At 40.6% G+C, this 52,079-nt stretch overlaps 5 protein-coding genes, 1 long non-coding RNA gene and 7 other non-coding genes across 14 annotated transcripts; 1 reads left to right on the top strand and 12 right to left on the bottom strand.

Annotated features, from left to right (window-relative positions):
- Window positions 1–1,492: 1,492 nt before the first annotated feature.
- batf2 (basic leucine zipper ATF-like transcription factor 2) lies at window positions 1,493–9,798 on the bottom strand. Its single transcript, XM_018684928.2, has 3 exons — window positions 8,991–9,798; window positions 7,580–7,699; window positions 1,493–4,746 (listed from the first exon to the last, which is right to left on the bottom strand). The coding sequence occupies exons 1-3, from the start codon at window positions 9,168–9,170 to the stop codon at window positions 3,607–3,609; spliced, it is 1,440 nt and encodes a 479-aa protein (XP_018540444.1). The 5' UTR covers window positions 9,171–9,798; the 3' UTR covers window positions 1,493–3,606.
- A 1,408-nt stretch (window positions 9,799–11,206) lies between these two features.
- On the top strand, window positions 11,207–13,879 carry arl2 (ADP-ribosylation factor-like 2). The gene is made up of 5 exons (XM_018684929.2): window positions 11,207–11,412; window positions 11,721–11,831; window positions 12,271–12,433; window positions 13,091–13,171; window positions 13,327–13,879. Exons 1-5 carry the CDS (start codon window positions 11,348–11,350, stop codon window positions 13,459–13,461), a joined length of 555 nt encoding a protein of 184 aa, XP_018540445.1. The 5' UTR covers window positions 11,207–11,347; the 3' UTR covers window positions 13,462–13,879.
- Window positions 13,880–14,577: 698 nt separating this feature from the next.
- On the bottom strand, window positions 14,578–19,835 carry LOC108888771 (uncharacterized). Of its 2 annotated transcripts, none has more exons than XR_001961882.2 (13): window positions 19,758–19,835; window positions 19,123–19,156; window positions 18,782–18,816; window positions 18,263–18,319; window positions 18,025–18,073; window positions 17,535–17,591; window positions 17,149–17,196; window positions 16,887–16,937; window positions 16,339–16,406; window positions 16,092–16,160; window positions 15,216–15,253; window positions 14,931–14,973; window positions 14,578–14,735 (listed from the first exon to the last, which is right to left on the bottom strand). It is a non-coding gene; the product is annotated as an uncharacterized LOC108888771 (long non-coding RNA). The 2 variants fall into 2 exon arrangements; XR_007814560.1 differs by having other exon boundaries at window positions 19,109–19,156; window positions 19,758–19,772.
- On the bottom strand, window positions 14,820–14,893 carry LOC127143288 (small nucleolar RNA SNORD31). The gene has a single exon (XR_007814579.1). It is a non-coding gene; the product is annotated as a small nucleolar RNA SNORD31 (small nucleolar RNA).
- LOC127143279 (small nucleolar RNA SNORD31) lies at window positions 15,036–15,110 on the bottom strand. Its single transcript, XR_007814570.1, has one exon. It is a non-coding gene; the product is annotated as a small nucleolar RNA SNORD31 (small nucleolar RNA).
- Window positions 16,229–16,301, bottom strand: LOC127143287 (small nucleolar RNA SNORD31). Its single transcript, XR_007814578.1, has one exon. It is a non-coding gene; the product is annotated as a small nucleolar RNA SNORD31 (small nucleolar RNA).
- On the bottom strand, window positions 16,581–16,706 carry LOC127143280 (small nucleolar RNA SNORD22). Its single transcript, XR_007814571.1, has one exon. It is a non-coding gene; the product is annotated as a small nucleolar RNA SNORD22 (small nucleolar RNA).
- Window positions 17,019–17,088, bottom strand: LOC127143286 (small nucleolar RNA SNORD30). Its single transcript, XR_007814577.1, has one exon. It is a non-coding gene; the product is annotated as a small nucleolar RNA SNORD30 (small nucleolar RNA).
- Window positions 17,375–17,439, bottom strand: LOC127143285 (small nucleolar RNA SNORD29). The gene has a single exon (XR_007814576.1). It is a non-coding gene; the product is annotated as a small nucleolar RNA SNORD29 (small nucleolar RNA).
- Window positions 19,836–20,879: 1,044 nt separating the features above from the next.
- Window positions 20,880–26,768, bottom strand: sb:cb1058 (uncharacterized protein LOC394209 homolog). The gene is made up of 3 exons (XM_018684955.2): window positions 26,622–26,768; window positions 24,105–24,893; window positions 20,880–22,444 (listed from the first exon to the last, which is right to left on the bottom strand). Exons 2-3 carry the CDS (start codon window positions 24,795–24,797, stop codon window positions 22,295–22,297), a joined length of 843 nt encoding a protein of 280 aa, XP_018540471.1. The 5' UTR covers window positions 24,798–24,893; window positions 26,622–26,768; the 3' UTR covers window positions 20,880–22,294.
- Window positions 26,769–28,571: 1,803 nt separating this feature from the next.
- Window positions 28,572–32,910, bottom strand: b3gat3 (beta-1,3-glucuronyltransferase 3 (glucuronosyltransferase I)). The gene is made up of 8 exons (XM_018684958.2): window positions 32,745–32,910; window positions 32,218–32,317; window positions 31,859–32,039; window positions 31,580–31,763; window positions 31,303–31,464; window positions 31,083–31,169; window positions 30,418–30,621; window positions 28,572–30,262 (listed from the first exon to the last, which is right to left on the bottom strand). The coding sequence occupies exons 2-8, from the start codon at window positions 32,309–32,311 to the stop codon at window positions 30,164–30,166; spliced, it is 1,011 nt and encodes a 336-aa protein (XP_018540474.1). The 5' UTR covers window positions 32,312–32,317; window positions 32,745–32,910; the 3' UTR covers window positions 28,572–30,163.
- A 310-nt stretch (window positions 32,911–33,220) lies between these two features.
- On the bottom strand, window positions 33,221–44,723 carry naa40 (N-alpha-acetyltransferase 40, NatD catalytic subunit). Its single transcript, XM_018684927.2, has 8 exons — window positions 44,371–44,723; window positions 41,265–41,360; window positions 39,015–39,067; window positions 38,734–38,829; window positions 38,054–38,212; window positions 37,858–37,941; window positions 37,281–37,358; window positions 33,221–37,110 (listed from the first exon to the last, which is right to left on the bottom strand). The coding sequence occupies exons 1-8, from the start codon at window positions 44,374–44,376 to the stop codon at window positions 36,963–36,965; spliced, it is 720 nt and encodes a 239-aa protein (XP_018540443.1). The 5' UTR covers window positions 44,377–44,723; the 3' UTR covers window positions 33,221–36,962.
- A 588-nt stretch (window positions 44,724–45,311) lies between these two features.
- On the bottom strand, window positions 45,312–45,393 carry trnal-aag (transfer RNA leucine (anticodon AAG)). Its single transcript has one exon. It is a non-coding gene; the product is annotated as a tRNA-Leu (tRNA).
- Window positions 45,394–52,079: the final 6,686 nt, after the last annotated feature.

Below are 52,079 nucleotides of genomic sequence, written 5' to 3'. Positions count from 1 at the left end.
CGTATATGCAGTACAAGGGCGTGCGTAATACCACGCGCCTGCGCCCCTATCCCTCCTCCTATATACCTCCTCCTCCTCCTTCCCCTCCTCCTCCTCCTCTGTGTTGTGTCGCAGGTGAGCTCAGCCGGTTGCTTTCTGGGAAAAACACAGAGGAGGACCAGCACTGTGTGCGGAGCAGTAAATGGTTGGCGGTGCAGACGCCAGAGGGGCGCTGCTGGTCTGCTTCACTGTCAACAGAGGTTATTTATGCAGGTCTGTTCAGGGCAGACTGGAATCCAGAAACACTGGTTAACTGCACTCTATTATATAATAGTTCTCCACAACAGCTGTGAGTTCATCAATCAGAAATCTTCTCAGGTCCATATTCAATCTGGTAACATTTGTCTATATTCTCATTGTTATCAGTAAGACTCAGAATCTAGAGCCATGCTCTGCGATATTACACTGAGACACAGCAGTGTTTCCAGATAAATGCTGACATGCTGATTTGTCAATTAGAACGAAACACCACAGCTGAGGCTGATGGGAATGGCAGTAGCTTTGCAAGTATTTGGTCATAAACGTCAAAAAGTATTGGACAAATAAAAATAAAAAATAAAAATAAAAATTTGACCTGATGGTGGGGCTCGAGCAAAAGTCAGGTGATCACTAAAGTTATTACAATTTCTCCTGAAGGGGAAATGAACATGAGAAATAGATTTAACGACCATCCATTCATAGTGAAACTAGAGGAAAAGTCAGGGATTCACAAAAATCCCAAAACCAATAGAGATATTTCTGCCTGGAGCAAAGAGGTGGACTGATCAACTGATGCCCTTGCACGAGCCAAGCTGCTAGTGTGGCTAAAGTTGTCTATATTTATGCAAAAATCTGTTATATTGTTCTATGAATGCCAGTTTATAACACCACCTGTAACCACAAAACATTTACAGGACAATGTTAAAATGCTAAAATGTAGACAATTCCTTCAAGTCTGCAAAGTCTGTAATATCAACTGTAGCAGCAGTGTTCATCTAAAGTTTGTTAACATTAGCAACCATAAGCTACTGATCATACCAGAATGAATGAGGCTGTAGCTGTCAGAGACAGTTTACATATTTAAACACTCTGCGCATATTAAACATACAAAACACTGACAAGTTGAGGAGGGCATTGGATTCAGTACAGATGACAGGTAACTTACAGCCTTGATGCCAAGTGGAGAATCTCCAAGAAGAAAGGGCAGAACATGATTTATATTTTTCTTGGAAACAAACATGATCGGCCCCAAAAATAACTTCATTATTAACCAACTGACAAAATCTGTTGGATGTCCACTATAGTAACACACGCTGCAGAAAAACAAACTTCAACACAGATCATCTGGAATTCATTTAGCATGACCTCGTCACTTTTTTTCAGCCTCATAAATCCCAACTGACACAGGCACAGAGCGTTCAGAAACACACAACAATAACAAGGTGAAGAAATGAGGAAACAAATGACACACTCATTTTGTTAATGAATTCACTTCATTTGCAATAAGTGAAATATCCTATTTCATCATTCAACAATTACACACCATTACTTCAACTACAGACCACTGTATAGAACAGAACACTAAACTGAACAAAGTGAAAGAAAATCGTTTTAATAAAATGTTTTATTTGTAATTAGCTTCTTATTGGAATCAGTATTGCAGCATAAATATATTAATCTAATGCTTGATAAATATAAACTGTTCATAATTCATACACACAAACACAGAGCCAAAGTCTCAGTCTAAGTCAGAAGCTTCTATACAAATTCAATTCTATTTCCTATATAACTACAGATATACTGTATATAAAGCATAATAATTATATAAATCATCTGAAAAAACAAAATCGTCGTGGTATTACAATCAAGGTGCATAAGCCTAGCCAAAAAAATAATTAGAAATTACGATCCATTTCCTTATAGCAGTAGTTCCTATGACAGATTTTAGCAGCCTCCTCCTCAGTTACAGAGAGAGGGAGTCAAAAGGAAAAATCTATTTCTCTCATCTCAGTCACTTGAATTGAGCACGATGAGGGAATGTAAAAATTAGCATAGGCGTGGACTCTCACCACGTCTGTGTCTCACTCGAAAACCCTCATCAGCATCAATTTGCTTAACAAAGCCGTCCTTGACAAACCTCCTCACCTAATGCTGTTGTTTATTGTTTGTCCCACACAGATCTGTAAGTGTGCTGCATGTGAAAACTTAAATTTTACAACATTATCACAAGCTAAGCCAAAAATATATCATCTTGACAGACATTTGCTTGGATATGGGCATGTAGTTACTGTACAATAAGGGTCTTGACACCAAAACTGAAATCATGGCTGAACTGAACCACTAGAAGGGCTCTAGTTGTCCAAGATAAGCTGCAGGACCCTCGTTATTGACCCTCTTTGGCTATTGAGCCAAGCACAAATATTTCAGAATATGCACCTTGACACCAGTAGATAAGACAGATAAATAATACCAAATAACAAAACTGTTTTTCTTGGATTCAAACACTGCAAGCCATAAATAAATTATCAGTAGCAGCAAAATATTTTAGACTGTGTGACGAGAGTGTGTGTGTTTGATTATGAGTTTTTACGAGGTAAAATAACAGAGGACAATTTCCTGAAGTGAAATGGTGACCGTAACATGCAGCCAGGATGTGGGCCATATTGACCAACTTCATACACACTCACTGCAGCTCCAGGGAAAGATGGCAATTTCTCCTGAAGACGTTTCCATTAAGTTGTGAGGAAGTGATCACTCCACCCCTTCTAAAATTACAATTCCAAGTTTCAATGATTGAGTCAGTTTTTCGGGAAGGGATGAGCAACCCTCCCTTTGCTTTTCACATATTTAAAAGTGTGAAAAAGTCTCTGCTCCTGGATTTTGGTTGGGTCGCACCGCAACTACGACAGCTTGTAAACTATGGACTCAAAGGTTGCTCAGTTATTGCAGAAAGTTTTGGATTGTTGTGTGGAAAATTTAGAGATTTTACCAGCTGCAGGAAAGGGTAAAAAATAATAATATGTGACTTCAGTCTCTGAAACCTCAGCCAGAGTTGTCTGTGTTCTTTGCTTTTACGAAAGGGAAATTCCATCGTTTGCAAACAGTATTGCTCCGCTTGTGGAAACAGTTGTATAATATCGTCTGTGGAGGAGCTTTGTCAGGTCTCTGACAATGAACCTAATACGAAGAACTTAACATCAGCATATGCTTCAGTTTTAGTCATTCTTCTGTCTCTTACAAGTCTCCGAAACTTTTTGGAGATGCAACAGTAAGTCACTGGAGTGTCCCTTTAAGAGAAGAAGCAAAAACTTGAATAGGGGCAACAGCCCAGACGTTTCGCTGTTTGTTGGTGCCAGTTTTCCATAAATAACTGGATGTCAGATGTGAAAATCTGTCTCTATCTGTTTTGCATTTTACAAATGTAGCTGGTCTGCATTGTATTTAGACTCATAACTCAATGAGCTAAAAAGCAGTTTCTCTGAAAGAAGACTCAGACCTAAATCATCAGAGTTCACTTAAACAGCTCAAAACATATGAATGAAATGACCGTTTTGATGCTGATCCTCCTTTGCCCTGTGGCATGTAGTGCTACTGATTATTATTCCCACTTAGGATCCAATCATTGATTTCCAGGAAATCAGAAAGGGAAAGGTCACTTGTGGGATCGCCCGACAGTGGCAGTGAGGGTGGTGGAGGTTGAAAGACAGCTCCATCAGAGCTGTTGGTAGAGGTAGTCTGAGAGATGTTAAGGGGACAGGGGGTGGTGAGGAGGGAAAGCAGAGAGGCATGGGTAGGACTGGGTGTCATTTGTTGTCTGTAACATGGCTTAAAGGCAGAGGCGGGAGGCCGCTCCAAGTTTGCCTGAGATGTAACTGTGAGGGACCGAAGAGCAGGAGCTTGAGGGGTGGATGGTAAAAGAGCACACTGCTGACTTGAATTGTTTGGATTTCCACTGAACTGACCTGGATGAAGCTGGGCTGAATTCATGGAGCAACTGTGAGCCATCAGACCTTCATGTTCTCCCATTAAATGGGAATAAGGTGCCACCATATCAGATGGAGCAGTTAGAAAAGAGGTTTGTTTCATTAAAAATGCATCCAATGTTTCTGAGTTAAGAGCAGAGAAACAAGCATTCGCTGGCATGGAGGAGGTTTCATGGATGGTGTTATGCCCAGAATGAGGCTGAGCAGCAGTGCTGAGGCTGCTGCAGACAGGCGTAACACTTGCTGGCTTCGACGTGATTGGAAGCTCCTCGCTAAACAAAGAGTGAGGAGCCTCGAGCGTGGAAAATGAGGCTGAATAAGGAACAGTCACGGGGCTGGAGGACGAGGAGGCGGAGGCGATGACGAGCTCAGCGGACGAGCCAGAAATCGAAGCTAACGTTGTAGCTGCTGCAGCAGAAGCTGGAGGCGAGAGGTGAGGGTTTTCAACACAGTCAAAGGTTTGAAGACCCAGGCCGGAGGTTAAAGAGGTAGAGATTGAAGGGGCAGCAGCCAAAGTGGAGCTTGAGGCCTGGGGAGTTACTCTAGGAGGGCTGGAGCTGGTGTGACACTTGGTTGAGGGGGAAACAGGGATTTGGGTTGCTGCGCTGGAGCTGGACCCAGACGCTTTGAGGCGGCAGTACGGTTCATGATGGGCCAGAGCCGTCGTATAGTGATTGAGGTCTTTTTTCAACGCAGCGATCTCCTTTTGAAGGGCTGAGTTAGATCGCTCGAGACGCTGGAGCTCCTGAGGAGAAGAGAGAAGAGCGAGGAAGGAAAAAGAGAAGCAAAAGTGAGATAAGGGGGTAGAAGAAAAGAAAGATAAAGAGACAACTAATAGTTAATGTCAAGTTGAGTCAGGTATATCTTTATGATCCCTCAGAGTGACACTCATCAGCTATAAAAACAGATTAGCAGCATACATCAAAAGACAAATAATAAATGCTATCACATCTCACCCACATAATATCACACCAGGCCTGACCTGTGCTGTAATAAAGCACAACAGCCGAGCAATACTAATGACACACTTCTTAAAGAGTCTTCCCCAGTGCTGTAATAGAAAGCACAACAACAATAAAGCGGATGATATGTGGCCAAAGTCAGAACCCCCCGAAGGAGAAGTGAAATATTGCTCTCAAGTGACAGTACTGCAAGTTCAGCATGAAAGAAGAGGGTAGGTGGCAGAGAGAGCGGAAGAGGTGACTCCCTGCTGATCTTTGCAGAGCTTCATTAGAAAAATAAAGAATTCAAATGTGGGAGAAAATGTTTCAAAATACACTTGCATCTATTTATAGTATCTAGAGGTGTTTTCTTCTGGTTTATCTATCAACTAAACTCTTGCTTTTATGGCCCCATTAAGTTTCAGTGCAGTTTGAGAACACCACAGCGGCCTGTGTGCATCTCCACTGAGCCTCAATGACCACAAACACACACTTGAATAACATGTTTCTCTTCAGTAAGACTGAAATTCTACTTTCCTCTTCTTAAGGTCAAAACAGTCAAGGAGTCACAGTCAAAGCAGCAGCAGTATGCAGATGTGAAACACGTGTGCTGACCCTTTAAACCATAGAATGCTGACACATTTTTTTTATTTTTATAAGTCATAATTGTAGCAGCAATTGTTCTTCAAAATTAACCTGGAGGTCACACAGAGAGCAGAACTGAGAAGAGAGGGAGAAAGAGAAAGTGAAATTCAGGATTCCTTTCATTCAACAGACACACGCCCATTCATATGTTCAGTAAATACCTATCCAAGCAGTTAGAACCGGTAGGATGTGACGTGGGACAAAAACTGTAATTCATGTCAGAGAGAAACTTCTTCATCCACAAGGTAAGGTGGAGCTCCATAAACTACGTGTTGACTGTTTATGGGTGTGTGTATCAAGATGCATTCATGGCCTGAAAGTAATAAATCATGTGACAGTTTCATGAAAATCAGATTTTCACTTTTGTTACGTTTATTGGGAAAAACACTATTAGATTATATATAATCTAATAGTAATACAGTCTAATACAGTGATATCTATAGATATCTATAGATATCACTGTATTAAATGATGTTTGTTTAATACAGTCATCAGTAAAGATCACATTTCTTTTTTACACCTCTTCATCTTCAGAAGTGTTGTTCAGTCTTATGTTAAGTGCTCAACTGATTGATACCACTGTCATATCTGTTCATTATAGATGAAGCTAGAGCCAGCAGCCACTTAGCTTAGCTTAGCTTAAAGACTGGAAACAGGGGGAATCAGCCAGCGTGGTTTAAAGGTAACAAAATCCTCCCACCAGCACCTCTAAAGCTCACTAATTAATGTGTCATGACTCATTTCCGTAATGTGATCAAAAACTGAAGTGAAAAAAAGACAAGTTGTGGTTTTAGTGGGGGCTGCATGCTGGACTACTTCTTGGTTGGGAGCAGTGACTTAAGGAACCACAACTTTGTATGCATTGAATGTCTTATTGGATTTGCATAGTGTCCTTGGGTATCTTGAAAGGTGCTTCTAAATGAAATGTATTATTATTATCATTATTAATAATAATAATTTGAGGTTTGACATAGAAAAGCAGATGAAGTGTATTAACTAGTGAGCTTTAAAGGTGCTGGTAGGTAGATTTTGTTACCTTTGGACAGAATCTGGCTAGCTGTTTCCCTCTGTTTCCAGTCTTCATGCTAAGCTAAGCTAACTGCTGCTGCCCTTGATCTAACGTGTAGATATGATAATGGTATCAATTTTCTCATCTGACTCTCAGCATTTTGTGTATTTCCAAAAATGTCAAATGATTCCTTTAGTGTCATTGTTAAGTCCACTCAAAAAAAAAAAAAAAAAATCACCAAAAATTCAGAATCTGTTTTGAAGGCTGAACTATAACCATCCCTTAACATTACATTTGTACATTAAGTCTTATTAAAGTTTCCCCCCTTTAAGCATGCAGCATTTCTGACAATGAGGAAGTCCTTAAAAGAAGTACATCATCCCTTTCTTTCTCAGAGTGATGGCAGTATCCTGTGATTATAATTAAGTCTGTTTTAAAAAAGATATACATACATTGATTGCTGCACTTTAATTTTTTTACCCTTCTGTGCCTTTTTTTATTTTTCCATTTTTGTCACTCTTATCTGTTTCTGCTGTAACATGTACATTTCCCACAAGTGGGATAAATAAAGTCTATCTTATCTTAAAAATCACAACAACACATCTAATCAGAAAATCAAGTCAGTGTCTACAAAAAACCATAATGTGTGTGTGTGGGTGTGTTTCTTCTGTGGAATTTGCCCCACAGGTAAAAAAAAAGCGAGGCACAGAGGTGGGGAGGAAGGGGTGTGTGTGTGTGTGTGTGTATACAGAGGAAAGGGAGGTCCAATGGGAGGGCAAGCTAGAGGGAGTGAAAGTCCTTCTTCTAAAGCAGACTATTTACAAGAAATGGCAAGAGCATGCTGCCAGATTACACAAGACACACACACGCACACATACCACTGGCTACACAGCCTGTGTGATTGTGATTGAAAGAGAGACAGAAAGTGGCAGTCACACGACGATGGTGTGAAGGGGGTGGGGTGCGGGGTGATAATTTCTAACCTCATGGAGCTCGTCTGCTCTTTCTGTCTGTTTTCGGCGGGTCCTCCTGGCCGCGTCTCTGTTCTTATCCCGCCTTTTTTTCCCTGTGTTTTCCACCTGTTGTCCCTCTCCCTCTCTCTCCTGTAGAAAGGAACGCACACACAGACGACCACACAGTCATTACTGCACACGCCGATTCTGCGCGTGTTTTTCAAGAGCATACTTCTCTTCTGTGACTGGCTTTTACGGAACACGTCTTGAATTAATAATTTTTTGATGTTGCATAATGTTTTCAGTAATGCCACAGTTTGAAAGGTCATGAGACAAACGTATCACATGCGATGCCATGTGTTCGCCCCCATCAAGCAGGTCAGTAAAGATATAACAGACCTGGACTTGGATGGAGAGGAGCTTGCAGCTTGTGATGTTGCAATCAGAAGCAACATCTCCAGGGGTAGAGTCAATTGGACAAAGTAATTAGATGAAATACAAATGAAGGCTAGATGTGAAAATAATGAATAAAAAAAATTCCTGACACTTTTTCCCATTAAATATTTGAAACTTTAAACACAGCTGCAGATTTCTCCCATCACTGTTTGACTTTTAACTGGACCCAAAATGGGATCAGAAGCACAAATTATTTTCTCTGCTCAGTTGTTAACCCAAGTTGACAGGTCATTTGCAACAAAATGTCAAAAGCAAAACAACTGGATTTTACATTGTTTTTTGTTTGTTTGTTTGTTTGTTTGTTTTTGTTGTTGTTTTTTTACTTTTCAAAGAATGAAATGTGGGTAATTGCCTGTTAAAAAACAACATGTATTGGTCAGTGCTTGCTGAAATTTGGGACCCAGTGGAGGCCATGAAATCCATCACAGACCAGATAACTGCTGCTAACTATCCTAACTGTGCCATATATAATGAGGTGGAAAGGCACACTGGTGCTAATTCTGACACAAGTCTAAATGAGTCCTAAAATACTACAGCAGGATCTATTCCACTTTCATGTGATGGTTTGTAAATTGACTGATTCCTAATGGAAAATCACTACTAATAGTCCAGTTATAAGGATTTTAAGTATATCTACAGTGCTCAGCAGTGGGTTCATATTGACTATACAGCATGTTTATAATCATACCTTTATTTATATGGTACTTTTAAAAAATAAGTTACACAGTGCTTTACAAAAGACATAAAACAGTGGGTGTCCAGTGAACTAGGGGCTGGGAAACCTTTGCTGCAGTTTATCTCCTCTCTCTACCCATCCCTCCTGTCCTCCACTGTCAGCTGTCCAATAATGGAAAAATGCCCCAAAAAAGACATAAAAGCAAGGAATGTATGGATCCGAGAGAAAATAAAGAAGATTAAATGGTTAGTTACATGGTCAACAGTTTTTACATTTATATCCATCAGGGGTCATGTAAAGCTGACTTACCGATCCAGCTGTGTTGCTGTTGCAGTCCTCAGCTGACAGGGAGCCGGGGCTGTTGGGTTCGTACCCGGTGTCCATGAATAACGGGGACATCTCTCGCCCCTCCCTCCCGTCTAGCAGCAGGCCAGATAACCGGCTGGTTGGCAGGCTGACTGCTTTTCCAAAAACAGGATGAATCTTCATCCAACCCGGATCATCCGTGCAGCAAGCGAAACCACTGACATTCAAATTGTGAAAGTGGCGCAGGAGCAGCGCACCTCCCTGCAGCCCTGACTAAGGGAGTGCGGGCTGCTGGACAGGTAATCCCCGCAGGGCAAACTAATGCTTGATGGTTGCTTGGTGACCTGCTGATTCTGTAAATGTGTTGCTCGAAGTGAAGCGCTAAACCGGCGTGTCTTAGGCTTTTGAGAGCAGGAGGTTTGGCATCAGACAGCCGGTGATGCAACATGATGCCCTGACTGCTTTCAGTTTCTCTTTATTTTAAACTGACCCACTGAGAGTCAAGAGTGGTGTGGCTGTGCTGCCTTCACGCGCAGTATGTTAGTTTCATTTTCCAAGCGAGTGTCTGTTCATTGAAGCGCTTAAAAAGCAGAAATGTTTAAAGGCTGACCCGGTGATAAAAATAGAGTTTTCAAGTGGCTACTTTTTAAAAAACATGGTTTTCGACAAGTGGTATTGGTATCGAGCATCTGCGTTGTCGGATCGGGAACGTGTACTCAACTACAGTATAAATCCTACGCAAATATTTTCGATAGCACTTGAAAGCCTCATGATAAATGATGGGTTTGGGGCAGGAACAGCTCTGAGCTCATGACCATATTAGGAAAACGCCCCCCCCCCTCCACGTGCAGGGAATTTCTCAAACGCTTTTGCCAGGAAACTAATGACCAAGCCCCCTGACAGCAGCCAACAGCTTATTCCAGTTCCCAGCAGGAAATGATGTAACTGAAGGTACAAATATACTTTCTTTGAGTGCCCGGATTCATTTCTTCTCAACACACTCAAAGGTTTTTCAAAGATATCCCGCTGTGTTTGCTGACATAAACAGGTCCTGCCTCATACTGGACGGAATCCTCAATACATTTATTTCATAACTGTCATCACTGGCTATCATTAGATAAATACCACAAATGCATCATGTTCTGCTGACATAAAAAATAATGAAATGTCTTATTATACGGACTTTAAAGAACACTGTTTTTGTTGAAAGCTCCTCAATACACTAATTAGGGCTCATTTGAAAAACCATATATCATATATGTAAGGCTAATATTGCTTGTTTCTTGTCAATGGATATTCATTGATATTTCCTGCTGGGGTGATGTATTGTTAGAAAAGGTCTGTGGGGGTAGCACCTCTCCAGAGGTGGTGTGAGAGCGAGAGTGCAACTTCTTGTAAACTTTTTGTACAGAAACATGTTCACTTGCTACGTCAAACAATGCCAGATGAGCCAGTTCTCCCACAGCTGTACCATATGTACTAACTCAGATAGAAAGATATGTGAAGATAATAATAATAATGAAAGATTAGCATGAATAAAGAAGAGATGGAAAAAAGTTGGACTGCAGGATGTTTGTCCAGCTGTTTTATATTTCTGAGCCACAGGATGGGGCTAAGAGAAATCCCTATAAAATCAGTGACCCATTGTCTAAATGCTGTTCCAGAAAAAGCCCTCTGTCTTTTGAATTCTCGCCCAATCTTGCTGCACTCTGTAATATGTACTGAAATAAATTACTTGAGTGAATTTGATTCTGAATAAAAAAACAGAATCAGCTTTTTCTGGAGCTTTAAACTGCATCTCATGGATTTTGCTCAGTCAGATACAGTTCAAAGTTCTGGGGAAAGGGTTAGGGTTAATATTGTTTTGTCAAACTACTGTTTCCAAGGTTATGAGGTTTTTGCACCGTCTTTGTGCCTTTTTTAATGAAAATTGTAACTGTTAAAAAAAAAAAAAAACATGCACATAATCGGTTTTTATATTTGGTGATATATCCGTCTATAGCATGTGTATTTTGGAAACGAGTTTTGACAGCAGAACCTCCTAAATGTTAAATGTGTAATTCCGAAAACAGACACGCGGGGACGCCAAACATACAGACATAGGCGTACAGCTCCTCTACAGCACGACCACACCTTAAAATAGTCACTGACCAATCAACCAACTTCGAACGTCTACCTCAACCAATCAGCGCTCGCTCTTCGCCAAACAGACCACTCAGTGGCTACGTGAGGCGGGATCTTACAACAACCGCTTCCTGCGTCGCAATGCTGCTTAGGGATGCTAAACATCTTTTGTATTAAACTCTAAATCAGTAAAATTATTTATCAAAATAACAGCAGCTGAGCGGGACAGCGTCGCGATGGGGTTGCTGACGATTCTGAAGAAGATGAAGCAGAAGGAGCGGGAGATGAGGCTTTTGATGTTGTATCCTGTCTGTAACAGTGTACTAGCTTAGCTGTGAACAAAGTAGCATTCACGCACTAACGTTACTATATCTTCATCTGCGTCAATAACACGAACCACGAACAGCAGTTTATATCCGGTTATGTTTAGTTTATATACCGTTTAATGCCTCTAAAGTTTGTTTTTGTGCATTTTGTGCTGTATCATGCTAACATGCTAGCTATGAAGCACTGGTAACTGCACTAATTGTAGATAACAGTTACACTCTCATTAATTCATATTTAATAGTCAGGTCAGGTGAGTTTTTTTCTTTAACCTGGCTCGTGCAGAGGTCTGGACAACGCGGGAAAGACGACCATCCTGAAGAAGTTTAACGGAGAAGATGTCAGCACCATCTCCCCTACACTGGGCTTCAACATCAAAACACTGGAGCACAGAGGGTAACACAGACCGCAGAACTACAGCCATTTTATCTTCCATACACCACGTACTGCACAGTATTCCTCAACATGCCATTTTTAGTGAAGACACTGTGGTAGAGTCAGGGAAAACTACAGTTGTTAAGTCAGAAAATAATTAATAGCAGAGTCCCTTATAGCTGCTACAGTTTCAGGGGCCTGGTATTGAGCATGCTGTCACACCTCATGACTTACTGAGATACTTGATGACAAGCTAAAAAAAAGTCTGCAGTGGAAATGTACTAATTTGCTGAAGTATCAGTTGCTTTCTACATAATTGTCATTTTCTTTAAAAGACTCCTCGTTTTTTCCACATTCAGGCATTCCTCTGTTTTCCTATCCGAAACCCATTATCAGGCTATATTTAACAGTCTTTTTCCACAGTCTTCATGTTCATCCTCTCTGTATGTGTGTTTTCTAGGTTTAAATTGAACATTTGGGATGTAGGAGGCCAGAAGTCACTGCGTTCCTACTGGAGGAACTACTTTGAGAGCACAGACGGGCTGGTGTGGGTGGTGGACAGCGCAGACAGACTCAGGCTGGAGGACTGCAGGCAGGAGCTCAGTGCACTGCTACTGGAGGAGGTAGACTAAATTATACACACTAGTGTTAGAACATTTATCTGCACGTCTTGAAAAAGCTTACAAAGCACTAAATTCAATTCCTTCAATAGAGGGTATTAACAAGCCTTAATGCCATCTTCATTTACAAAGGTTTTGAATATTTTTTCTTACCTGCAGTAGATCTTAACATTAACTGTGGGGACAGCTGCTAAGAAGCATTGATACTGGCTTGTTGGTCCTATTAAAAGTAAAGTGCTCCTACTTCTTTGAAGTAGTGACATTAAGTCACATTGCCTGATATCTGCAGGTAACATTGAGGACCAGTGGGACAAACCAGAGGAGGAAATGTAGACACTAAAATCACCCACGTTCTACATTCTCCACGCTTTGCTATTCAGAAATTAATTACTTCATTAGTTCACTCATTCACTTTCACATTAGCTTATTAGTCAGTGGCATGTTGCTTGCATACTACCAAGGTGAAACATCTCCATAAATATGACACTGAATGGTCTGACATGCTGTAATAGCAGATAGTTAGAGATGACCTCTTAACATTAAACCCTGAGTTTAATTTGATCAACAATGTCTCATTGCAGAAAACTGACCTTAGCACCCGTCAGTGATACAGAACATGCCTTTACAATGCTCTCTCCTTCGTCCTTTTCCTCGCTGCAGAGGTTAGCTGGTGCAACGCTGCTGGTTTTTGCCAACAAACAGGATTTACCAGGAGCCCTGTCAAAAGAGGCGATACGAGAGGTAAGAGGCACACTCACATTACAGTCACTCCTTATTGTATTTCACTGATGTAATGGATTATAGCCTGAATTGTGCTGATTCAAATTCTTTACCTCATTACACTTGAATTCTACAGAAGTTGTACATCACTTCTTACTATGCGTTTGTTCCTGCAGGCGCTGGCACTGGATGAGATTAAAAGTCATCACTGGTGTATCATTGGTTGCAGTGCAGTAACAGGAGAGAACTTGTTAGCTGGAGTGGACTGGCTATTAGATGATATCGCTGCAAGGATCTTCACCGCCGACTGAGTGTGTATTCCTGATTTTTACAGCAGCTGACACGACTCTGGGTTCATTATTGGACAGTGGAGATCAGAAGTATCAAAAAAAAGAGCCCAATAACTGTAGTTCTAGTTCCACCAGCTGCTGTTTGCAGTCAGCAGACCTGCAGTTATCAATGCTGCCTGTATCCACAATCCCTGGAATCACACGTGGCTTTTATATTTTCTCATTTAATGTTGACACAGGCAGTTGATCCAGATGTTGACAGGAGAGAAACTGAGGATTTTTCAAGATGAACAAGTGATTTCAAACACACTGAACCCTAAATGAAGTTTGTTTACATACAGCTGTATGTATGAAATGTAATGACTTGTACTCTGTGGTGGTGCTTCACTCACTCAAATGCAGTTTTTTTTCTAATAAACTTAAAAGCCTACTCAGTAAAGCTGTGTCACTGTTACCCAGGGCATGCACAGGTTTTTGAGTACGTCCTTAACCATGTCATATACTCATACACAATGCTACAAAGTACACATGTAGCTCATCTGTATTTTAGCAGTGGGGCAAAGTGCTGAAACACAGAGTCTGATAAGTCTCAGTTATGTCCTTTCTATGGCCAGACTCCTGTAATTTCAGTGTCCCCTCTTTACTTTATATCATCTCTTTAATGTGTTTCTCTCACTGCCTGAAACACTTTCAATACCAGCTGCAACAGTATCAGAATCCACATCTGGTGTAGGCTCCCACCTCTGCTTAAAGCTCTGGACCTTATTTTTAGACCACTGATAATGAAGCTGCAATATTAGTCAACTCTTTACCAGTTAATCATTTAAATGTTTTAAGAAAAAATGCCTAACACTTTAAGTCCAAACACTCAAATGTGTAATTGACATTTCCTTGCCAGACAGTGATATTGTAAATTATACCCCCCCCCCCCAAAAAAAAAAAAAATAAATAAAATAAAAATAAGTTGACATTTAAAATAACCTTTAAATGGCAGCTCTAGATGACTAAGGGCATAACTAGCAACTTGCCATTTTATAATTCTCCTTGGTTTCTTCCTAGGTGCAAAAGAAAGTTTTTGACCATCAGGAAGCATGAGAAGCTCAAGATGCTATAGAAATTTACACCATGAGCTTTAAATGAAGTTTGTATGTTTTATTTGATATTTCAACAGCTCTCAAACAAAATTCAAGAGCATTTTCAGTCATCCTTTGAGCTCAAGTGAAACTGCAGCAATCCTCTTGGCAAATTCCATGTCTGATGGATCTTCATGGAGGAGTCCAAGTTCTGTCCAGACTCTGCAAAATAAGACGACATCTCAGAAACAGATGGCAAAAAATCCCTACCTGTTCAACTGAAAATGTTAAGTTTGTGTTGGTGGTTTTGATCAGAGGGGATACCAATCAGTCATGAATTCTCAGACTGGGGCGGTAATAAGAAACTCATCACTTCCTGATAAAAAGTAAACTTAAAAAAAAAGGTCTAATACTTACCATACACTCCAAAACAGCAGGGAACACTCGACAGTTCAGTGGCCTGAAATATAAAACACGTTATAAATGTGACCTTCACAACAAATGACACTAATGCTTTTAGTCATGTGATCAGAGGGGATACCAATCAGTCATGAATTCTCTGACTGGGGCGGTATAAAGAAACTCATCACATCAGTGGTCAGGTCTTTTTTTTTTTCTTTTTTTTTAAAGATTTAACAGGTTCATGTTCTGAAACCTCAACATGTCCAAATTCAACCCACATTAGTATATTACATTACTCACCAACATAGGCTGATCTTGAGTGCTGCACGGTGCCTAAGCTGGGGGTGGAAGATAAGGAACCGGTTAAATCAGCAGCTACTAAACTCATTTCCAATTGAACCAAACTAATACATTTTGCATTTTTAACTTTGATCAGATCTAAATTTGTCTCTGAATTTGCATCCTTGCTGCAGAAATAACAGGCCCTTAAAGTATTAGTCTCAAGTCAATTTAAACAGTTATTGGGCTTTTTGGGTGTCTTTAGATATTCTATAACCATTTGTATTTACCGTAATTTCCGGACTATTGAGCGCACCCGAATATAAGCTGCACCCACTAAATTTAAAAAAAAAAAAAAAGAAGCAGCTTATAGTCCAGAAATTACAGTAATTGTTACACTGCCACATCCTTTGCCTTTAACTCAAGGCCTTTCCTGGCTGGGACACATTTAAATAAGTTTACAAATCATTACTGGTGTTCATTCCAAAATCTGAACTTCTACCAAATTTAATTCAGCAGCAAGAGGTGTCAGTTAATGTACAGGCCACTACAAAGTGGAAAACATTAACTCGGTAACTGTGTGCATTTGCAGACAAGACAAATTGCCCTGCTCATGTCTGAGCCTTCGTTAAGTTGTTGCAGTTACAGCAATAGGATTTTGCCTCTGGGTTGGGATCAGATTTTTTTCTCAGTCATGCCCTCAAGCCAGCTCTGCAACTCCATCAGAACTCCAGCAGGTCACCTTACACCTGGGTTGGGTCAGGGTCCTCAGTGCCATACTGGGTCAACAGGAGAAGAGGCCAGACTTAAGGGAGGGGACATACATCCCTTGACGGTCGGTGATACTACATCATATCCACAATCCCAGAAGCTTCAACTACAGACTTACTCATTTACCTCAAACACAGTCCCAGGCGTCTCAGTGCTGACGTTCAGACACAACCGCGTTGGACAGCATCTCCAAACCTGCAACAGTTAAGACTCATTCAATTTTTCTTGGTATGACTGAAAGTTTTTCTTTTAAATAATCTTGCATGATCAGAGGGGATACCAATCAGTCATGAATTCTCAGACTGGGGCGGTATAAAGAAACTCATCACCTCTCCTTATGAATTAGCAGTAACTGCACCAGACAGATACGTACCTGAACTCTGGGACAAACGCCACCAACCCTAATGACCTCCTTGTTCTCAGATCTGCCTTTATGTCAACCTAAAATGGTCAAGAGTAAAAATTAATTATTAATTAAGTCAAACGATGCAAGTTTACTCTTCTACTACATCCAGTTAGCTCATGTTAGTCTTATAAAAGATGAGCCCCAAGATTACCTTTAACACCAAATCAGAGAAGTAAGCATCCTAATTCATGTCAGTGTTAAAGCTTGTTTCCATTCAGACTGTTGGTAACCCCAACGGGTCTTCCCCTTATTGCCAAGGTAACGCCAGTGGGTTCACCTTTTCAGGTCTGGCATTGACACAAGGCGTAAGACGTGTGCAGGTGTCATCATGAAGGAAACTGGGTGAGACACATAACTTCCATGCTTACTGAACCCACAGTCCTCATTTTGTGTTTATGCCTAGTTTTGAGGCTGTTTAATTACGAGTAACACCATTTCAATATTCATATTTAAAAAAAGGAGACATGAAACTTAAACACATTACTGACAGCAGTAAATGCAGAGGACTCTCTCACCTGGCCAGACACCTTGGGTAGAAGAGGACAGCATCGTTCAAAGCCAGCCACCTGTAACAGACAAGATACTGTAAGGTCTGAGCATAACATGGTGGCAGAGGTTTTATACAGTCAACTGTTATTGACCTTCACAGATGTCAGAGATTCCATTTCTCAACAGTAGTTCAGACGAACGAGATTCCAAATATATCTCATCATTTTCAGCAGGTCAGCAGGGATTAAGGGCTATTTGTCAAGTTTCCATAGTTGTAACTTATCTTACCTTCAACTAGAGCACTCAGTCATGTTGCTGAAGTCATTGTTGAATCATCTGTTGAGTGAAGACAATGTTTAATTACAGCACATTCAAAAGAAACCATACCATGTTCCTTATACTGATAAAGATGCCATGTTTAGGGCAGGACACACAAATTTAGCCTTTAGTGCTAGAACGTGACATCGAATTCTTTTCAGATTGAAATGCAATCCATATATGCACATCTAATGCAGTTGCTCAGATGTTCGTGTCGTTTCACATTGGTTCAAAGTGAGCTAAGTATCATCATCATTGGAACTGCATTATGAAAAGGACATGTAGTCTAACATGAGTAAGAGACAGGAGGCAAGGACAAGAGACAAGGATAGTGAGGAAAATAAAAAGATAGGTACCATGAGACTTCAGTGGGTGCCTTGAGCTTCAAATCCATCTTCCAATCAAAAAGGGCCCTGCAAGATAAAGTGGCTCTTCAGTAGAGTCCAGCTGTAGCCTTTTACGGTAGATCAAGATTCAAATGTTTGATCAGGGCTTTGGTGACAAACTGCCATGTGACATTAGTCGTCCAGGTGTTTGATGGGTGTTACCCCATTTCATCCTTTCAAACTGTCAGAAACACCTTCCACTGACTAAATCTAGAACGTGGCATTTAAACTGACAATTGTTATTGTCACACTTTAGTGCCAGAATTGACTGAACTGATGGGCTGGGTGAGGTTCAAGTGCTTGGGGATGATCTGCATTTGTCCAACTATAATTGATGTGTGTACCCAACTCCAGCAGCCACATTTAAAAATAAAAAATAAAAAATTTAAAGATTTTAGATAGACTGTAGGAAAGGCATTTCTGATGTTGAACAATCACTGAAACTTGTGTAAAGACTTACATGTTGAGGTGTAGAGGGAACATCCTTCCTCAAACTTCTAGTCAAACTCCTAACAACCAGACAAACACCAGTAAGTAAATCACGTGCCACAGAATTTTACATTTTTTGTATTAGTCTAAGGGTAATCAGATTATAGGTTGACATCACTTGAATCAGGCATATGCTTGTCTTTAATGGTAATCATCATGTTTATACCCCACTACTGAATAACAGCAGAATAAAATAATCATTTACTCACATCAGTGCACTTTCCAGCTGGTTTGAGTTGCTGAGTGAAAGGACACTGCAGACAAACCTGCAAAGAAAAAAAAAAAAAAGAAAAAGAAAAAAAAAAAAAAATCAGTGGGCAGCTATGAACAGATATGACTGGATTTCAGTACATAAACAAGGTTGATCAGATTAAAAACCTAACTCTGCAAAAGTCAGACAATTATGCTTGTTTGAAAACTCAATTTGAAGAAGTACTTTTAGCTTTAGTCTTGAACATCTGAGGGAAAAATAAAGCAGTTTTTTAAAGCTCATTCTCTGCAGGTCTCATTGTGAGCCATTTTAAGCAGAAAGTACACATACAATTGTAACTGTGTTGGAGCCCACATGCTACTCAGAATCTGGTAAAGAAGTTTCTTCAAAGGCTGATTCGGTAAGAGAGAGTTCAAGGAATCATCACTGCAGCACATGGCGCTCCTGAACAACTAAAGGCTGAAATGCAACAGGCTGTTGAGCTAAACTGAAATGACTCAAAGTGAGTTATAATTACCTTCTGTGGACAGATTTGCCATATTCTTCCAGTACCTGAAGAGGAGAGGGGAAAAGATATATATATAATGAGCATTTCCTGAGTTTTACAGTCAGCTCATATGCACACTCTAAGATAGCAGCTTCATGCTACTCAGAGTTTTTAGGAATTAAATTTCCTCAAAAGATATTCAGTGAGAGAGTTCAAATAGGACATCACTGTAACATGAAGCATCAATGATACGCCATGCTGGTCCAACCACATTATTTTCATTCATAACTGATACAACGGCATGTATCAGTTGTGATCTAACAGTTAATAAAATTTAAAAAAAAAAAAAAAAAACACATCACAGAAATTACCTTTGCAGCAAACCGGTCCTGGATCTCTCTCCATCTAGAAAAGCAGGAATGAGCAGAGATGTTAGGCAGGCTGCAGCTAACAAGGACACTTCCTCTGGTCGGCCAACACGTGACCGCGCCATGCAACGTGTTCAGGGCGGCACGAGTCGGCACATATAGTATGATATGAGCAAAATTTAAAAGTGTCTCACATCAGAATAAAAAAGTGCAATCACAGTCATTCAGGACAGGTCTGTGAAAATTATCATCATTGAGAGACACAGCTAGCAACCGCGCCAAACGGACAGCGGCCATTTCTAATTAATCTTATATCGTTTCACACGGAGTTATCCAACAAATACTATATGCAGCGTTTAGGAAATAGTGTTGTAGTTTGTTAACGAAGAGTATTAGATGACATTAATGTGTCTAACTGACGGATGAGTAAGGATTGTGGTCCGCTCTACTCGATGCGACACCGACACTCTGTGTATAAGCTGCTAACTAAAATACAACTTTTAATACGGGTGGACCGTTGTAAAGCTTAATTGCATTTGTTATGTACTAATAACAATGAGATTTTACAAACATTTTATCTATTATAATGGAACAGCTTGCAAAAGAAAGAGTGTTAAGAAAAATGTGCAGACTCTTACCTCGACCAGATGAGAGAGGGAAGTGGAAGAGGAAACCGGTCCGTCTGCGTTTTATGTCCGTCCAGGACTCCTCCCACCTGCTACAAAAAAGTAGTATTTTTCTCATCCACAAGATGGCAGCCATGAGGTGGCTTCTGCATATTTGACTCAGATTGAAAAACTTCTAAAATATTTTCTGATATGCCCCAACCAATTTTATCATTTATTTTGTGGATATTACTATAGAAATGAGCTAAGTTGACCGTTATTGGAATCAAGAACACATGTTGACAAAACCTTGAATCCTTCAATAATTTTAATTGGTATGTAGTGCAAATGTGCTTAGCTGTCTCATCTTTGGCCATGTGCTTTTTTAAAATTCAGGTACAGTTTTTTCAATTGCAAACGGCTCTACACATGCTCCTCTGAAGTTTTTAGGTTTTTATGTTGTTGTTTTGTGTGTGTGTGTGTACACGTGTGTCCTGGTCATGTGGACACAGACAAGGGATTTCAGGGCAACTTCAACTATGTTCAAGGTGCATGGAGAAGAGAGGTAGTCTCAAAGAGGCTGTATTTTTTTATGTATGACATGCAACAGCTAAACTTAACTGTGAACTATTGCACTGTGGTTTGTATTATGTATGCTCTAATGTCAATACCACTGCTACAACGACATCATAGTAATAATAGATTTTAATGGAGTAGCACATTAACTATAAAGGGCTTTAGATGGAACCTCTGTTATGCCATTTACTATACATACAGTTGATGTCCCCGTGGTGAGTATCTGTAATAGTGTAAGAGAAGGATCAGAAGATAAAAGTTGTTATGGTAAATTCAGTGTTTCCCTTATAGTTAGATTAGACCATAGTTGGCACTTGTACAAAATTACTACTGAGTGCCAACAATGAGTTCAGTGAATAAAACATTTATGTATTTCCATAGACCACTTTTTGACGCTTCACAGCAACCATTGCCATGATGTCGCCTTATGATGGTGTTACGCTGAGTTTGACATCTCATTCACTCTGATTCATCCATAAAATAATGTTTGATGTTAGCTGATTAAAATGCAGGCAGTTCAGTTGATATTTGATATTATATATATTTATAGAGTCTTACCAAAAATGAAACTCTAACCAATAGAATAAACTCTTTATTTACTCTCAGAAAAGTGTGTCTTATCATGGTTCAAGACTTCAGAAGCTTTGATTAGGATACAAAAGGATTAATTAATAGAAACTGACAGATTCTGAAAGACAGTCATTAACATAAAAATGAAATGTTTTCTGTATTTCTCTGCACCTATTCAGTCGACCCTTCAGTACACTCCTGAGGTAATATTTAAAAATATATATATATATAAAGTAGATGAAGGGAAATTACAACAGGTCTATTGTAAACATGACATTTTAACAAGGGTCAATCATAAATACTTTTTAAATACTGTTTGACGTCTAGGTTGGGGTACTGTTTTCAAATCAGAACGCATCAAAAAACACTGATGCACAGCTTCAATCAAACAACCCAAAGACAGTTGGGCAAAAAATACCAGGCAACAAAAACTCTCTCTCTCTCTTTATCTTCCTCAAACACACACATACAAACACACCCTGTCTGGTTCCATCAGGTTAAATAACCTTCACCAGAACACACACAGGGATGAACTTTATTGTCAATGAGGAAGTCAAACACAGTCAAGTTCTACCACCTGACATCTCTTGTGTATTTCTGTACACACACTGGTGGGAGAAAACCTGTGTTGAAATGGGTTTTTAAAAAAACAACAACTGTAATTTCTCCACAAATATTAACATACAAATGTATGTGTTAATGTGGATCATAACTGCAGTGTATAGGCACTGACTAGCAAGGTGCATTTGTGTGTGTTTGTCCTCCGCTCATTAACCAGAACCGATTACTGATTTGCTGCCAGACAGCAATAAATGGCACTGATTACCATCCAGAAATGTGAAAAGTCCACTAATCAGTCATCGTTACTCTCGTGAAATTTTCCATTCCTTTGGCTTACACATCAACACTTTACAAGTTTCATAGAGCTAAACCAAAGGAAGCAGAGATTATCTGTACTCCAAGCTCTTAATAGTGGCCCGGGTGTAAGGAGCTAAGATGTTAAGACATTCTTAAACCACTGAGTAAAATCTGAAGAGTAGCAACGTAGAAGGCAGGAACCAGAGACAGCTGAACTCAGTCACATGATGACTGGACTTCAAAACTCAAGCCAGTCCCATAGACTTCAATGTAAAATCAGCTTGGCTCCCACAGCTCCTACAGTAAAACTGATCATTTGTAGTCTGTGTGCAAATTAATGCGCACCATCATATGACAAGGTAGTAAACTTTATGTTGAGTAATTAAGACTCAGTAACTAACATAAATAATTAATGCTTCTGAGGCCTAATACATGACTGAAACACATCATGTGTCTATAAAAGTCCCCTCTGAAGACATAGGCAGGTTGTCCATCACTATTCAGCATAATCATGACTTGAACAAAGTAAATATTAGAAAAGGTGTGGTCCATGTCGGCCTCCTGCACTACCGAAACTCAGCTAACACAGCTTTGTGCTGCTGCTTCTTCTTTGACGCAGGAGAAGGTGGCGAGGATGATGTCACGGGTGTGAGCGTGACACTATAGAGGTTTGTGATGAAAGCCTCCCATCCACGCCGAAATGCTCGGTCCAAGGCCTGATGGGAAGACAGGAGGGTAAAGGTTAGCAAAGTCAGGTGCATAGCATTGTGGTTGACCTGAAAATGATTGTTACATATGAAAAGTGACAGGTTTATACAGCCATACAGCATCATTATAGTTTTGAACAGGTACTAAACACATAAATAAGATGGAAACAGTTGCTAGCACCTCTGTGAAGGTTTGGTGCTTTGAGCTAAACGCTAACATTCACACAATGACAATACTAATATGTTGATATTTAGCCAATGTTTGGTTTAGTGTGTTAGCATGCTAACATATGCTAAAGTAGGTTTCCTGGAAAGAACTATGTTGTATAATACTTATTTTGAGGAAAGTGAGATTTTTTATTCTCATTAGCTTTTTGTTTCTTGTGTTAAATTTCTATGTAGAATTTATCTGAAATAACTTATTGGAAGTGTACAAACTGACCATCTTTATTTTCTCTTTTTGTGAAAAGGATGCTAAGCTGTATTTATTATTTGATTTCCATCTGGGAAAAAAAAATCAAATTGAAGTAATTTTATTTATAGTTACTTGGTCTCAGTCTCAAGTACTGATTATAATTTTAACTGTTGTGTCAGTCATATTATTTCTGTAGCTAATTAGCTCAGTAGCTAATTGAACAAAGTAAATATTAGTAGCTAATTAGCTCAGTAGCTAATTGAACAAAGTAAATATTAGTAGCTAATCAGCGGCAACCTTTTTGGTCTGCAACCCTTCAGTACAGGTGGCATGTGACAGGGCAGTGGCAGTTCAACAAAGTTTTTCCCTTTAAGGTTGTTGGATTTGAAAACTGTTTAGAGACCCAAAGATGTAAAACTACAGCTGTAATTTCTATCAGCAAAGATCCTCTTATTATCTTGGGACCCCCTGGTTGAAATAGGATGCTTGTTTTTCATTAGGACATTCAGGTATCCTATCTCCACTCACCCTTATACACAGAAACTAATGCTCAGTAGACACACTCAGTGTCTTCTAATCTAGCAAGAGGTCAGACTGTGAGGCCAGAGGGTGTAGCTGATTGGTTAGCAGCAGTGGAATGTTTTCACAGTGTGGGTTTAGTAGGCGGGTCGCCACTGCCATACTTCGTTCCACTGATCAAAGGACATGATACAGGAGGCACAGGAATGTCACCTCTGTTCATGTGTTTGAACGGGAGCAGAAAATCTTTCAGAACATGTGAATCAGATGAAGGTACATACGGTACATGAACACTGCTGCTGGGTTACTTGTTCAGCTAAAAGCCAACTTAATTTTTTTCATGCCATTAAACATGACGTAAAGGAAAAATCCTATCAGAGGAGGTTACCTAATGTGTTGGTGACGTGCACTAATGGCTGCTGTACCTTGACCCTAGTGGCAGTCTTTTATTAAGGTGATGTGATAGTTTCCATAGTAATAAATAGCCCAGCGTGTGGTATGTGGAGGATGTTGAGGGAGAACTTTACCCTCTGTTCCAAAAACTCTGAGGACTTGATTACATAACCTTCAGGGGATTAAAGTTTAACCAGATGGGGTAAGGCTGAATATGGAATTTATGTAAATGTGAGATACAGAAAGCAGAAGTTAATAAGAATGTTCTTCTGCTGCACGCTGATAACAAATTGGCAGAAACAACATAAGGCTCTGACTTTGTAATTCTTTGTTTTCCCTCACCTTGCGGTAATTCTTCATCGTGTTCCTCTTCACCACCTTCATCCCCTCCTCTTGCTCTCTTCTCATCCTCTTCTCCTCCTCTCCCTCCTCTTCTCTCCCCCTCTTCTTGTCTCTGATGAGGACCTGGTCATCTTCATCCTCCCGCACCGGGAAGTGAACAAGCTCAGGCTCTTTCCCTCTTCCTGCCTTCTCGTCTTCCTCCTCCACCTTCTTCAGTTTCTCCATCTCTACCTCAATTATCACCCTGGTGCCCTCCAGGACGCCGGTGTCAGCCGGACTCTCCACTCCCAGGCTAGGCCTCTCGTCCTGGGCTGCATCCTCATCAGGTCTCCCCTCCCTCTGCTTCCTCCTGGAGCTCCTTCTCCACCTGCTGCTGCGGCGGCTGGGTTTCCTGCGCAGGAGAGTCTCGCCGTCGTCTTCCATCATCCCTCCGTTGAAGTCAAATGCCTCGGCTTCTTCCCTCTCATCTGCCCCAGAATTGTGCACCGGGCTACTCGTGACTCTCCCCTCCCTACTGCCATCCTCCGCCCCATTCCCTCTCTTCTCTACTTCGTTTCCCCTCACCTCCTCCCCTTCTCCGGTGGTCTCAGGCTCATCAAGGCGACCATAGAAGCCGCTGGATTTATCTAGAAACTTTGGGGCCCGGATGGAGCTCCTGGTTGAGTTTTTCCTGGAGTTCTTGCCAATTGTCATCTTTTCTCTTTCTGTCTTGTTTCTCTTTCACTTCTCGTGTCCTCTGTTGCACTCTTGCTTCTCACACACTTTTTCTTCTCCTTTTTTTGGTTACCTCTAAAAGGGTCAAAGGGGGGAAAAGAGATTAGTTTAATGCCATTATATAACCCTGCTCTCACCCTCACTCTTTGGGTCTCCTTCTTTCACACAGACAATCTTAATCATTTCAGAACAGCTAACAGGGAATTTCATATGAGTCAAAGTTCAGGACAGGTGATAGATTATAGAAATGCAGATGAAAGTGCAGTAGCATGAAATGAGACCAAATGCAATGTGCAAGTGTCATGTTTTATGTGTAGAAAAATAACTGACTATCATCTTTTGGTCGTAGTGTTTTGTTCCTGAAGTTCAACTTTTGACTTGATGGGTATGGGTGTGTAAATATGTGTAAATATATGTGTGTGTGTGTGTAAGTGAGGCTGGAGGTCAGAGTCAATGTTATCAGGGTTGCAGTGATAACTTGATGTCAAGGATGAAGACACATTGTACTTACAACTGAAGACAAACACACACATGGAGACACAGAGTCAGACTTTGACACTGATTTAACCAGTTGGACACTGAACAGCAGCCAAAATCAATGACTTCATATTGACTGTGTCTCATTGCCAAAGTTCAGGCTAACTGTCGTCTTGTTATCCATTATGTTAAAAGGATGGGACAAAATTAGCTAATCTCAACAAATATGAAATGAAAAAGTTGGTACAGTGAGACAGGGGATATCAGTGATGTTACAGCAGGTGTTTTCTCTGCTGTGACATCACTGATTGGGTTGTCACCAAAAGTGAAACATTACTTTTGGTTTCCAACTTTTCAACATTATAAACATGCACAAATACTGCTCTGTTGGCATGCACTTTTGATCTTTCCTGTCACTATCTTTCATTTCACTGCAATCCACAGAAAATATACAATTATATATATTATATATATATTGTAGTTTTTGCTTATAGTAATTGATCTTTACTGTCTGCTCCTCTATTTTTTATTAAACAACAACTACAGCATCCATTGTAAAGACAAGAACTTCCATTTAATTAAGTAGTTTTGGGAAATACTCAGATACTGTGTCATCTATAGCCAGCAGTTGGTTAGCTTAGCTTAGCACAAAGACTGGAAACAGGGAGGAACTGCTAGCCTGGCTTTGTCTAGAGGTAAAAAAAAAAAGTCAACCTGCCAACATCTCCACACTTCACCAGTTATTATGTTATTTCTGATTTTGCCTAAATACTAGTTATTTAAGACGTATAGCTAATTTAAAAAAAGGGGGAAAAGGAGAGTGATTAAAATAACTGCTGTCTATGAAGCTAAAAACTCATTCTGTGAAATGTATGCTAAGTGGATACAGATATGCCAGGTGCAGGTAACGTCTCACATAATGTGTCCAAATTCACAGCAGCTGCCTCAGATTACAAAGTAGAGATGAAGATAAATGTCACTGAACATGAGGAAAGTTAAAAAGTAGAGTAGACAAAGAAGGATAAAGGAGACACCAGCAGAGCCACATAATGCTGAGAATGTAGAGAAAGCAAAGCTAATGATGAACAGAGCAATAAGCAGGTTAGCACTGAGAAAATCAGAAAAACAAGAATGAGAGGAAATCAATCAAACATCCTGCCATTTGTTGCGAGAAGAAGAAAAGAAGCGTAAATGTGAACGCTGTTTTCTTTTTTAACTAAAAGTAATTTACACACACATGTATACACATGATATTTACACTGATAAGAATGTGATAGTATAGCAAAGAGCAAAATAAAGAATTTTTTATAGAGCTGCAAGTCTTACCTGATTTCTAACTGTTCCTCCTTTCCCTCTGTGTGTGTGTGTGTGTGTGTGTGTAAGAGAGAGAGCACTGGTGAGCAATACCTGCTGTGTGAGTGAGTCTGAGTGAATGACTGAGAGCTGGGAGCTCAGGATACTCCCCTAACACACAACGTCACGCATCGACCCTGCCCAAACCTGCACCTCTGTCGTCACCAGAGCAAATACACACACATGCAAAAAGCGGCACACACACACACACATGCAGCCGAGCACTCTCACTATCAAAGACTCTTTGTCTCTCTCTGACTTTCTACTTAACCACACACACCTCCTCTTTACAAACACTTAAACACATATTGACTTAAAGTTCTGATTTAAAATCTGTGACACAAACAGGAGATAAAGGAACAAGCACACTCCTTGCTACACACACGTGCGGGCGTACAGGCGTACTTAGCAAGGACTGAAAAAACTTCAACTCAGAATCAAACCACCAGGAGCAAACATCCTACTCTGATATCAGCAGCAATGAATAATTAACCATGAACGCCCTCAGCTGTCAAAAAGAAACATGCAGTGTACAGGTGTGACATTCAACTTCACATAAACCTCAGAGGCTGAGCACCGACCACCTTAGACACACATGACAATGGTTGGAAAGCATGAGCCCATTCAAAACAACGTGACAACACATCACTGAGTGTTATCTCACTGTTTAGATGGTAAACACTGTGTCTGGGTGGGACAGGGAGTGGGAGCTACTCAGCTCTGTGTGTGTGTGTGTGTGTGTGTGTGTTGGGTAATGATCTCAATGCCTGTTTTACTAAGCCTCGGGATGTACAGTACAAATACACACCTCCCTGTACATGCACACACATGCATTCTGTGCAACTATGAGGGCACACCAACATCAGGAAAACACACACACACACACACACACACACACACACACACATACAGACAGAAGCATATATATTAATGAATGTGAAAGCATGACAGTGTAGATGATGATAGGTTTAAAAGTTACAGACAGAAACTAGAGTCTAGTCGATATGTGTGTGTGCAAATGCACTTGTATGTGTATGTCTGTGAGTGAGTCATCGTGGATCAAAGATGGCGTGTATCTAGCTCCTCTTACTCACCTCCCAGTGCACCTTCATCTTACAAGCCCTGTGTGAGTGTGTGTTGTGTGATGAGGTAGACTTACACCTCCCTAACACTCCATATATAGTCACCAAGCTGACAACTTCCCCACAGAGAGGGCGTTAACGGCTGTCAATCACGCAGGCCTGTAAAAAACCCTCAGCTGTGTTGAGGTTGAAGAATCCCCACCTGTGTGATGACGGTACCGGACGCTGGAAGCAGGTTGCCATGGTCACTGTCAAGCAGGGACAAGTTATGCTTTTTTTGGTTGCTGTAGTTGGACGATTAGCGACCTGGTGAAACTGCAGGAAATCAGGTAGAGACAGAGAGACCTGAAATGCAGAATAAAGAGAGGTTGGCAGGAACATAAGGAGACAGACAGACAACAGTGATGAGAGTCACAGACATACTGTATGACAAGTCTAAAGTGTGACACTGTTAAGTCACAGCTCTGCCTCAGGCTACTGAAATGTCTGACCTGACACACTCAGACAGAGAACAGGTGTGCTGCTGGCCGGGTTTCAAATAAGGCAAATTAAGCAGGCGGTCGAGACAGTCGCTCAGCTTCTCAGCTGAGTCAGCATTTTCTTTAACAACCCGGGGTTGGAATCCAAAAGTTTGATGCGACATTTGCAGCGGCACAGAAAGGCAAAATCTGTTCTCATGTGTGGTAACTGCATTCCCTTATGTTGTTACTGCTTTAACTTGCAGTTCCCCCAGTCTGAAACAGCTGTTCATAGTGGCCCAGCTTCTAGAGAAAGTTCAAAGTTAATTCACAGGTAAAGTGAAAAGAAAGTAGAAATCTGAAAAGAGACAATGACAAAAATATGCTTTACATTAACTAGGTTTATTTTCAGGAGCAGGGACAGACATGAACACATTATACAATGTAAAGAATATTACAGTAATAAATACATTTTACACCAGTAGAGAACTGACTTACAGGCACTAATTACACGTAAGCAGGCACTAGCTGTTTTTACAGTATCATACAACAGCAGCTGAGGAGCACTTTGTTTGAACTTTAATGTTACTTTGCTCTTCATTCTTCCAACTTCTGAGACTGTTGTGAAAGATAATCCAGCACACACTGAGTTCAACTTATACTTGAAGCTTTTTTTTTTTTTTTCAAATATAGTTTTGAAATACTGCCAATGTAAAATACCAGGGAGTTTTTATCTATTAAAAGGCAAATTCAAGTGTGGAAATGTAACATGTGTTTTGCATTCTGTTATTGCATAACAATTAATATGAGCATCAGTAGTGTTGTTCTCTTATTCAGAGCTTCTAAACTATATTAAACTATATGTTTCTAAAAAGCATTACTAAAAGTATACACAAAAAGATGCCTGTTAGAACTAGTTGTTGTTGTCCTTTGACGCTATTGAAAACCAGCATTTGAGCGCTGAGCTGTAACACTAAAGCTGCACTGGGTGTGGAACCACTGCATCTCTGTATTTGTAATGTCTGTGTTGCAGCATAGTGTTGCGAAGTTGGACTAGCTGTGTTTGTAACACTGGTGTATGGGAGTGTAATAAAGACAAGGCAACAATTAGTCACTAGGATTTGCTCTGTTTGTCATGTTTTTTAGCTGCTGTTTATTTGGTGAATATTGTTCAAATGCACCTTAGTACTATCTTTGCTCCACAGTTCTAAATAAAGAGAAGGATCATGCCTCTGATGATGATGTAGTTTTTTGAAACGTGACTAAAAAAACATCTGTGTGACTGAATACGGTATTACTGGACACTAATTCCACAAAAATAGAAGCCATGCATGAATAATACTCCATGGCAACTGTATCTCAGTCAAAATGTTGGTAACTGCACTGATAAAGCTGGGTACAACCAACAGAAGGAACACAGACAGGAGATAGAACCAGACCTGATGTAACTCAGCCGTAAAAATATCTAACTGCTGCCAGGAATGCAGGATTTCCATTGAGCACAACATGTAAAACCCAGAAATGATACAATGTGCAAGTCTGTCGTCAGACGGATTGTTCTTCCAGCTTTAAGCAGAAATGTTCGGGTGGTGTAACTGCAGCATGGCTTTGCAAATTTTAAACTAGCGCCCCCATCAGGCAATTGTTTGTACTCATCCTCTACACTGCTAAATAAAGATGCCGATCTCACTAAAACCAAAGAAAACCCTGATACGTTCACAAATATACACCCAGCACAGTTACAATAACACACACATTCACTCAATATATACACACATGTACATTTACTACCTGACACAACAAAACAAACAGTCATAACCAGCTCAATTTAAACGTCACCTCTTAACAGATATTTGTCTGTTTTACAGTATTTACAATGCAGAATTACATATGCAGCATTAAACAGCAGAATATGCTTTACAATATGTTTGTGTGTGTGTGTGTGTGTGTGTGTGTGTGTGTGTGTGTGTGTTCCTCAGACCTCCACAGCAGGGTCTGAACCCAGTCCCTGAGCCTGCAGAGCCTCCTCTCTCTTCATCTTCGGTTTCTCTGTCCGTGTGTGCCACACCAACACCTAGAAAACACACACACACACACACACACACACAATGATAGGACATATAATCAAATATTAAACTTTGCTTTAGATATACTGAGTCTATCTGTAATCACACATTTCTTCCCTGACACAAATCTCTTTTCTAAGTTTCATAATTTGGTTATTCATACTTTGGAGCAGTTGTCTGCTTTGGGCTCCAGTTCGTCCATGGTAACTAATCCCTGAAGGAAGCTGCTTTCTAGGAAGCCCATTGGTGCTTCTCCATCGAAACAAGCCTCTGGATTGGCTACAACCAGTTTGAGGGACACAGCGAAGCCGGCCATGTCCATCGGGAAGGGGCGACTGGGACGCCAGCCGGTATGAAAACGCACCACCTTCAAAGAGTAATCAAACACACAAATAAGGAATTAGTATTAGGTAATAGCTCAATTGAAGTGGCTCTTATAAGTATCCATAAATATAAGTTGCATAGAATTACAGAAATAAACACAATTTATCAAATGTAATATTTGTTTTTATGTTTCATTATCAAAATACAAAACAGGTTATGTGTATTTTTATAGCAAACACCATCAAATCTTAACTCAAGGTCTACTTACTAGCTTTTTAAGGAGCTTTCAATTGCATCTCACTGTCTTCTTCTGCGGATGAAGTTCACTCAGTTGTCATGACCCAAGTCCTGCATATGGGTCACAGGATAAGGAGTTATCTCCATGACAACAGAGAACTTTATCTGCTGAGGAAGACTGTCGGATGCAGTTGAAAGCTCTGGAAAAAGACGGTAAGTGGACGTTGAGTTCCACAGTTCACAAACCAGAAGACAGAAAACACCCACCTTTCCTCCTTCAACCACAGGCCTCTCATATTTCATCCCTCCAACCAGACCCACCGGCCACACTGATACCCGCTGGGTACTCCTCATCTGAGGCAAGACAAGAGGACATTTGTTTTTCTTGTTTAATCATGGGACATTTAACATACACACACACACACACACACAAGTCCCCTCTGAGAATAATAAAAATAAACACCGTCACAAAGTTCGCAACACCTACCTCTTCGAATATCTGCAGGCTGTATGTGTTATCATCGTCAGCAAAGTAAACCACTCCCTGCTGGTTGTCTCCACCTGGCTGAGCCCTCCTGTCCTCTCTGAGCCACCGTAGACCTTCATTCCTCTGCTCGACTCCACGAGGTTTCAGCCAGCTGGGGTCACCCTGAGGTGGAGAGTGAGCATTGTGTTTCATTCAAACCAAAGAAGACAAAAATATAGACAAACTGATTTTGAAACAGATTTTTGTCTCCACAAATCATTGCCCTGCCTCTACCCACCTCCTGGAGTTTGCGGTCCTTAGCAGTGGGCATGTGTAAGTGTGTGTAGGTCAGTCCACTCTTCACCAGGAGGTCGGTCACTAGTGGAGTCTTATGAGGCGAGTCTTCCACCACAATCCAGTGGAGCTGGGGAACATGGAGGAATGTCTGGGACAAGCGAGTCAGCTCGGCCTTCTGCACCAGCCTGGACAGGGACAGAAATTAGAGAAAAGGTGTGACTGTGTGTGAAGGGAGATGGAGGGTAATGGAGGAGGAAGGAGTTGGGGTTTGGAAGGCTACCTTGCATATGTTGGGGTGATGACAAAGATGGTGGGCAGAGAGGGCTTGTCTGCCTGTTTCTGGGGTTGTTTGGTTGCCTCTGACTTCCTTATCTGCTCCTGAAGACGGTGCAGCTCCCCCCGCAGTCGAGATATGGTACGGTCTTTGGGCAGGTCGTGCTCTGTGCAGTCACAGCGTTGACCTGCAAAGCATTAGGGACAAATGGACAAAGATAGTGTAAGGTACAAAAGTAAAAGGGATTTCTTTGACTGCATAGTTTTTACACTATGATGTGTACTGGCAGCATGGGAGAACATCTGGAAGTGCATAATGACTCCAAAGGTATTTTCGCCAAAAGGTAATGTTTCCCTGAAGCTCACCAAGCTGCATCAGTGCATAGACAAGACCCAGGAGGGAGACCATAAAGTAGAGCACAAACACAGTCTTCAGCTTCAGCTTCATCCTCGTTGCCATGGTACCCTGTCCAGCAGAAAGGATGACAGTATGGGCATGTAAAACATCACCAGTAAAAATGTATTACTTTCTGAGGATTTCTGATTAGTTTATTATTTTATCACATGCTATTTTTTTGTCTCGAGGCTGTGGAGATTGTAACTGAGAACCTACGGATGTTTAAATGTGTTAAAATGAGCCAAAATTCAATTTCTCAACTGGCACTCAACATTTAGCTAACTAGCTAATAGTGATAGCATTCCCATTAAGAAATACTTGACTTACATTCTCTGTGAGACTGAGTGTAAAACGTTCACGCTAATGGTGAGTTTGTGTTTTCTATACCCGACAAGGTCGACTGATATGAATATGCATTAAACTTGATAAGTCAGTGTAAGCTAAGCTATGTTAGCCTGACAAGAAAATAGAACGAATATCATTTTCATGCACTCACCAGCGGCGGGAATTCGTGGAAGACAGGAGCGAGAGGGTTAATTTATGAGCTTAAATGTTCATGTCATCTTGAACAGATGTGAGCAAAGGCACCTCAGTGCATAACAGCTTCCATTCATTCGGTTTAGCTAGGACATTTTTTGCAGCAATGTACCAACAACTTCCGGTTACGGTGCAACACAGTAAAGAGACCTCCCAGATCATGCGCAGTAGTTCCACATGAATGTTGCACAATAGCAAAAAAAAAAAAAAAAGAAGTCTAGATATTATATATAATTTTAACCATTACAGTGTTTACCTAGTAAGTCAAATAGTTGACTTAATCTCTTAAAGTTTTTTTACTCAGTGCCTCAAAAGGGACTTAAAACTGTCTCACACTTCCCATATTATTTTTGATTTTTACTTAATTTCCTCTTTGAAATAAGCTTCTATAAATATATTAAAAATTGTATATGACAAAAAATAAAAGGGCATCTCTTGAAAAGTCAAACAACTTTCCTTTATTTGTAACATACAAATAAAACACTGACAAGGCAGAATGACTTAGTTTTCCCTTTCATTGTCGTTTATGGACAGGACTTAAACACTCACTCTCAAACATGGAGGCTTTCTTTTTTTGTAACATGTTTAAAAAAGTGTTTTACCTGTAAAAGGCCAAGAAATGAAAATGAATATGGATCCACAACAGCTTATATATATATATATATATATACATAGAGAAAAGACCAAGAGAAGGATCTGTGATTTTGTGAGGGTTTGTAACCATTTTCTAAAATAAAAGTACTCACTGACTTTAAAATAAACTTGTTAAGTTTAGGCTCATTTACCAACTTAAGATATTTTCACGAACACATTTTTAGTTTAAGTGAGCCTTTTTTTTTAAACACAGCCCACCTATCTGGATTGAATAAAACCACTGAGCACTGATCCAGGGTCAGTTTGTCATATTTGCTTTTAAGCTATTTCACATTTCAAAGGCATAGAGCTTTGTCTTCCACTGTATCATAAGATAAAAACCAAAACCACCCCCAGAACAGTAGTGTTATCACTTTCGTAGTTGTGTTGAAAGTAGAAAATTAAGATAAGGTTTTTCAAATCAATCAACAATGTTATGGTATGACACACAAAACTGACTCTAGATCAGAGCTGCGGCCAATCCAATCCAGCAAACACCTAGCTGACAAGATGGCTGTTAAGTAGAACAGATGAGGTTTGATTACGTTTGATTAACCTGAGAGAGAGACTGTCAGTCGATTGATATTCTACCACTTTGTACAACATCCTCTTTTTTTTAACTGTAATCTATGAAGTACAAAAAAGTGAATTACTGTACTTATCAGAAGTCAGCCTAGAACTAAAACAAGCAACATGTTTAATCGTTTTTGTTGTTCATGATCAGAGTTCAAACAAGCATGAGACACCAAAATGTCATCTACAGGTGCTGAATATTCAGAATATTTTTTGTTTGTTTCCACCCAGTCTCAAAACAACCAGAAACTTTCACCCCAGGATCTGGATTTAGTAATCCACAAGGGATTTTATATGATAACATCATTGTTCTTGTGTAACACAGATTATTTCAGTATCTCGGTGAGTCTAAGAAAGTGTCTACTTCACATTTCGGTCTCCCCTTATTTCACATACTTAACCAGGCATCCATCTGTATTAAATCTCAAGTTGAGCCTTACTGATATGACCTGTTTTGGAAAACATTTCAAACCGTACCAAGTTAAGGCCCTCTCAGCCACATTAGATAAGAGGAATATTTGCATCCACAATAGTGTAAAGAAATATCTTTTCACTCCTCCAGCCCGCAAATAAAATCTGTACAAACTGACTACAGTCCTTGAATTAAAGGGTTTTATGGTGGTTTCTAGATAGGGCCACTAAGCCAGACAGCTAGCACTTGAAACTGTCCAAAAATACCCTGAAGGTTTTGTAAACAGATATGGAATCAACAAGGTTGAAGTGGTTACAGCAGCCTTTCTAGGTTGACTAGTTAAGTGGTATCTAAAATCCTCAGTGGACATCCTGCAGGCATCTTTGCAGTAAGATTATTCTGGGGCAGTACAGTACAACTTTATCCAAACCTTACAGTACTGACTTTGTGCCAAGATGCTTTAACAAATACCAAACCCCAGCAGTGTCTTTCAATTTCACACAACTCTCCCTTTCACATACTTCTAACATGCACAGATGTTCATAGGAGATTTGTATGAAATATTAAAGTAATGCTATTTGAACCACGTGAGGATTTTAGATACGGGTTCAAACAGTGCAGCTACAGTTCAGAAGCAGCATCGCTGTTATGTAATCCTGATTTTAACTATGAGTTTTGTTAAACGTTTTTTAAATCTTGTCATGCAAGCTAATGACAGCGGGCTGGGAAAACACGTCACGACTGAGGAGAAGAGAGGAATAACAACCATAAAAACGCCTTCAGTGCTCAGCAAGTACTTCTATTATCCATCCATTCATCTACTGTATGTTCCTTCCTCCAAGTTAATAGCATTCATCAGCTTCGAACAGCCATACAATGAAGCGGTGACGTCTACCAATTTTCATCCATGATAAATCAATATGATTTGCTCATGCTAACAAAATGTGTAAGAGGAGGGATGGAAGATGGTTTTAGTAGTTTTTAAATACAGCTAAAAGGAGCATCAACATCAACTTGTTTATCATTAGTACCTCTTGGAAACGAAGCAAACTAAGAGGCAAGCGGGAGTAAAGCAACAGTACAAAGGTGACTAAAGATGAGGGCAACGTAAATGTGTCTGCAGTCATCGTTCAGCACCTTGAGAACATGGAGGGAGAATGGAGGCACAATGAGCAGGAGGAAGGAAAGAAGGATGTGATTTTCTTCACAGAACTGAAGCACAGGAAATTTGGGAAGTCAATCAGGAGAGAATCATGACACAAATCTCCTGTTTTTATGCGTTAGGCATGGAAACAAGGAAAAGATGGCAGAGAGAAAGGGTGACAAATGAGGGATTGATGCAGTGAAACGAGGAGTTTCAGTTTATGACATGTACCTCTGATTAGGAAATATGAAAGCAAGCTGAACATCTGAATGAGCAAGAGGATCACAATGGGGTCATTGTCTGGGCTGGATGCAGATTTACAGCAACAGATGAGAAATTAAAGTTCTTCTTTACTAATTTCACTAGGGAAAAAGGAGATGCAATAAAGAAAAAGGCAATCTTGGACATCTTGTCTCAGAAGTTATAAAAAAAATAAAAGCAGGGGAGACGCCTAAACATTTAGGTATCACCTGAATAGAGATGATGGGTAGTGCTAATGGTGTACTGTAATCATGTAACAGTAGTATCACGGGCAAATGTGGTTGAAAACAGTGCAGTTGCTGCTAGCTGCAGTGCTTTTGTTACTCAATAAGCTACAAGCCATATGTGCGTATAGCTTGTGTTACAACAGGTAATGTTACAGTATAGCCGGGCTTCTCAGACTGTTTTCAAGGAGACCTAAACACGGGTACATTCAGCCTCATCCTGGGACCTTGGTTCTACGAAACAAGCTAGTAGTCTCAGTGTGAGGTCCTAAGGAAATCAGGGGCTGTATTAGAGAACTAATCCTAGCTACATGGTAATTTGAGTCAGAGCATGATTTACCAACTTAGCAGAATTTACTGTTTCAGATAAATTCTTAAACTTAATCTTAAACTTGAGAGGCCTTGACTAGAGGTAATAAGTTTCTATAATACAGCCAAAGGCTAGCATCCCATTTTAGGTCCCAAACCACAGTTTAAGCAGCTCTGCAGAATGATTCGATACAGTATAGCACGTTAGGAGATGAGAGCAGGATGGGATGAGGTTGACTGTGGTGGTATACAATGTCAGCAAAAAGCTTTTTCTTGACTGGGAACTACTAATAGACATTAAGTGGGATAAGAGAATGAGAAAAGACGGCTTGGACACTGAACCAAGAAGTAGGAAACGACAAACAGGAGCTATGTGTGAAAGCTCACACTGCATACTGCTTTTGTAGCAGGAATACACAAAGAACACATAAATCTCACTCCATAATGCAACATTAACATCGGCAACCAGGTATTCCACCATCGGTTCATTTCTAACGGTCGTGGAGAGACGGCCGTTTCAAACTGGTAATGTTTGCAGAGTAGCAGGCAGCTCAAGCTTTCACACACAGCCATGAAAGTTGCTGGCTTTTAAACCAATCATAAGGAGTAACTGAAGCTCAATCAGTGGCAGCAGCCCCCGCAGTGGCCGCCCCCGTGGGTGTGTCCCGCCGAGGCTTCGCCGTGCTTGGTCCGCCGGCTCAGGATCTCATAAGAGCAGTCGTCGCCACAGCAACCGGACATGCTCGGCGAAGTTTCATCGATCTCAAACCTAAAAGTGTGGAGACAGAGGTTGAGTTAAGGAGGATGAAGGAGGGTAGAGAAGTTATATGAAACGGGAAGAGTCATTTTTGGACACATAAAAGCAGCCATCAGCACTTAGATACTACTTCCTCTAACTGTTACTAATATTGACTTTCTTTGTGGAGCCAGTATACTCACTGTAAAGCTTCTCTGAAGAACTGGTAAGCCCCATGGTTGTGTTTAAAAACTGTCAACATCACTTTCTTCATCTGTGTACTGTACAGAAAGACCAAGAGAGCAGAGAAGATACAGAAACATATTTACCTTAGTTTCATATGGCTGAAGCATGTGACAGATATATTTTCCTTAAAGGCGTCCTGTGGAGTTTTCTTGTAGACAAACTGGTGTCATGTTTACATTCTGTGCTTCTCATCAAAACAGGTTTAACAAACATGCAAAGTGCATTTCCTTCCTCATAAAATGTTTGCTAAACTGATTTTTTTTTTCAATAATTTCAATCCTACCTTCCTTACAATCATGTTAGCTAGTGTGAATCCTGTAATATATGACCCAAATGTAAATACAGTAAATACAGTTTGTTGGACTTTCTGATATGAGCCTTGAGAGACCGAATGTTACAAAAAAATTATACAGCTAACAGCAGAGGAAAAAAAATCAGTCATAGTTTCACTGGGTCGCGCATCCACACTGCAGCCCAACAGCATCTAAATTTCACACAAGGTCGCTGTCTCACAAGGTAACTGTAAATTTTTACCTGTTAGCAATGAGCTGTAGTATCTGGATGAGGAACTTGCCGAGTCCTTTCCTCCGCACTCTGCTCTCTAACTGCACCTCGTAGCTGGAGAGTCAAGAAAACAGGTTAAAATAAAAGAGGTAAAATAATTTTTAAAAATGAACCTACAGCTTAAGACTTTTCTTGAAATCTACAAACTCATGGATCGGTGCCTTACCAATATAAAACCTCCTCCCCGCACTCCACATCGAATCGGAAGTGAGAGAAGGCCACGGGGGCGGAGTCTGCGTCGCGGGCCAGCAGGTACCACGCCCTCTCGTCGTTCATCTCCTCCCTCTTTTCCCTCTCCTTCCACCCCCACTCGCTCTGCTCGTACCTACGGCGCAACAGAAGAGAAAATGGGTCGACTCAAGACGTGACCTGACGTGCTAATTTTACCCTCGCATTTCTCCCCATCATCCCGGCTGCCCTGGCAATGCCGCTCAGAAAGGACCTGTTTTCTAAATGGAACAAATCAAGTTTCGAGTGACTGGGCGCCATTTGCTAAATTGAGCACAAGTCAAATTCTGGCAAAGTGAGAGAAGATAAATGGTAATTTCTCTGCCTCATCTCAAATCTGTCTGCACTGCTTCTGCTCTCCGTTCCTCAGGCTCCTCAGCGTGTACAGTCTGATTCAAACTCATATTAAAAAAAAAAAACACTGATCCACATCTTTCTCTGCTCCCCTTTGATGTCACTCTCCAATTCTGCTGCACACAAAGAATTCCTGGCTTGTCTGTACTTCCTCTGTACCAGCTCTAATCTACCATTCACATCTACTGTACATGTAAAAGATGGGTCATTTTGTTTCCAAACTACACCTTTAACTAACAGAAGAGGACAGAACAGACTTCTTACAGTGTCTGCATGTTGGCTCTGGTGAGTTCGAAGGCCCACTCCACAGACAGTGGGTTGAGGGAGGTCACTCTCTTACACTCTATCTGCAGGTTCAGCCTGGGTGGGAGGACGACAGGGACAGTAACATCAAGAATGTGTGAGAAATGTGGTCAAAGTGGGAGACACACAAAAAAGAAAATACCACCAGCAGACCAACTTTCCCCTTCCATGCAGCAAATGAAACAAGTATGTATTTCATGACACTGAATAAGTCCTTTGTAGGCATTCAAAGCGATGCGTACCCATTTCTGTCGTACTTTTTGAAGGCTGGGAAGGCAGCCAGTGGGTCATCCAGCTATGAGAAGAAGGGGCAAAATTAGCTTAAGAGACTTTCAAAACACAAAGTTATCAACAGTCTTTTCCCCCTCTAAGATCAAGTCTTAATACAATGAGCCCCATTAAAAACTGATACTGTGAGGATTAGCTGTTTTTCATTGTCTTATATAATATTTCTGGGTTTTGTAGGTTTGGACAAAAAAAAAATGCCTTTTTGACTGTTTTCTGCACACATTAATAAAATAATAGGCAAATAAATCATTACTGAAAATAATTATTACTGTTACCCACACACTATCTTTTCAAATCAAACTCTTCATTTACTTGTGAGGGAGGTGATTTCCCAAGAATAGACAGTTAAAGAGACTGCAGCTCTGGAGCCTAAATTGCCCAAATGGGGCTCATACAGGCGGGAAAATAACCGGGCTATTAGTGTTATAGTCCCATTAGTCAGTCATAATAAGCACCCACAAAGTCAGCTTTTCCCTGGCCCTGAGAGTTTACATAATCTCAAATTAAAAATACCCCTTTTCTTGAACAGATCATGAGACATTGAGCCCCCAGGCGCAGACAGTTAAAACACCCCCTACCACCTACCAGATCATTTTGTGTCTTTTTCCCCCTGATATTCTGCAGGTTGAACTTGGCTGAAACAATTTTGCTCATGTTCAACGTGTCCTTTTGAAATGAAATGTCATGTTTTTAAAGTCAGTTTTAAGACATCAACAAATCCAATTTAACACCCTTTCCACCAAAGAACAGCACATTAGGTGCTGAGTGATAGTCTTTAACTAGTTACAAAGTTCATCTGGGTATTTTCCCCAATATTAAAATGTATCTCAACATAACAAACACAGGCACAATCATTCACAAAACTATCAAAGTAAATGTTCCGCTAAATAATTTGTCAGTGGAAATTCCTCAGGTCATATTTGTGCTACGTGAACCTGAACAACTAATTCTATACCATGACATATGTGTATATAATTTAAAGTATGTAATTTTAAATAGTTTGTTTCAGTGTGATTTAGGCATCATCTTAAAAAAGGTGTTAGTGTGCCTTTTCAAGAAAAAAAAAAAGATGTTTAAATAATGTATCACTGTGTTTGCAATGTGCAGCTGTATTAGATGGAAATAAACTAAAATCTAACAAATATCAGCTCAGATTTGACATCAGGGGTGTTAAAGGATGACAAATAATCACTTCAAACAGGGGCTCCTGCTCAGTGTTCCTCTGAGTCCTCTGACCCCTGAGCCTGTGCCTGGTAGGCCTGTTCAGTAATCCATTCATACCTCTGCTTCATTTTACAGCCAAGGAGAACCTACCAGGATCAGGTTTTCTCTCTCTCTTTTTTTTAAAGCAATGAATGCACTGTTTGTTCATTTGAAACAATACAGGATTCATTACCGCTGGCAGCAGCATAAACCAAAATAAATGTTACTTTGGGAAAATTTCTTGCATTCCTTCTCTGCTGGCACATCAACAGCGGTGAGGAGCTGGAGAGAGAACAGCATGAAACACAAAGTGCCCCATTTTGGGACAATGTGACACAGAAAAGTAATAAGCCCAGGCAGGGCTGCTCAGAGCTTGTTGAGGAAACGGCTCCGGCTCAGCTCGAGGGGAGTGGGAGAGCTTTGTTCTCCTCCAGGCTCCGGTGAGTTTACTAATGCTCTAGCCCACCTCCAAGCTGCAGGAGCTGTCTGTTCGGCTTCATGGGTAGGATTTAATAATGCTTATTAATTATGCATAAAGAAACATATGGCGCTGTTTAGCTTTTCCTGTCATGTGCATATCAATTATGGGTGTAATAAGGGCAGGGAGGCCATCTCCAGCATTTGGTCTGTTACTGTAACTTAACAGAGGAAACAAGAACTCACAGCTCATAATGGAGGTTTAAGTGCTGTGCTTGACGCAGTCTGAATCTACTGGAAAGCCTGAAACAGCATGTAAAAAGGGCCAAGTGGTGGGTGCTTTGTACAAATACAAAGAGTGCATTTATTTTTAACATCAATGCAATGCCATTATCAACTGCCAGAACTACACTACCAGAATATTTCTCTGTTTTTGCAATTGACAGCAATCAATTTCTTACAATTCAGTGAGATTATGCAGAAAAATCTTAAAAAAAAATAAAAAAAAAATGCAACCCCTGATCCTGAGGTTTCCTAAAAAGTCCTCCAAGTTGATGACGGCTGCCTCTCTGCAACCAAATTACCTTATTGGCTGCGTCCACCTTAGCACAGACAGCGTCCATGGCCGCCCTCTCCTCCAGACGCCGGGCTTTCTTCTCCTTTGCTCTGTTGGACTTTCTCTGGACACAGGAAATAAGGAAGAGATGAATGGAGGAATATGTCGAGATGGTAGCACACATGCAGAAGAGAAAGCCAGGCGCGGATTGAAGATGGTCAATGTGTAAAAGAGAAGGATTGAAAGGAGACAAGAAAAGTCATGATGAGAATAAGAGGGACAGAGAAGGGAAACAGCAGAGATAAAACAAAAGAAAGAGGGAGAAGATGGAGACAGATGTGTCAGAATAAAATAATTTCTTCAACCACTCTCTCATCAGGCCACCCCTCATTCACAGACATTTATATGCGTGTAATAAATCACATTACAATAAAATATAAATAGGTCTGTGCTTCATAATCCTCACTCAGACATGTTCGCCAGCGAGAGACAAAGAACTGTCACAATCCATTCATTTAATTTACTGAGAATCTTTAGCTTTTCCTGTCACTTAATCAATCCCCTTCTCTATTTCATATGATCAATTATACATTTAAACTGATCCTTTCCGTGCACATATCCACAGAGGGGCTGCAAGTATAATTTAGTATTCGCTGGCTCTGGTTGGGTATGATACCATTCTTCATTGTGTCTTTAGCTGAATCGATCTAAGACACTCCAAGTGTGTGAACGTGAGGAATTTCAGCAGTGAGGAACAAAAGCAGAGAAGAGCTAACAAGACATCAACATAAAATCTGAGTCCACTAGTCCAGGTTTTAGCTGGGGTTTTACTGTGCTTTTATCTAATCCACAAATTGGTCAAATGCATTTTTTAACTACTCATCTGTTGCTGTTTAGTGTGATTAAATAGGAAGGAATGTCAGTTTTTATGTTAATAGCAATTATGTAATGTATAGTTCTTGTTAGAGTCATAACTTCAGGGTAAATTCAAGGGAGATTTTTTTTTTTAAGTACAGAATTTAGTTGCACCTGGATTAAATTACCAGTAATATTCGGTTTCTGTGTGTGTGCAGAGCTTATCTACAGCAGCATCTTAACACACACATCAACATGGCAATGCAGAGTTAATGAAACAAGAGCGCAGCAGACCTCAAACCTCAAAACAAGCACAACTAGAGATGATCAAAGTAAGACAAACAAATGAAGGTCAGCCATGCAGAACAACACGTAGTACTCACACTTAAATAGAAAAACGGTCTTATTATGATTATAAACATGGTTATCCTGTCTATAAAAACGCCAACAGCAAAATAAAATAGTAAGCTAAAACAGAGTGTTCATATTCACATCAGTAGCTGTTATGAACACCACTTGTCAATGCCGTGACAAACAGTGGAGTGTTTATATCGCTGATGGTGCATATTGCTCTCGGTGTGGGATTATAGTATTGGAAAAATTCTCTGATACTGATACTCTAATTTAGCCTGCTCTTGGCTTGATGTCCAATGCTAGTATCGGCAATGGTGCAGTCATAATTCACACAAATGACTCTGACTGCATCCATGCCTTGCAACAGAGAGAACACACACTGTAAGAGCTGCTAAATATCTTTCTACCAGAACTGCACACTATTATAAATAGTGATTATTACCTATTGACACCTGAATTTCATAGGGAAAATTATCACCCTGAAATAAAACAGTAACTTCCAGGGGGCAAATATCAAAAGGAGTTATTTAACCATGAAAATGCCATATATCCAATGAGTGTGGTGACTTTTCTGGCCATCAAAGACAAACTAAACTGAACGAAAGACATGATGCAACAGGATCTGGGTGACTTACCACCTCTGCTAAACCATTTCCTGGGGGAAACCCTGTACAGTGGTATTATGTATTATATAGTTTAGTATATGATATAAAATAAAAAGAATTTTTGAATAACCTTACTTTGACAATTTATTAAGTCATTCATTTGGCAAACACACTTAACATTCTCTAAATCGAGTTTCTCAAAAGTGACAATTTGATGCATTTCTCTGTTTTATATCACTGTAATTAAATACATTTGTGCTTTGGACTGTTGGTCACGCAAAAACAAATATTAGAAGACGTTACCCTACCATCAGGTAAATTTTCTATGTATTCTGTCTTTTTTTACAGATTAACTGAAACAATAATCAGCAGCTTAATCAATAAGAGAAAATAATCACAAGTGGCCATATACTGACAGTATCACATTTAGCTGAAAAATTGCATTACTGAGCTTGGGAAATCCCATCTATTTACAGCATGTTAATGAAATTTTCTGTGACATGTTTACAGTGCAGAGCTGGGGAATTGATGCTTCATGGTTAAACGATGGCGAGGGACAAACAAGCAGGGATTAGAAAATTCCTTCATTAGATCCAGACCTGAACAGAAGAGGTAACAATTATGGGAAGGAATGCACTGAATTTCCAGCTGTAGCTCAGAGCATTAACTCTGTACCAAGCACAGAGACTGAGCTGGGACTGAGCAAACACGTGGATTGGTTTATCTGGAGTGAAAGTGGAGGATAAACTCAAGTCTGCTTACAGAGACTAGCTAAAGTTATGGAAACTAACTCCGAGTGCAGGCCTGAGTGTGTACATTATTCATATCCAACAAGCCTGAGTGTGTTATAACCAGGTGGGCCAACACAGCACACCCTGGCTTGTTGGTAAAATGTACACACACACACACACACTCACAAGTGATTAGCATTAATGGCTAGCAAAGCACTCGTCATTGATATGGCATTCCAAAGAAGCTAACACCGTTAGCAAGCTAACAATGTCACAACACACACTGGGAGAAGTTAACTCTGCACAGCGGCAAGGACAATGCGGTAATAATACTGAAAATGCCCCCAAAAAACTGAGTGTAAGCCGAGGCTAACGTTTCGCTGCTATCCGGGCTATCTGGAGGAAGCTAAACGGCTAACCAACACCTTGAGCTACATCCATCCACCATGGTCTCTTTTCCTTTCCCTTCCCTTTCCTCCCTCCTTCTTTCTTTCTCTCCTCTCACCATCACGCATTCATCAGCCCAAAACATCCACCTTTCATTGTATCACCGTCGCACCGAGACATGAGCTAAACAGACAAAACTCACCCCCATTTTGCCGCTGTGTCTTATCGGTCCCCCAGGAGAAACACGCCTCTATTGTCCCTGTGCTGAGTTATTAGTATCGTGACTACAGACAGAGAGAAAGGGGGCCAGATTAATATGACAATGATAGATAGTGTGCTGACGAGGCTAGCTTGCTAAAGCACCGACCGACGGCTGTGAGAGGAGCAGCGGTTAGGCGCAAATATGCTGAAAACAATCAATGGAAATTTCGCTGTTTTATTTCTCTTTAAGTCTGATTGGCGCCAAGAGTGCGAGGCTGAATTTATTACAGGTCCCTTCCTTGCCCTTTTCTTTCCTCCGCTCACCGTCGCGTCCAACTATGCTGCATTCACGTCCTCCCCCTGAGCTCAGATTTATGAAAACCTACTGAGTCCCAAACGGACTTTCAAGAATTGTACTGCTCCAAAATTCTGCGGAAAGTTATTTTTTGTCAAATATTTTTGTGTATTTGTTCAGAAATACGCACGTTTGTTCCTTTGTTAATGTTTCTGTTGTAAGCTGAAAACTGCGTTTCCTGAATGTAAAGTAGTGGTGGAAGAAGTATTCAGATATTTGAGTAAATTTATCATTACGATTTTGCAAGAGAATGACACTCTGTGAGGCGGTATATATTACACATTGTTGGATTATTGTTAGTGGTACGTTCATGTGGCTACGAGGCATTTTATTAATAAATTTTACTACAATATTCCCTCTGAAATATGAAAAAAAAAAACTTAAAACTGATGATGGTTATTCAAACCACTCCGCATTCGCAGTGCCTGAGAGGAAGTATGAACCGGCCATGTCAGTGCCTGAAATACCACTGCCATACTGCTTAGACAGAACAGCGTTGACAAGTCCTACTAACATGTCGGCTGCTGTTACACTGTATGTACTCAGATCTTCATACATTGCCAAATCGTTTCCGCAGAAAAGTTTCTTGGCAGCGGTGGGATTCGAACCCACGCCCCCGAAGAGACTGGAGCCTTAATCCAGCGCCTTAGACCGCTCGGCCACGCTACCTTGACACACATTAAAATCATGCTGAGTATCTGCTGGTTATTATTCCGACAGCATTTGAAAGCGACACTACTTTAGCGCGAACATGGTTTCCTTGTTTGGTGACGAAAGTGACGAAAGACCATCAGGGGGGCTGGACAGGGTCAAGAAACATACCACATTTCACGTTTTTTGGAGGATAATCATTGGCCTTTACAGTTATTATTTATGCCAGAAGATCGTTTGAAATATTATCATAACCAACAGTGATGCAGGGAGTTGGGAGTAACATATTATATGTAACACAATCACACTAATTTGATAACAACAAGCTCAGTGACCATTTGGCCCTTTACAAGTTGCTAGCAGTCAGATTTTTATTACATTTCTATATAATCATTTCCATTCTATTTCAATATCAATTCTTTCAGATGTTCTACTCCCTGCAAGTCATCATTTAACTACTCTAGGATGTGTTAAAACTAAGGATGGTAGGAGATGTTAAATAATTTTACAGTTCTATTACATTTTTTAGATCTCTATTTTTTTATTTGTATTTATCTTGTATTTACACTGCAATTGGCATATGTGTATGCAACTGTGTATGTCCATTTCTGCAAGTTCTTATTTATTTTGTTACTGCTTAAAGCAATACTTACTGATATCACATAGAGCTACACTACGTTGCGCTGTTAATTAACCACCCTGATGTCATATATACTTATATAAATAAGTTCTAATTGAATAGTTAGTCTGATTAATGGGAAACGCCACGGTAATACAGAATTTACACTGAAACTACCAATCCAATGACTTTGGGTGAAGTCACTGAAGATACAAACACACTTCTGCCTCTTAAACTGCTGCATGCTGGAAAACAGAACACCATGACCTGAATAGATAAAAGCATAAAATGGCACTTCTGTCTAAGATGGACCATTAAAACTGAATACACAAAATATTGTGTATATAATAATAGATAATACACAAAAGTATATTTTGTTTGAATCAAGCTGAAATTGGACAATAATCACAATAGGTGATGTCATGGCGTCCAAGCAGTTGCAGTTATTCATTGTCCAGGGAGCAGCTCCAGGATTTGTCTCTGTCTCCACATGACATCATCATGACTCAAATGCACAAATTACAATAAAAGAAAGTTGAATGCGGAAATAACTGAAGCACACAGAGGTCGTGTCCTCAGTATTTTCGTGTCTTGTTTCTGCTATCATCATCCCAAGGCTTTATCGTAATAAAAACGTCATATATTAACATTTTACTCAGTTTTCTAAGGTGAAAAAACCTCAGAGGGTGAAATCAGCTCCTGGCAGTACCTGAAGCAGATGACCACTAGGTGGCGATGTGGGGTATGAAATCACCTATTTCATATTGTAGCCCTTTATTACCTCCAAACCTACAATTAAGCTCCAGACAGGATAAATAATGAGACGCTATAGAAAATATAGTCTTTTATTTGAACTTTTACTGCCTTGGCTTCCATTTTGAGCAATCTTTTACCCTTGATGCCAGTTCATCCAAACAAACTGTAATTCACCTGTGAGGCCTCTAGCATAACAGATAGGGCTGCATCATTTTCCCCTATGAAAAACAACCACAAAAATGTAAAGTAACACTATATTAAAGTCACGCTATAGGCCCTGTAGAGGGTAACATGAGCACAATACAAGGTCACCATAGATTAAATATACCACCAAGGTTTTTAAATTTCTTTCTCTCTCTCTCTCTCTCTCTCTCTCTCTCTATATATATATATATATATATATATATATATATATATATATTCAAATACAGAAACACAGCAGGACATGGCACGACATGGCAGTATCAATATCAAAACAGCACTGCAGATTATCTTAACAACACATAAACTTAACAAAGAAACAAGTACAAGAAAAAAGAAATGTGGTACAATTATCTTATCTTATCTTATACCCCTGGAGGAATATTGTAGAAATATAGTGATTTATTTTTAGGTCACAAACATGACATCTTTAGTATACACATTTGATATATTATGCAGAGCTGCAACTGATGATAATTTACATTATCAGTGAATTTGCCAATTATATTCTTAATCTTTTTCTAATCTATGAATCTCAGAATATATTGAAAAAAATGCACATACCAATTTCCCAGAACCTAAGTTTATGTATTTAAATTGCTACTAACTGTCCAAAGTTACTCAATTAACAATCATATACAATGAAGAAAAGCTGCAGATCTTCACATATGAGAAGCTGGAACCAGAGAATATTTTTCATTTTTGCTGAAATGACTGAAACAATTAGTCAAAATAGCTGCAGATTACTTATCTATTAATCAACTGATCAGCTCATTGTTTCACATCTAAACTGGGCAGAGATTTTAGTTCCACTTGTAAAGTCTTCTACATGTACAGAAACTGTGCTGGAGCTTTTTTCTAATTTTATGAAAATGAATTGTTAACATGATTTTGAATTAATGGTATTACATCATTGGTTTGTTTGTGTTGACCCTCACTGTAAAACATGTTGAAATACAAGTTACTTTCATATGCTCAGTGTAAATGACTGGTGTAGACAGGACATTTTATATAGCACTACTCCTCCTGAATCATAAATAAGTCCATTTGGATTTCTGCCACAGGAGTTTAGCTCATAAGAGGTCTAACAAGGAGACCTCTCTATGGTCTAGGTGACGACATCATATGCAGACATAGCGTCACTATGTAGGATGACAGACTGTGCATTTCTTTATCTATGACTGGTCTTTTGGAAAACAAAAAGATTGTACATACCCTATATATCACATAAAACATCAAATATTTCCTTTTTTGGTGTAATAACAAGGCTTTGTTGCATCACATCTCATCAAATGTGAAAGGAAAAGGTTACCACATCAACTCTTTTCTACAAACTGGGCTTTACTGTAATGATGCCAAAGGGAAAGAGGGAAATGTTGTTGATTTTGCAGTTATTTACGTCATTTTTACTCATACAGCAGGGCAGAAGGTTAAGTATTACTGTAGAGATCACTATGAGATGACTATGAGTTGTACATTTGGTGGGATATGAGATGGCCACCTTCACAAGCCCACCCACTTTTTCATAATGCAAATAAAGGCCTTAAGGGGGTTCTCTCTCTCTCTCTCTCTCTCTCTCTCTCTCTCTCTCTCTCTCTCTCTCTCTCTCTCTATCACACACACACACAGACAGAGCAGTTCTCCCCAGCACGCAGATGGCTCAGTCTCTAAACCCCGCCTACAGTCTTTTGTCTTCAGGGAATCTGTCTGTGGCTGTCGGTAGAAAAACTATTTATTTCATATGTCAGTAGGGGGCGCGACAAGGCCCAGGGAGTTGATACACAGGCCTGATTCTCATTGTATAAGTCCCTGGTTTTGCATACAGCTGAGACACGGAGCCAAACATCAACATTTCAACTCATTTTGCAGTTGAAATGTGACTCTGTCCCACTCTCTACATCTGTTTCCTCTGTCTGTAAACATGTAAGTATGTAACACTTTTCTGTGCATTCTCTTCAGTGTGCATTCACTCGCAGGGCTGTATAATGAAGCTGCCCCCTCCCACCTCCACTCACACATATACTGGAACACACACACACACACACACACACACATGCACACACATATACACACATATATTTCTCACTTCAGCTCAGCAATGCAGACCAAATAAAGAAGAAATGAGATAGATAGATAGATAGATAGATAGATAGATAGATAGATAGATAGATAGATAGATAGATAGATAGCGGAAGAGGGTAGAGACGATGACAGACAAGACAAGCGCAAAGGAGGGGGGTACATGAAGAGGAGGGGAGGAGGATGAGGACAAGAGAAGAGAAAGATGAAGAATGTGGAGAGAGAGACGAGCGAGAGAACAGCAGGGAGGAGAGAGGAAGAGGGGAGGAGGATGAGAGAGGGAATCAACAGATGCAGTGTGGAAAGAACCAGAGGAGAATGGTGGATGAGGATGAGGCCTCTCTCAGCACAGAGAGCCCTGCAGCACAGAAATGCACAATATAGACTGGACTGCCTCTCTACATGCTCCAGCTATTCTACTGTGATGAAATGTTGTTGTTGTTGTGGGGTGTATGTGTGCCAGATAGTTGTACATTTATATTTGTACAATAATGGGAAATCATTTCTAGCTGGTTACATTCAAACTCATCCCATCAAAAGCTTTCATATCTGATGGTGAAGCATGAACCAAATCTGCATCCATTCCACTAAAAACCCCAAAAGAAATTAATTATTCTGGATTTAAGTGAAGAGTTTTAGCCCCATTTTATGGTTTAAATCCTTTTTCACAGACTTTTATGTTCCAATAATAGCACCATTGTAGGGAAAATTGTCTATTGAAAATAAGGAGTGCTGGATTATAGCAGAGAATATCAGCTGCAGTCAGTCAAACCTACTGATACTAAAGATGTTTTTGAGCCCCGCTAGCAGCTGGACCTAAGACTGGCCAGACTGCCATGCAGGTTAGTGTGACAGTTCATTAAGGATGATGATGATGCTTCTGATCATTTTGTTAACCTCCTGACAGGTCAAAATTTCCCTTGTGACAAAAAGTTCATCCATAACAAGCTAAGCAAAGGCTGGATCTCCATTATATTTGCACTAAATAGATTATTCATGATCACCAGAGGATACATCCTGATGTTTTTGTAACTTTTCCAGTTTCCAACACACTACAGACTCTAAACAATAGAAATAATGTGTGGTATGAAATTGGGACCCTGCACACCACTATACAGTACTGGGAAGAGTAGCTACCACCAAGGAATTGTGGGTAAATAGAGCATAAGAAAAAAAAAATTTAGGTACATTTTCCTTTAACATTTATGGGCCTTAAGACCTTGGAGACATAAAGAGGGCTACAAATCTACTACTATGTAGGAGTTCCTCATCTTATGGCATATGGTGGCAAGGCAAATACACAATTGTTTAAGTTGTAACTTCCAGCAAATGAGCACTGACAGATAACGTTTACATCCTTGATATGATCCAGTTAGGGCCTAAATGACTATAATGAATCATATGTTGGGTTATACAATGCAACTTCATTGATGATGTCTTGGCAATCAATGTGCAAAAATCTGAAAATAATGAGCAGCAGCAGGAGGAGTTCATTCTATCACAGCTGATTCTAGACCTTGCATCTCCTGAGATAACAGAGAAAGTCGGAGACTTCACAGGAGGGAGGGATGGAGGGATGGGAGTCAGGGTGAGGCGTTAGGGAAGGAAGGAGAGTTATGTGGAGATGTGGAGGAAAATGGGGAAGCGAGGGAGGGCAGACAACAGCAGAGGAGACAGACATGTGAGAAGAGCAGACAGACAGCCAAGAAGAGGGAATGACACAGGTGGAGAGAGAAAGGAGGAGGGGTGGAGGGAGGAGGTAAGGTGTGGGGGAGGGGGGAGGGGGGGGTGAAGAAAGAAGTGAAAACAAGAGAGAGCTAAAGGGACAGTGGGAGGGACACTGAGTTCTGAAAGATCGAAGAGAAACCGAGTGCAAAGAGGAGAGAAGGGAAGGGGGAGAGAGAGAAACGGAGTGACGAATGGAGAGGAGGACAGAGGAGGAGGAGAGGGGAGGACAGAGAGAGGAAGAGGAGGAGGAAGATGAAGGGGGGGGGGCTGGGAGGTGAAGAGAGAGGGGGAGGAGGAGGGGAGGGATGTAGCAGTTGTTCATTAGTGAGGACGTGTTAGGGACTGGAGGACTGAGCACGAGGAGAGACAGTGGAATGGTGAGTTCCATGGACACTGACTAATGAGAGGAGGGGAGGGGGGTGTGGGGAGAGGAGAGGAGGTGAGGAGGTGGCAGGGGTGAAAATGAGACTGGAGGGGAGGAAGAGGAAGGGGGAGGAAGAGTAGGGGATGGTGTGTTGGGGGGGGTGAATGGAGGTGAATGTAGCGAAACTGCTTTACTGTGTCACCGTAGGGGGAGGATGGGGGGAGGGGAAGGAAAGACTTTGCACGTACGCACACACACACACACACACACACGGTTGAAATCGAAAGCAACATGAGAGAGGGAGACAGGAAGGAGGAAGAGGAGAAGGAGGAGGAGGAGGAGGGGTGAGGAAGAAGATGAAGGAGGAAGGAGGAGGAAGGGGAGGGAGGCAGGAAAGACACAGGAGAGGAGTCATCACTGGAGAGAGGAAGTCAGGGGGGTGTGAAAGAGCAGGGGAGGGAGGGGGAGAAATATTGAGGAGGGGAGGAAAGCGGAGGAGGCAAAGGAAATGGATGGGGGGGAGAAGGGAGACGGGGAGAAGAGAAGAAGGGAGAGGAGGAGAGAGGAGGAGAAACAAAAAAATCAGTCAGACAGAGAAGCGAGGGGGGGGGGAATTAGGGCAGATATTCAGGAGGTGGAGGGAAGGGGGAGGAGGGAGAAAGTATTGGAAACGGGAAAGACAGAGGAGCAAAAGGAAGGAGAGAATAAGTAGGAGGCAAATAGAGGAGGTGCAGAAAGGAGCAGGGAGCAGTAATGCAGAGAGAAAAAAAGGATGACAAACAAGAGAGATCACAGAATCACAGAGGAGATGGGGAAGGAGAGAACTGGGATGATAAAGAGGAGGTGGGGGGGGGGGGGGGGGGGGGGGGGGGGGGGGGGGGGGGAGGTGGTGATGCCAAAGAGAAAGTAGAGAGAGAAAAGCTGGAGGAGTGTGTAACAGGCTGCTACATGTCAGCA

This window comes from Lates calcarifer, linkage group LG14, assembly GCF_001640805.2.
Source record: "Lates calcarifer isolate ASB-BC8 linkage group LG14, TLL_Latcal_v3, whole genome shotgun sequence".
In the NCBI taxonomy this organism is placed as follows: Eukaryota; Metazoa; Chordata; class Actinopteri; family Centropomidae; genus Lates; species Lates calcarifer.
The sequence above is the reverse complement of the archived record's forward strand: the minus strand, read 5'-3'. Positions and strand labels throughout refer to the sequence as shown.

Excerpts from the sequence above, each read along its gene's own strand:
- batf2 (XM_018684928.2), bottom strand. The coding sequence starts at position 9,170 with ATGAAGATTCATCCTGTTTTTGGAAAAGCAGTCAGCCTGCCAACCAGC. Across the intron at positions 7,700-8,990 it reads ACAGCAACACAGCTGGATCG|GAGAGAGAGGGAGAGGGACA; the intron begins GTAAGTCAGCTT and ends TCCTTTCTACAG. Across the intron at positions 4,747-7,579 it reads GAGCAGACGAGCTCCATGAG|GAGCTCCAGCGTCTCGAGCG; the intron begins GTTAGAAATTAT and ends TCTTCTCCTCAG.
- arl2 (XM_018684929.2), top strand. The coding sequence starts at position 11,348 with ATGGGGTTGCTGACGATTCTGAAGAAGATGAAGCAGAAGGAGCGGGAG. Across the intron at positions 11,413-11,720 it reads GAGATGAGGCTTTTGATGTT|AGGTCTGGACAACGCGGGAA; the intron begins GTATCCTGTCTG and ends TGGCTCGTGCAG. Across the intron at positions 11,832-12,270 it reads AAAACACTGGAGCACAGAGG|GTTTAAATTGAACATTTGGG; the intron begins GTAACACAGACC and ends TGTGTTTTCTAG.
- sb:cb1058 (XM_018684955.2), bottom strand. The coding sequence starts at position 24,797 with ATGACAATTGGCAAGAACTCCAGGAAAAACTCAACCAGGAGCTCCATC. Across the intron at positions 22,445-24,104 it reads CGATGAAGAATTACCGCAAG|GCCTTGGACCGAGCATTTCG; the intron begins GTGAGGGAAAAC and ends TCTTCCCATCAG.
- b3gat3 (XM_018684958.2), bottom strand. The coding sequence starts at position 32,311 with ATGGCAACGAGGATGAAGCTGAAGCTGAAGACTGTGTTTGTGCTCTAC. Across the intron at positions 32,040-32,217 it reads CTATGCACTGATGCAGCTTG|GTCAACGCTGTGACTGCACA; the intron begins GTGAGCTTCAGG and ends AATGCTTTGCAG. Across the intron at positions 31,465-31,579 it reads AGGACCGCAAACTCCAGGAG|GGTGACCCCAGCTGGCTGAA; the intron begins GTGGGTAGAGGC and ends TCTCCACCTCAG.
- naa40 (XM_018684927.2), bottom strand. Across the intron at positions 39,068-41,264 it reads AGGTGGACGCAGCCAATAAG|CTGGATGACCCACTGGCTGC; the intron begins GTAATTTGGTTG and ends TTCTTCTCATAG. Across the intron at positions 38,830-39,014 it reads AAAAAGTACGACAGAAATGG|GCTGAACCTGCAGATAGAGT; the intron begins GTACGCATCGCT and ends CCTCCCACCCAG.